General features: G+C 47.9%; 1 long non-coding RNA gene across 1 annotated transcript; it reads left to right on the forward strand.

Moving 5' to 3' along the window:
- The first annotated feature begins 28706 nt into the window (after positions 1-28706).
- Positions 28707-53824, forward strand: LOC118656452. The gene is made up of 3 exons (XR_004967615.1): positions 28707-28822; positions 35433-35556; positions 53314-53824. It is a non-coding gene; the product is annotated as an uncharacterized LOC118656452 (long non-coding RNA).
- The last annotated feature ends 18265 nt before the right edge of the window (positions 53825-72089 follow it).

Consider the following 72089-nt stretch of genomic DNA (forward strand, 5'->3'; position numbering starts at 1 on the left):
TTCTCCTCCTCAGGTTGGAAGGACCTTGCACAGACTGACTGCAAGCTCCCTCGGAGCCATCTGCGTCTCATCCGGTTTCGTCTCCCAGCTCATGAGCTCATGGGTCTTGCATGATTTCAGTATGAAGTCACCGGCCAGTCCCGACTTCCTGGGCAGGCGTAAGATCTGAGCTACTTTGCATAAGCTGGACGGTTTGTGCTGAAAACTGACACCTGGACTTTCTCCCAGGCGTTTTGCACACGGGTATATTTATATGTATTACATGGCCCAAAGCTTTCCCTCTTTTATTTTTTTAAATCCTCACCCGAGGATATTTTTCCACTGATTTTTTAGAGAGAATGAAAGGGAGGGGGAGAAACAGAGAGAGAGAAACATCGATGTGAGAGAGACACATTGATTGGTTGCCTCCCAAACCTGCCCTGACCAGGGCCAGGGATCGAGCCCACAACCTAAGTACTTGCCCTTGATTGGAACCTAACCCGGGACCTTCCAGTCCTCAGGCTGACACTCTAGCCACTGAGCCGAACCAGCCAGGACTCCCTCTTTTTGAAACGCTAAAACCTCCCATCCTGCTTTTCCACTCCTCGGCCTTTGCCCCTGCCCTCTAAGAGAAGACAAAGGCCCAGACGCCGCCCTGGACACGTCAGGTGGGCAAAGCGCAGGAAGTCCTAGAGCTCGGGGTGCACAGAGTAAGCTGGTCTGTACACGCTGGGGCTGAAGCGGCACAGGTTCTGGTGGGAAGAGCAAAGAAAATGTCAGCCTAAGGCAATTGCATAAAAAAATGGAAAATGGGTCATATTTCAAGTATCCATTGATAGAGTCAGCATGCTGAAAGCAGGCCAGAATGTGTAGGCCTGGAACGCTGGAATGTGTATTGACTGAACATTCCTGACTTCCAGAGTCATGGCCAACAACAAAAATCACATTGTGGCCTCAGGGCCTCCATTCCTTCGCATGGGCCCCTGGGTGCCCTCTGAGCACAGACCGCGAAAGAATGTATATGTGGAGAAAGTCATGAAGACGGCAACTTTGGGTTTATAGTTTCAATTAAAAAAGCAATTTGAGCAAATATAAAAATTCACATAACTCTAATTTGATTCTGCATCATATTAATTATGCTCCCAGTGATGAACTGAGTTGTAGGAAATACCATTTGAAATGTTGAAATGACTCCTTTTCTTGAAGAGTGAGAGGCAAATATTAAACTTGTGAGGCAATTTGAGAACAAACAAGGGACAATAACCTGGGGACATGCCGTCAACCCTCAGAGGCAGTGAACAGTAGAAATCACAGGGACAGGAAACAGGTAGAAAAGTATTATTTAGAGATGAAACCCTTGAAATTGTCCTTGACGTATGGGTGGGGGGTTGGGAGGTTTCCAATGGAATGCTAATGAAGGTGATTTTTCTCTAAAAGAAGATATAACTAAAAATAATTTGTCCCAAGGAGAGCTTGAGAAATGGCCAAGTGGGAAGGAACCAGAGACTCGAGAGCCGTCTCCCGGATGGATGTGAGCCGTTCTTAGGCCTGGAAAGCCCCACATGGAGAAGACTGCAAACTCAGTGGAAAGTTGGAAGGGAAGTGGCATGGGTAGTTAGCCAGGGCAGGGTGCCAGGTCCCATGCCTTAGCCACTGTGCCGTGGCTTCTGCCTGTGCTTGAAGGAGACACTGTCAAGAAAAATATGAGTCTAAGATGAGGAAGGAGAAAACACTAGGGTGAGAGGTGAACAATGTGGGAGAAGACTGAGTGGATATAAATCATAAGGTAAATTAACCCCTTGACTATTCTCAAGTACACCAAAAAGGACAAAATTGGATGAATTGTCACTGCCATTTTTCTTCCAAACCTGATCACATTCCTAAATTGCCTGTTTTATCTAATGCCACTGTCATTATCCCAGCCATTGAAAATGGAAATTTCTTTCCTCCTTGTATAGGAATGGAAAACCTTTCCTTCAACTCTCTTAGGTTTGGTCTAATTAGCATATTAGCTCTTTATTATATAGGACTAGAGGCCCGCTGCATGAAATTCGTGCACAGTGGCCGGGGTCCCTCAGCCTGGCCTGCATCCTCTCGCAGGATCCTTTGGGGTACATCCCTCTCACAATCTGGGGCCACTGGCTCCTAACTGCTTGCCTGCCTGCCTGCCTGATTGCCCCTAACCACTCTGCCTGCCTGCCTGATCGTCCGTAACTGCTTCTGCCTCGGCTGCCTGTGCCACAGCTTCATCAGGAAGGACATCCAGAATGACGTCCGGAAGGTCGTTCAGCTGTCTGGTCTAATTAGCATATTATGCTTTATTATTATAGATATCAGGTGGCTAAAAATATTTGCCGACAAAAGTGTAAGACCAAAAGTTTAAAGACCATTGTCCCAGGGGGCAGAACCCCAGTGCTCTTAACAGTGTCCAGTTTGTTAAAGGATAACTTTCAAAAAAATAAAATCTATAAATATATGGGCAAAAGTAGGTTTACAGTTGTGATACAACTAATACAATAATTCATGAATAATAATTCAAGAATAAGCTGTTTTGCATACTCACACCTGTAGGCCTACTTTTGCCAACCTGTATGTATATGTAAAATCATGACTCTCACATTGATGTAAAATGAATGCATGTTAAAGGTTTTATTCGGCTCATTATTAATGAGAGAATAGAACTGAAGATTCCAAGGAAAGTTTATAGATCAGAAATATTGAAAGAAATGTGCACATTCAGGCAAGGCTGGCTTCTGCTAAAGTGTGAGAAGGAAGTCAATTGAAAGTCCCAGGATCGAAAATTTCATCTCTAGAGTCAGGAATTATTTTGTGTTGCTGTAATTGTCCATGCTGTACTATTGAGTTGTTAAATAGCTCAAATGACAGTCTCCAATCCAGGTAAATCAAAGTCAGATCACCCGGGGGTGGGGTGGGGTGGGGGGGTGTGCTCTACTGGGGTGCCCTGCGGCCTGTGGGCCCAATTCAGCGAGCCACCTGTTTCTGTAAATAAAGTTTATTGGAACACGGCCCCGCCCGTTTGTTTAGGCTTGCATATGGCTGCTCTCCAGCCACAATGACATTCTTGAAGAGCAGCAAGAGATTCTGTGTGGCCAGCAAAGATGGAAATAATTATGACCTGGCTCTTTACAGCAAACGCTTGCCAATCCCTGCTCTAGAAAACAATGCATAGCTTTTTAATGAAGCACAACGTTTTTTTCTACGCATTCTTCATCCCAACTGTCCCACCTGCCACTGCCGTCAGCCTAAGCTCTGGCCCCACGACATGATCCTGGGGGGATGCACTAATGAATCTCAACATGCGAATCATGAGCCCCCGGAAAGGTCCCTCAGATGGGCCTCCCGCTGATTCCCAAGGCAAACGGCTCTCTCTATTCTAGAATGGGACCTTTGTAAGTCTACCGAGTGACAGTAAATGGATAACTGTGTCAGGGCTGGTATGGGCTGAATTGTGTCCCCCCCAAGATTCATATGTTGAAGTCCCAATCTCCCAGTGCCTCAGAATATAACTATATTTAGAGATAAGTCCCTACAAAAAGGTAGTTAAGAAAAAAAAAAAGGAGGACTTTAGGGTGGGACCCTAATCCAACTTGATTGGTGTCTTTATAAGAGGGATTGACCCCAGGGACACACACACAGAGAACAGGCCACATGAGGTCTCGGCAAGAAGAAGTCCATCTGAAAGCCAACGAAACATGTCTTAAAAGAAACTAAACCTGCCAATACCTCGATCTTGGGCTTCCAGCCTCCAGAACTATGAGAGCATACATTTCTGTCTTTGAGGCACTCCGTTTGTGGTGCCTGGTTACAGTAGCCTGAGCTAACTGATCCAGAGCCATTCATTTTACCGGACGGAAAACTGCAGCAGGACTTAGAAAGTAACCTGCAGACATCCAGCAGGGTTCACGCGGTTCCTTTTGGGCGGAATAACAGCCACTGAAGCCGTGAGCAGCCATGGACTGATCCAGGTAAAGTCAGCCTACGTTGGGTGACTAATGTTAGGGGACTTCCCCCCGGACATCCAACCATTTCTTCGTTCATTAGGTCTTTGGAGGCTGGTGTGGTGAGAGAGGGAGGAACAGGATGGCCTCTGCTCGGGGATCCACAGTCAAACAGCAGAGACAGAAACAAGCACCATCGATTGCTCCAGATCCCTTGTAAACAAACCTGAACGTGTCAATGAACAAGCCAACAAGAAACCCCAATGTCTGGTGATGGAGCCGGTGAGAGGGGTTTTTAAGGCAACGGGAGCCCAAGGATGAGGGAGGTGCTTCTGTTGAAGGGGAAGAGGAGGTGGCCATGGAGGGGTTCAGTGAGGGGCGTCCTGTGGGAAAGGGGCTTGATCTGCACAGGAGGTGGTGGGGTTTGGCTCGAAGGTGCTGGCACTGTCCTGCCGCCTCCAGCATGCGTGGCAGGTTTACAAGGGAGTTTCTCACATTTTGTTTTGCTTAGTCAGTACATACAACCTTAAAATCATGCATACCAGCCATTTCCACATTTAAAAAAATATGTTTTTATTGATTTCAGAGAAGAAGGGAGAGGGAGAGATAGAAACATCAATGATGAGAAAGAATCATTGATCGGCTGCCTCCTGCAGGCCCCACACGGGATGGAGCCTGCAACCCAGTCATGTACCCTGACCTCCTAGTTCCTAGGTCGACGCTCAACCACTGAGCCACACAGGCCGTGCTCATTCCCACTTCTTTAGGAGCAAAAATTCAAGTGGGGGGAAAAAAAAAGACACAAAATTAAATTCTTAATTACTCCTGAAATGTTTTGTTTTTAAAATGTCCTAACCACATATTAGCTGCCCTTAGTAACCAGTAGCCCATATCAAAATAATCAAAGTCGGTTGTATAATGTGATGAGCCCAGTGGGTCCTACCCAGGGGGTGCCGCATGCTCCCGGCTGGAATTAGCCTGCTCCAGTATCGATGCCTGGCTTGCCTGTGGGCCCACTGGCGGAGTGAAACCTGTGGGTCCGGCTGCCCCTTTCATGGCAAGAGAGAAGCCACCGTGCTTTTCAATCCTACAGCTTCGGCGCTTCTCTCTGTTGGCTTTGTTTTGGAAGGGGAAGGGCTATGTCTCTACTCATTTTTCCACAGTGAAAATAACTTGTTAAACTCATTAGACAAATGACCCGGGTAAAAACCATTCAAACGTTACCATTTATTTTTTTATACCGATGACATAATAAAATATCTTCTGGCCAAACAGAACAACGATGTGATTTAGCCGCTTAAGAAAGCTACCTAACAGAGTTAGCAACTATTACAAGAAAGATGAAATGGAAATTATTTCTTAAACTAAAGTAAATTGGGGGTTTGCAGGGTGGGGATGACACAGGAAGTCTTCCTGGACCCCGGGGAAGGAGCTGGTGGCTAGCTGCGGCATTTGGTCCGACCGGAACAAAACCGAACAATACAAACACAGCTCAGCAATTACATGGAGGTGTCCTGGCTTCTCTGAAGAAAAGAGCCTGGCTTAGTTAGTTGCGGTGTTTTGTTTCGTTTTGTTTGTTTGCTTGTTTGTTTGTTTTACAAGTTTGTCAAGTTTTGGAGCTTTTGTTCCAAAAAGAAAAAAAACACTAAATGTTAGCTCTCACTTCCAGGGGGGAAAGCAGCCTACCCTCAGACTGAACCGACACCCACGTGGTCACAATTAAATGCCTCACAAGAACGCATGGTCATCTGAGCGCCATCCGACCGCCCCGCAGCCGGCCAGCTCCCCCCGTGCCTGCGCAGCCGACTGCCGGGGCTGAGAAGGCCTCTGTGGACGGTGGGGAGAAAATGCTGCCTAAACATCAGGAGGAACGTAAAAAAGATCTTTCTTTGAGTCACATAGCTGGGTCCAGGCGCTCACAGGCTGTAAACAGAATGAACTTGAAATTGTAGTTCGAAGAATTTAATGTGGTTCCCAAACATCCCGGGGGCCTGGAGGATGCTGCTGTTGCCAGATGTGGAGCCCTGGAAAGACAGATGCGCCAGGAAGGAGCGAGGGAGGAAGCTGCTTCTCTTGGGGGGCTGGGAGAGGCTCTGTTGTCGAGGTTGCAAGTGGTAGAGGTCTGCTCGGGGAGGGAGGATTTTGCAGGGCAGGAAGGTGAGAGAAGGTCCGAATGTGCAGGACGTGACCTGTGCTGCTTGCTGGCAGATAGTCAGGCTCTGAGACCAGGGGAAGATAATGCAGAGGGAAACCATCCGATTCATGTTTTTAGGCACAGAATATGGGCAGCAGCGCAGAGAATGAATTGGGGAGAGCCGTCGCCGGGAGCGGGTTATAAAGTTAATGCGACATAGGCCTTGAAGTGTGGCAGGGACCAAGGGGAGAGAATGGAAAATGGCATGACCCCTGCCTTCCATAGTGTTCCCTGACACAGATTAATTCTGTTTATAGGACGTGGAATAAAAATGTTGATCTGTGAACTATAAAAATTACCAAAAAAAAAGTGCATTGAGGTAAGTTGATTGTTTACAGAAGCTGCAAAATGAAAACAGAAATTAAGTGCAGGCAGACTTCAGAGTGGGAACCAGCACTTTTTCCCGGAGAAGCAGGGCCCTCCCGCCCATGGCCGAGCCTGTGCCCTCCGCTAAGACGCAGCGTCCGCCCGCCCGGCGGCTCACAGTCTCCCATCTGGAGTCCAGTCTCAGCGAAAACTGAACATGGTCGCCACACCGTCATCCATTGTTAGTGCACTGGCTCCTACATGGTTAATCAAATCCACTTTCTGAAAGGCAGAGAGTGAAAATGATAAAGGACTGGAACTGCTTTTACAGGGAACAGGGAATCTTAGAACACAAAGGAAACTGGGAGACCCTTTAGTGTTTTCTGGACTGAAACGTTTTTTTTAGCAGAACCCTCTCTTCAAACAAAACTTTTCTTGGAAAAACAGATCAACATAAAACAGATCAACACAGAGCCACCTGGGCGGGCAGTGCGTGCAGAGGTGGGGATAGGGGTCAGCCTGCCTGAACTGTCCGCTGGGGACAGGCATTGCTTGTAGCAAATCTGCAGTCGCGGGGACTCATCCCATAACCGCTCCCAGGCGCTTGGCCCTTCGGATTCTCCCCAGCCCAGGTCTTGCACTTGGGACCATCGGTCCACCCCTGGGGAGGACCTCCACGTAAAGACAAACCACACTCTTCCTACTTTCTCGGAAATATTCAGGAAAGCTGTAGGCCATCAGACCACCCAGGAAAGCCATCTGTGCGTGGGAGGAGGGGGAACGTCCATGCAGGTGCTGACAGCGTAACCCAAAAACTGATCACAGATTCAGACCAAACAGCTTGGGAGAAAGCTGCGTTCTCCTTCCTGCCAGGGGAGGAGGCGGAGTTCATGGTCAGCGGTTGCTAAACCCAGGAAAGTGCATCCTCTGAAACCTGGGTTCAAGTCCCAGCTCTGCCCATTATGTGCTGTGTGACCTTGAGCTAGTTCCTCAGTGTCTCTGTGTGTCAGAGTTTCCTCATCTGTGAAAGGTGGACTAATAGTGCTTCTCTCCCATTGCAGTGGAGACCACAGAAGCCGGTTTAACAGCATCCTCAGCCCAGTGCCTAGCACACTGAGGACATGTTAGCACTAGTTGTTATTGCTGAGGACTGTGGGCTGTGAAGTGGGCCAGCCATGGTTCAGGTCACAGCTCTGCCTCTTACAAACGGCAACCCTGGGCCAGTTCAATGCAGATGGTGCCTCGGCTGCCCCTCTCTAAAATAGGAGCAATGCCTGGCCAGTGTGGCTCAGTGTTCGAGCATCAACCTATGAACCAGGAGGTCAACAGTTCAATTCCCGGTCAGGGCACATGCCTAGGTTGCAGGCTTGGTACCCAGTGGTGGGTGTGCAGGAGGCAGCAGATCAATGATTCTCTCGTCAGTGATGTTTCTTTCTCTCTCTCCCTCTCCCTTCCTCTCTGAAATCCTCATGGCATTGCTGTGAGAACTGACCTGATCATACATTTAAGGTGCTAACCAGGATGGTGCCTGGTACGCGGTAAGTTCTCAGACTCAGCAAATGTTTGCCATTGTTGCCCTGTGTTTAGATGCCTTCAGCCTAGCAACACTCGAGTTATTAATATTTGCTACCTGCTCCCTATGGCCAGGACTCTGTGCTAGAACCTCAGGGAATACAGGGGAAATCAGGGCTAGAATGCACTAGGGCAGCCGTGGGCAAACTACGGCCCACAGGCCGATCCGGCCCGTTTGAAATGAATAAAACTAAAAAAAAAAAAAAAGACCGTACCCTTTTATGTAATGATGTTTACTTTGAATTTATATTAGTTCACACAAACACTCCATCCATGCTTTTGTTCCGGCCCTCCGGTCCAGTTTAAGAACCCATTGTGGCCCTCGAGTCAAAAAGTTTGCACACCCCTGCACTAGGGCCATGGTCGGCAAACTCATTAGTCAACAGAGCCAAATATCAACAGTACAACAATTGAAATTTCTTTTGAGAGCCAAATTTTTTAAACTTAAACTATATAGGTAGGTATATTGTTATTAACTTAATTAGGGTCCTCCTAAGGTTTAGGAAGAGCCACACTCAAGGGGCCAAAGAGCCGCATGTGGCTCGCGAGCCGCGGTTTGCCGACCACGGCACTAGAGGATCCAGTCCAACTGTGTTACTTGCTGGATTTTTACCTCCGGGCTTAGAGCATCTACATCTTCATCAGCCAAAAGAGACACAACCCATCTGCCCGCTCCCAGGAGGAGCGTGACTGGCAGCAACTCCAACACTACGAGGTGACGAGGAGGAGGAGGCGTGTCGTACCTCAAAAGTGGCTGGTTTGCTGGCACCGAGGACCAATGACGTGAAAGATCTGGGGGACACAGAGCAGGTTCTCGGCAGAGCAGTCAGAGGATGCCTCCCGTCAGCTCCCCATGGGATTGGCAATGCGTATTAGGCAAGCTGTTCTCCACCCTAGACAGCTGGGGGTGAGACTGGGGGCCTCAGGGAGCCAAAGAGGGAAGTGTTTCACTCCCCTGATTTCTCACTCTAAGTCCTGCTTCGAGTTAGCATATGGCATCTCATATGTGTGAAGGAACCATAATGTCTATTTGCAATATCTGCGGCTAGAAGTGATCTATTTAGGAAAGAAAAGACATGGATACAGGGTAGGAGAGAGAGAGAGACCTGTGTGTCTTTAAAGCAAGTAGCCTTCAGGGTCCTGGAAAGCAAGCTTGGACATCCGGGTGCCTGGCCAGACACCACCCCAAGCCATCGCTCCGCATGACTCCACTTCGCCGCTGGGCAAACTCCTGGAAGAAGCCAGGCAGCCTCCCTGGTCCTCAGGCTTTGGTGGTTCCAGGAGATGACATCATCTGTTAAACGGTGTCGCCTTTTCTCCTGATGGAAGTCGGACTTGGAAAATCAGATTCACTCAGAACCAGCTACTTACTCAAACGCTGTCTCCCATCTACAAACACAGCCAAGTCTTCCACTTTACAAATTATTTCAGAGAGTGTGCAGGCGTGGAGTGGTATACAAGGGGACAGGATCGCATACCTGGAAACACGACTCCAGAATGCCTGTGCCCTCCTGTGTCACCCTCTCTGCCTGGGCAGCGCCCTTCCGAAAAGCCTCCCATTTCTGCCCAGGGGGCCCAAAGGCTCAGGCCTGTGGGACTTTTTCTGTCTGGAAATGATGGTTTCTCACCTGGTGAGAGAATGTCCTTAAAAGCCAATGCTCTCCATTCTTTCTTGGGAATTAAAAAGACAGAGAACAGGTGGCCTGGGACACTCCCCCTATGGAATTAATTAGACAAAGAGGCCATTATCTGAGGTAGCTCTCATGCCTCAGCTGCCCACATACACAAACCAAAGCCTAAGCCCATCAATGCCTCAAGGTGACACCATTGAAACCTAAGGACAACCAATCCCAAACAGCCAATAGGCTTTCCCCAAGAAGGCACCTGCGTAAGCTGTAGCCAATCAGATCATTCCCTGGCTCTGCTCCCTGTCTTCTCTGTGAAAGTCTTGCCCCAGCTCCTGTCAGGGGAGTGCTCCTCACCGCTTCTGGCTTGGGCTGCCCAATGCAAATCAATGTTTGCTTAAATAAACACACATAATTTTTAATATGCCCCAGTTTACCTTTTAACACTAAAAAAATGGATGGGATGAAAGGTGAAGAACATGGTACAATGAATGTCTCCAAACTGTATATTTCACTCCTAGTGACAAGATTCATGAAACGGAATGAATCCTCTACATGTCAGCAAGCTTCTGTCTCCACCAGCAGTGTCTACATGTCCGTTCATTCATTCATTCATTCATTCATTCAAATTTACAAAATTTCTGCCATGAGTATGCTTTAGTCTTACCTGAATGAAAAATATGAAGAACATAAAACATGTAAGTATGTCTGGAATTCTGATTTCGCCCTAATTCAGACTATTGTTTGCACCAGCATTAGTAGGTTAGTGAGGTCCGGCCTTGTTTGCAACAGCATCAAAACAACGGTGCTGGTGAAAGAGGGAGCTTCGCCCTAACTGGTTTGGCTCAGTGGATAGAGTGTCGGCCTGCGGACTCAAGGGTCCCAGGTTCGATTCCGGTCAAGGGCATGTACCTTGGTTGCAGGCACATCCCCAGTAGGGGGTGCGCAGGAGGCAGCTGATCGATGTTTCTTTCTCATTGATGTTTCTAACTCTCTATCCCTCTCCCTTCCTCTCTGTAAAAAGTCAATAAAAATATAAAAAGAAAAAAAGAAAGAAAGAAAGAGGAAGCTTCACTATCATGCTGCCCTACCCCCAGCAGGCATGTACTAGGAACACCCCTCACGTTCTCTCCCAAATGCAACCAGACAGAATTCTGGCTGGTGAAGCTTGTAAGACATATGACGAATTTTTTAAAATGTATTTTAGAGCATAGACTGAAGAGACAAGATAATGTCAAGTGTAGGTGAGTGGTACACACTGAAAGTTTACAGGAATTCCAGAAAATGTTCCTCACTCGAGTTGGATGGTTGAACAGTTTCCTGGAAAGTGGTGACACTTTTCCCCTAAGCCAGAGTTCTCACCTTTTGGCCTCAGAACTTCTTTATACTCCTGAGAATTACTGAAGACAGCAAAGAGCTTTCACTTTATATAGATATAGATATAGATATAGATATAGATATAGATATAGATATAGATATAGATATAGATATAGATATAGATATAGATATATAGAGATAGATAGAGATAGAGATAGAGATAGATAGAGATAGAGATATAATATATATGTACTTATCCAAGTAGAAACAAGCAGAAAAATGTTTAAATATTTGTTTATCAAATCATTTTAAAATAACATTAGTAAAACCAATTACATGCTAACATTAACATATTTTATGAAAAAAACTATATCTTCTAAAACAAAAGAAAAATTAGAGAGAAGAATGATATTGTTTTAATTCTCCAAATCTCTTTTTAATGAATGGTTTAATAAAATACAGCTGGGTTCTCTTATTTCTTCTGTATTCAATCTGTTGAGACATGCTGTTTGGGTTGAAGTATATGAATAAAATCCAGCTTCATACAGAACGTGTAGTTGGAAAAAATATATAGCCTTTTTCAGACAATCCTGGGTATGTTTTTTCTTTGTTAAAACACCAGATCTAACAAGTAGTAATTTCTTAAGGGTTAGCTGCAATTTGGAATCTAAAATTACATCAGTGAACTTTGTCCTCTGTTACATTGAAATCCACTGGCCGACGTGTTCTTCAGATGTATCTTTCACCCAGGCCTGGTTTTCTAACGTCATGCACTGGTCGTTTGGAAAATTTTGATCTTCAAACTATTGAGACATTTTATAATACAATATCAAAAAATCACATTTGTTAATATTACCATTGATCTCATCAAAAAAGTCTTCAATTGTTGGGAATCTGTCAAGTTCACAGTAGTCGACACACATTTTCCAAAATTCTAACTTTTGTTGGAAAGCCCGCATGTTATCATTGGCAACATGTATCGCCAGTTGTTTTCCTTGGAGTGACGGATTCAGTTCATTTTTGAGAAAATGCTAGCCAACTACCCAAGTCTGAATAACTGGAGTTTGTCCATTAGTTATTCTTCCAAATAAAAATGCTGTTTTATGGAAAAAGTGGCAGTTCGGCTCACAGTTCCGTTGCACAAACGCCTTCCATCTGCACAACCAGGGCATGTCAGTAGGCAGCCGGCGGGCCTCAGGCCTGCTTCCCATGGCACCCCACAGATAAAAACATGTGTGCCCCAGGGCAAGGTTCAGGGCAATGAATAATTTTTCATTATAAACGTTCTTAGGTGAAACCGGTGGGGTTTTGCTACAAGTAGGTGGAGGTAATAAATACAATTACTAGTCATCTTTTACCTTCACCCACCAGTGCTTGTATACCATCGGTGCCAATGTCAACAGAGTGAAAAAACTAAGACTGTCTTAGCATTCCTAAGGAAATAATTTTGACCTCAGGACCCTCTGAAAATCTTGGGTCCTCTCAGGGGTCCACAGAGAAACTCTGAGAACAGTTCTAACCTTGAAGGGAGGGAAGACTGTGACAAGGCATCATGAAATGATGCTCATAGATGTTGGAGGCGAGCAAGAGGAAAGGCTGGACAGGTAAGTGGGTGTTAGACTACGGGAAGCTTTATGTAGCAGGGAGCAGAGCATGGATGTGTTTCCCAGGGACAACCTGGGAAATCTTCCTAACCATAGCTGTCATTCATTTAGCACACCCCGTGTGCCTGGGTTTGCACACATTATTTAACTTACACATTATATTAACCCTAGGAGACAAGTGTTATCATCCACAGTCGGTGGGAAGGAAGTCGAGGTTTGGAGAAACGGAGACCCTTATTCTAACTCACAGGGCTAGCCAGAAGACAGGAGCCCATGTGGATGTGACTGAAAAACTTGGATGCCTTCCTCCATTTCAAATTTCCTTCCAGGCCACATTTTTTCAGCTGCTGAGTAGGATCCTGGAATGCGTAGGGTCATAAAACATCAAGTCTGCCCGTGACACACTCTGGCTGTAAATCCTGTGTATTTACTCTGGGTTCCCTGGGGGCAAAGGGCGAGTCTATTGATATGCCCGGCACATTGTGGTCACTGAATAAATCTTTAACCATAAAGGTAGTGATTTTTATGGAGCCCAGCCCCCCCTCGGATCCCTTTCAGTGTTCCTTGAGTTTAAACTGCACACCCAGAGTAACAGGATTTTTTTCCCCCAAGGGCTCGTATTTCCTGAACCTGACCATGGCCTTCGGTGGCTACAACAGCTGCCTCTGCACAATTATTACCACATATTTGTAAGCAAGCAAGGCTTGTCTTCCTCTCCTTCCGGCCTTTGGCGGGGCTGGATCTTATTCTGGAAGGAGAATGGGCTTAGGAGTAGGTTGACCTGGATTCAAGTCCCAGTTCCACCACTGACCACTGTGTCACTGCGGGCACCTAACAGAACCTCCCTATTGAAAACACGAATCTGTGCTGTCTTCTTCAGAACACTATTGAGAAGGGTAAATGAAACAGTGTATGGAAATCATACTCCTGGTTCATTTCTTCCCTCTACCAGTCCAGTCTGGTCCCACGGAGCCCTTCACCAGCCCTTAGGATCCCAGGGCTTCCCCGGAGTCAGGCAGGCCCAGCCAGGACCCACCAGGTCTCACCCCATCACCCAGCCTGCCCTTCTTCCATCAAACATGGTCCATCTGGTCTCAGCCTGTGGGGTAGTACTCTCAGCTTGCTATGACTTTACAACTTACCTAATAAGCTAATAAAAACAACAAATGCCAAGAGGAATTCTAAAAGGTGTCCCTAATTGGGGAAGGAATTAATAGGTTCGCTGGTCAAATAATTTTAAGAACACTAAAGACTAATTCCCTTTCCTTGGAGAGCACAATTTAGCCTATTAGTTGTTCTGAGGAGTCCCAGGAAAAGGAAGCTGAGTCATTCATTTAACAGCTACACAAGCTACGGGCAGTGCTGGAGACTTCTGCCTGGTGGTCCTTCATTCTGCCCTCAAGAAAAGCTTACCTTCACACTAGTCTGAGACGCACTATCTTACTCTCCCAGCTCTGATGTCCTATGATGGCTTCTGAGACACCAGAAATCTCCATGTAGACTCAGACACATTGGCCCAAGGCCAAGGCCGGGAGGTCTATGAGTGCTTGATCTAGTAACCAGCCATAACATTGATTTCAGGAAGCTTCAAACCTAATACCTAACCCCCTACAGCACTTTTCAGTTTACAAAGCAATTAAAAATACAGGGTGGGGCAAAAGTAAGTTTACAGTTGTGAGTACACGAAAGACAATGACGAATTATTGTATTATTCGTCATTAAGTATTGTATATGAACAGCGGTAAACCTACTTCTGCCCCACCCTGTCGATGACCTCATTCAAAAATGTTATCTCCGTTTATCTCGTAAAAAGACATATGAAGCCGTCAAGATACGGTTATCTCTTTTCACATGTTGTGACGTTGGGGCTCAGAGAGATGAGATGACTCCCCTAGTGCCAGCCAGGAAGTCTCGGAGCTGAGACCAGAAGCAGACTCTGGCTGGACTCCTGGGCCAGGGCTGCATTGAGAGAGGAGAAGAGGGAAAAATGGGGGAGGAGAGAGAGTTGGGGAGAGGGAGGCCGAAAGACAAATGCAAGCGATTCTGCAGGTCATCCACTCTGTCCTTGTGCATCGTGTCCATATGTCTGTCCGCCTCAGTGACTGTCATTTTGCCACCAACACTGCTCTTCTTTCTGGAGGCCTGGAGCCCAAGAAAGCAAAAGCTAGAACTCAAGAATCCTGGGCACAGGTGAGGACTGGAGGCAGCCTCTAGGGCAGTGGTTCTCAACCTTCCTAATGCCGCGACCCTTTAATACAGTTCCTCATGTTGTGGTGACCCCCAATTTCATTGTTACAAATTGAACATAATTAAAGCATAGTGATTAATCACAAAAACAATATGTAATTATATATGTTTTCCGATGGTCTTAGGCCACCCCTGTGAAAGAGTCGTTCGACCCCCAAAGGGGTCGCGACCCACAGGTTGAGAACCGCTGCTCTAGGGTCTGGGAGGAAGGGGCCTCCACCTTCCACACCCTCCCACCACCAGCCTGGCAGTGAGAACGCGCCTCTAATGCATTGTTAGCTCCAGCACATCGCCTCTCCCTTCCCTCCCTTTACTAGTATTGTTTCCTGTTAATCCTCACCCAAGGTTATTTGTTCATTGATTTTAAAGAGAGAGGAAAAGAGAGAGAGATCAATGTGAGAGAGAAACAGCGGTCATGAGCCCCTCCTGGGGATGGAAACTGCAACCTTTGGTGGATAAAACAACGCTCAACCAACTGAGCCGCCTGGCTAGGGCTCCCCTTGCTCCCTTCACAGCAAGCATGTCAAACTCAAAGGCTAGCACAGGCCAAATCAACAAGGTTTAAGTGTATGTGGGCTGCAAAGAAACAAAAGCTTTACATCTACACAATGGAATACTGTGCTGCAGTAAAAAAGAAGGAATTCTTACCATTTGCAACAGCATGGATGGAACAGGAGAACTTTATACTAAGCAAAATAAGCCAGTCAGAGAAAGATAAATATCACATGATCTCACTCAGATATGGAATATAATGAACAACATAAACTGATGAACAAAAACAGAGACAGAGACAGAGACAGAGAAGCATCAATCAGACCGTCAAACCTCAGAGGGAAAGTAGGGGAGGGTGGGGGTAAGGGGGAGAGACCAACCAAAGGACTTGTATGCAGGCATATAGGCCTAACAATGGACACAGACACCAGGGGGGTGAGGGCGTGAGTGGGAGGCGGGGGGGGGGGGGGCAATGGGGGGATAAGGACACATATGTAATAACTTAATCAATAAAGAAATGAAAAAAACAACAAGGTTTAAAAAAGCTTCAATTTTCATAGAAACGTAGGTTTATTTCCATAGAGACATGCTGTATGCAAAGGGCTGAAATAAATGAGTCATCATTAACATAAAATAATAACACATTTTAATAAAAATTAATATTTTTTCTTGAACATTAACTTACCAGACACTGAATAACTGCACAAATTAACCAGCGTAATGCAAATAAACCTATTTTTTTTTGTTCTCCGAAAGTGAAATATTCCCTGTTGCGCACACCAAACAAGTCAGTCCAAGACTAATGACGTGGCAATCGGCTGCTAAAATATTCGCTGCTGGTATTAGTGGAGAGAAAAGGTGCGCCTGCGTGTAAGGCGCATAAAGCGCATAAGGAAAATGAATGCAACACAATTATTGGAATCAGTCATTAGCGAACATTGTAGTTTGTTATTAATAATTATGTATAACAGGATACAGCAAAAATTAAGTCACAGAGTTTGTATTAAAATATTTCTTACATACTGTCGTTATATTGGCTGGGCCACAAAAATATTTGTTGTGGGCAGCGAGTTTGACATGCTTACTTTACAGCAGTGGTTCTCAACGTTGGCTGCACATTAGAATCACCTGGGGATCTTTTTAAAATCCTGATTTCTGGGCCTCATCCTCCGGAAATTCTGTTTCTTTGTTACTAATGTTGTGGCCCCACCCCATAACAAAGAAACAGAATTTCCGGAGGATGAGGCCCAGAAATCAGGATTTTAAAAAGATTCCCAGGTGATTCTAATGTGCAGCCAAGGTTGAGAATCACTGCTTTACAGCGTTCCCTGCCTCCCATCAGCCTTGACCAGTGGACAGCAGTCAGCCAGGTCTGTGTGGATCCAATCCTTCAGACCCGGTGCCTCTTATTTAAGTGTTAGACGTCATCTCTGAGTCACCCTCACTCTTCCTAGCAGCCAAGAGAGAAGGAAAAATGGAGGGGAGGGCGGAAAAAGAGATGCAGCAATTATGTGTGGATTGGACTCATGCTTCGTTTTGGACTCAAGGGCATTTTCAGGACTTTGTAGACTCTCCACGCTCCATGATGTCATCTTCTCCTCTAAATGTTCTACATGGATTAGTTGTCATAAATCTCAAGCTGCCTTTGTCTCCTTAGCAGTCACTGGAGTGCTCTCTCCTGCTGGGATAAACTGTCATGGAGACAGAGGATGCATCGCAGGCACGGAAATTCCCACTTGGGGTGCCTGAGAGCACAGCAATGCTGGGCGCAGGTGCTGTCGAGCCTAGGAGCTGGCCCAGAAACGTCCATTCCTGGGCGGAGAGATTTCCCAACAAACTCATCTTCCTTTTCGTGTTAGCACAGCATGCTTTTCCTTCTGGGTTCTTTTGACAAGAACTTTTTGGGTTTCTTTCCAGAAGAAGTCAGGGTTGGGACAGTTGGAAAGATTTCGGAAAGTTATCCGCATGCTTAGGAAGCTGGAATGACCATTTATTTGGGATAACGAGGCGGTTTTCTTACACAGTAGTTAAGAATATGGTATTTCTCACTAGAGAAGTCAAATACCAAAATTCATTTTAAAAGTATCTAAAGTTGGTGATGGGGGAAATTATTACTTCATCTTCGCCCCCCCCCCCCCCCTGCACGTTAAAATAAAAGCATTCTGTAGGGGGCCACAGCATCCAGCAAGAAATGATACTGGAGCTGAGAATTTAAGGCCCACAGAGGCAGGCTAGCGAGGGGGCCCGGCAGTCCAGGTCACAGTTTGGAAACACCAAGTCGTTTGGGGTGGCGAAGGATTGGTCCAAATGTTGGAATCGGGGAGAAGGTAAGCCATGAGCTAAGTGTAGAGACCCAAGTGGTACACGAAGGAGTTTGCGCTGAACTTCATTCACTGTGAAGGTCATGGAGTGAGCTCAGACCGCCCCAGACCCCTCGTCCTAGTGGCAGGGCCCCAGATGAATGAACTTCTCCAGGAATCAGTTTCCTCATTGGGAAACCAGGATCAGGATACACCTACCTCACAGAGGAGTTCCCCAGATTGAACGAGGTCATTATGCAAACTCTATGCACTTGAGACTTTAAGAGATACCATGTATGCGCATTCTCATCGTCATCGTTGTCGTTATTAAAGGAGTGATATAATGAAAACATGCTCAAAGTCACTAATCATCCGAGAGATGCAAATCAAAACAATAATGAGGTACCATCTCACGCCTGTCAGAATGGCTATCATCAACAAATCAACAAACGACAAGTGCTGGAGAGGATGCGGAGAAAAAGGAACCCTCCTGAACTGCTGGTGGGAATGCAGACTGGTGCAGCCACTGTGGAAGACAGTATGGAGTTTCCTCAAAAAACTAAAAATGGAACTCCCATTTGACCCTGTGATCCCACTTCTAGGAATATATCCCAAGAAAACAGGAACACCAATCAGAAAGGATATATGCATCCCTATGTTCATAGCAGCACAGTTTACAATAGCTAAGATCTGGAAACAGCCTAAGTGCCCATCAGCAGATGAATGGATTAGAAAACTGTGGTACATCTACACGATGGAATACTATGCTGCTGTAAAAAGGAAGGAACTCTTACCATTTGCAACAGCATGGATGGAACTGGAGAGCATTATGCTAAGTGAAATAAGCCAGCCAATGAAGGAAAAATACCACATGATCTCACTCATTCATGGATAATAGAGACCATTATAAACTTTTGAACAATAATAGATACAGAGGCAGAGAAGCATCGAACAGACTGTCAAACTACAGCAGGAAGGCCGGGGAGGGGTGGGGGGCAGGAGGGAGGGGGGTAAGAGATCAACCAAAGGACTTGTATGCATGCATATGAGCATAACCAATGGACACAAGCCACTGGGGGGAAGCAGGGGGTGAGGGCATGTGCCAGCAGGTAGGGGAGGCCGGGGGAAGGTCAACGGGGGAAAAAAAAGGAGACATATGTACAACTATTTGTAATACTTTAAATAATAAAATAAAATTAAAAATAAATAAATAAAGGAGTGATGTGGCAAGCTCTGTGTCTTAGAAAACCTTGCATTCTCCTTGGGCCCCACCAGCTGCATTTGCTCTCTATCCCTGCCCTGCTGGGTCCCGGGAGGCTAACGCGCAAACGGCACCTCCAGGCTCCCTGGCCTGCCAGCTTTGGCTGATGGAGCCAAGAGGAGACGCAGCCAGAGTTGGCAGCACAGAGAAGAGAGGTTGGTCAGGGATTTCAGGGCTCAGTTCTCCCGAGTCAGGGCTGCTGTCCGTCCTGCCTGTGACTCTGTGTCTGGGATGGGCTCCCCCAAGAGCAGAGCCCGAGGCCTGGACTTGGGATTCAGAGAGCAATTGGAAGGTGATTCCAGGGCTGGGAGGGCTGCTGGGGGAGGGAGGAAACAGTGGGACTAAGGTCGCTGTGTCACCTCCTGTCCTCTGCAGGCCGCTGAGGCGGAACAGGATGCCCCTGGGAGCTCTGTCCGCAGGTGGAGGCTTCAAGCTCATCCTCCGCTTTCCAGGGCACTTTCCTGCAAGCCAAGCAGGTGCCGCCGAGAGGCCGCAGCATCCGTGGGGCACTGCCTACCTCTGTGCACAGCTCCTGGGACAGGGCCTGCAGCTGCAGCCGAGACCGCAGGGCAGTGAGGGCCTGTGACAGCGACACAGAAGCCTTCACGTATTTGCCAAACAGTTCCTGCTGGGCCACTCTCCCCTCCACAGCGCAGGCCCTCCCTTCTTCAGTTCTTTGCTTTTCAGGCCTAGAACAGTCCTTTCACCTGCCCCCCATAGCCCTGTCCATGCCCATGGCCCTGACTTCATTAAAGCCCTTCAATTGAACCAGCTGAGCACGATTCTGGCCTCCCTCCCCCCCACTGTGGGGACCCCCATGGACAGAGACGGGTTATTCTGGCTGCAAAACAGAGGTGGCCGGGACATGAGATGGCCATTATAGTTCAAGATGATAAAGGCATGAAGTAGCTGAGGCAGAGGGAGGGGGACTGATGGAGCTGGCACGTGTGAGTGTGTGTGTGTGTGTGTCAGTGTGTGTATGTCAGTGTGTGTGTATGAGTGTGAGTGTGAGTGTGTGTGTGAGTGTGTGAGTGTGTGTGAGTGTGTGTGTGAGTGTGAGTGTGTGTGAGAGTGTGTGTGAGTGTGTGTGTGAGTGTGAGTGTGTGTGTCAGTGTGTGAGTGTGAGCATATGTGTGTGTGTGTGTGTGTGTGTGTGTGTGTGTGAGTGTGTGTGTGTGTGACCCAGGCCATGCTGATCAGGCCTGGACCAGGCCCCTCTGCCTGTGATAGGAGCCCTTTAGCAGGAGCCACACAAACACTTGGATGTGGGAGCAAACCCCTGAGAGCGGATTCTCAGAAATGGTGTGAACAGGAGCAGGACCGCATGGGTGCGGGGACAGCATCCCGTTCATCTCTGCGTCCTTCCCCCTCAGTCTCGGGACTGCCAGCCTCCCCGTCCGCATCCGTGGGCCCACATCAGTGCTCACTGAATAACCTCCTTCCCAGTGCGGCTGCTGTTCCGATTCTTGCCAAGAGACCATCTTACTGTACAAGGTTGCTGTTAGGAACTGAATGTTTGTGTCATATGCTGAAGCCTTAATCTCCAGCGTGATGGTATTTGGAGATGGGGCTATTGGGGGTAATCAGGTTTAGATGAGGTCATGAGGTCATGAGGTTGGGGCCCCAGCATGGGATTAGTGCCTGGAAAGGAAGAGGAAGATGCTTGGCCAGGAACTACCCCTGTGACTCCATCTGGTGGCTTTGAGCAGTCCCGAGCCTCACAGCCCCAGCTCCAGCCTCAGGTTCCCTGAGCTTCATCTCCAAAATGAAAATGCCAACAGTCGCCACCTCAGCTGCATGATGGCACCTGGTGCACACCAGGAACGTGGGTTAGGCAGCCCAGGGAGTGACCCTGGTCCTCATCTCTGCCCGAGTCCCCAAGGCCCCAGGGGGAATCGGAAATGCTCAGATGCTGAGAAAGCACAGCCGCCCTCCACAAACAAGTCCCAGTCCTCCGTGGCGGGGGCCTCCGATTGGTTGCCCTGTGTGCCAGTCGCTCAGCGAAGAGTTGGGGGATTTTGTGATCCCCCCCCCCCATCACTCTATTTAAAACGAAATCTGTTTCCTTGTGACTAATCGTGGTCACTCTGTGTGGGAGGGAGGGGATATGGAAGCAGAAAGTCTGCCACGAGCCCTGACATGAACCTTCGTGGTGGTGGCGGGTGCTGGGCAGAGGCACAGGAGCAAGAGGTACTCCTGGGGCAGCAGCGTCTACAGGTGAGAAGGGCCACAGTCCCCACAATGCAGTTAAGAGACAAGACGGGGCGTGTGTCGGGCAGCCCAGAGGCGGCCGAGAGACAGGCCACATGAAGGCCGAGGTGGGCTCCAGGCCACATCCGGGCAGTGACGCGTGTGTGTGTGTGTGTGTGTGTGTGTGTGTGTGTGTGTGAGAGAGAGAGTGTGTGTGTGTGTGAGTGTGTGTGTGAGTGTGTGTGTGAGTGAGTGTGTGTGTGTGTGTGTGTGTGTGTGTGTGTGTGTGTGTGTGATCTCCCTTCCCCCGCCCCCAACCCCGTCAAGGAAACCGAGAATGCCCTGGTTCGGGTTTGTCCTCTCCCGGGGGATGTTGATCCTGGGCGTGCTGGTCAGTGTGTCTGACGCACAGCTGGTCAGTGTGTCTGACGCACAGCTTTTGGCGGGGGCTCACCTCATCTTCCAAACCCATGACTCAAACCCTGCCCGGCGTTGATAACACGTGGTGTTTCCGTCGGACAGCGCGCCCCTCTCCCAGCCGGGGCACCAGCCTGCGGCTCCTCTGAGGCCACAGGGTGTTCAGCTTGTACGAAGCATCGGCCTTCACCGTGGCAGGGTCTGCCTCAGCCCCAGCTGAGCGGAGGTGTGTGTGTTGGGGGGTGGGGGGGAGCCAGTCCTGCCAGGTGCCCCCTTGAGGCTCCACTTCCTTCTCCAGAGAGCATCTGTGCTCTGGGGCGTTCGTTCAGCCACAGGGACCTTGCCATGTGCCGACAGCGCTCTCCCCGAGGAAGTGGGAGGGCTCTGCCTGGCAGCCGGCTTAGGCATTCAGCTGGAGAGGTGGCTCAACACCAGGATGTGCGCCCGCAGGCCCCTCAGGACCCACACACTCACCCCAACTGCGGGACTGTCGGCTCCTGACAGCTCACAGCCCAGTCCCTCTGCAGGAATGGCCTTCTGCCAGTTTCCTCGGGGGCAGCCTGCACCCAAAGGCCACGGTCCACAGCCGGTGCCCTCGCTCAGCTGGGCAGCTCTGCAGGCCACGCAGCTCTAGAGCTCCCTGCAGGCTCAGCTCCTCCCCTTGCCCAAATCCAGCCCCCCTTCCCCCCAACAGGCGCTGCTGGCCCAACTTCTCTTTAAGGGGGGAAATCCTCAGAAACAGCCCCATCTGACTCCCCTACCTCTTACTGGCCATCACTACTTATATGCCTGACGCTGGACCAATCGCTGGTAAAGGGACCGAAGATTCATACTTGACTGAGACAATCAAGGTGTACCTTCCTCCCACCCCCTGGCCCCAGAGGTGGGGGCTGGGCTTTCTTTCCTGAACACACTCCCTAAAGAAGAAGGGGGGGATGGCCCTGGTGGACCCTTGGCAGCATCTGCCTCAGTACCTTAGGGTCCAAGGTCCCTGCAGAGTGTATGGACCCTGACCACTTTCCAGTGGTCAAAGTTTCAATAAATGGGGACATTATTTTCCAAGAAACTATTAGAAACCTTATTCTTTAAATTGTCCTTTTTAATTATGATTCTAACGTTGCTTGGATCACCTAGAATAAGTGGACGTTCTCTTCCAAAAAGAGCCATTCCAGTCATTGAAAAGCTTTTTCTCCAAGTTAAGCCCAATCTTGTCTCTATCTTCACATGGTAGTGAAAACTTGCACTATTTTAGCTATTCTTTTCCCAATGTCCTCCAGTTTTTTATGCCTGGTGTCCACTAAATTCATGCTTCTAGTATGGTTTTGCCAGTATAGCACAGAATGCAACTATTGCTTCCCTTATTTTAATCTAAGTTAAGCTAGTTTTAGTTACAAAAGAAATTATATATATATATTTATATATAGATATAGATATAGATAGAGATAGAGATAGAGATAGAGATAGAGATAGAGATAGATATAGATAGATATATATATTCCCCCCAAAATGTAGACACACTTCAACAGCTGGTAGCTCAATTTTGAAAATGAAATGGAATAAACACTGCCTTTATAATTATTCAAAGTGTGTGTGCGTATATATTTTTGGGACACCCTATATTTACCAGAAAATGTTTAATAATTCTAGTGAGCTTTTAAAGATCACTAGTGATATTATTCTCCTTCAGATACCTTCTTCCACAGTCTACCTTGAATCTACCCATGTCTTCCATTTCATCCTCAACTTTCCACTAATGCTGTCTCTCTTCAAAGCCAGCTGCCTACAGCCTATATAAGGTCAAATATGTGTTTTCAGGAAGTGTCAGCCCCAGATTCAGGCACATTCTACAAAAGCAGTGGATTTGGATACTCAATTAATTTGTTCTCCCTTTGGCAGTTTTGGAATTATCTTCCTTATTTTCTATTCTATTTTCTATTAATGCAGTCCAAGATAACACTGGTTTTGGGGGTCTTGTAGGCACCACTTTTTTTACGGTACCCTCAGCACATGTTCTTGATTTATTGGGAGGTTATTATTGAGAGCAAGTATTTGCATGTGCTGCTACTCAGCCAAGTCTCCTTCTTCTTGTAGAATTTGTTCAGTTGGCTCCGTGGGCCAAGTACAGGGCCTTTCATTCATGCCTATAACCTTTCATCTTCTTGGGTTTGACCCACTGCTCTAACAAGAAGGTCTTTGGATACTGGTTCTGTCACTTAACAAATCCAGTATCTCTCTCTTAACAGGGTCTAGAAACTGCTGTGAAGAATGTTCTGCAAATGTCAGACAGTAATATGTGACTCATGTCTGCTGCCAGGAATTTCAGGCGATTTCACACTACATTTGTAGCTAAGCCTTTCAAATTCATGACCAAAGAGGGCTGCTTTTTCTGCATTTTCCTTTCTGTTTTGCATATGTGTGCCTTGTGAAACTGGCAAGGCATTTAGAGAAAGATGGCTTTGTAGGAATTCAGAAAAAGGTAGGGTGGCCACAATTGCAGGTGCCCAGGAGGCCGGCCCTGGCCGTGTTGTCTACCTGTCCCCACAAGCTACCCTTTGTGAAGGTTTCGTCTCTAGTGGCTTCACATCAGCCTAGATACCAAGTCTAGGTGCCTGTCTCCAGCTTCTGTGGTCTTTACTTCCCTGTTTTTTCTGCCTCAAAAGACCTATAATAGGCTCACTAATGGTGCCCATGATATCAGGTCTGAATCTCTGGAACTTATGAATATCAATGTACAGAAAAAGTGATCTTGGCAGATGTGATTCAGTTAAAGATGTTGAGATGAGGACATTATTCTAGACTAGAGGCCCGATACACAAAAATTTGTGCAAGAGTAGGCCTTCCTTCCCCCTGGCTGCCAGCACAGCTTCCCTCCGGCACCCGGGACCTGGGCTTTCCTCCTCCCACTGCCCGCAGGCACCCGGGACCCCAGCTGGCTTCGCCTGGGCCGCCTGCAATTACCTGGGACCCGGGCTGGCTTCCCCCAGGTCCCAGCTTTGTCAGGAAGGACGTCCGGAATGATGTCCAGAAGACATCCGGTCTAATTAGCATATTACCCTTTTATTAGTATAGATTACCTGCAGGGGCCTTAATGCAATCACAAGTATCCCTCCAGGAGGGAAACAGAAGGAGATTTCACTACACACAGACAGAAGAGAAGGAGGCAATGTGACCACAAAGGCCGAGACTGTGGTGATGTGGCCACAACCCAAGGAATTCTGGCAGCCTCAGGAGTCATGAGAGGCTGGAACAGATCCCCTCTTAGGACTTCTGGAGGGAACATGACCCTGCTGACACCTCAGTTTTAGCCCAGTGAGACTGCTTTCAAACTTCTGGCTTCCAGAAGAGCAAAAAAATAACTCTCTGTCATTTAAGCCACTAAGTTTGTGGTGGTTTATCATAGCAGCCCTAGGAAACTAGTCCAGACCTTAGAAACCCCCTCCTCGCACCCCCCCCCCCCCCCCGCAGGAAACACCAAAGTCCTGCCCCTCTCCTCCCACAGCAGATCTGTCAGAGCTCCTCCTGCACCCCCACATTTGGGTTGCTTTACATTCACTTTTATTGTCCACATATTTTCTTTCTTTCTTTCTTTCCTTCTTTCCTTCCTTCCTTCCTTCCTCTAGAGAGGGAGGAAGGAAGAGAGAGAGAGAGAGAGAGAGAGAGAGAGAGAGAGAGAGAGAGAGAGAGAGAGAGAAACATTAATATGAGAGAGATACATCCATCGGTTGCCTCCTGCACCGGGGATCAAACCCACCACCTTCCAGTGTATGAGACGAGGTTCCAACCAACTGAGTCACACCAGCCAGGGCCATTGTCCACATCTTCTGCTGACAAATACTTCCTATGCTTTTCAAGCACCAGTCCCCTCTCCACTGCCCCTCTCCTGTAAGTACCAGCCCCCTCTCCACTGCCCCTCTCCTGTAAGTACCAGCCCCCTCTCCACTGCCCCTCTCCTGCAAGTACCAGTCCCCTCTCCACTGCCCCTCTCCTGCAAGTACCAGCCCCCTCTCCACTGCCCCTCTCCTGTAAGTACCAGCCCCCTCTCCACTGCCCCTCTCCTGCAAGTACCAGCCCCCTCTCCACTGCCCCTCTCCTGTAAGTACCAGCCCCCTCTCCACTGCCCCTCTCCTGCTTCATGGAGAAGAATAGAGCTGCAAGATGTGGGCTCCTCTGGGAGCTCCCTCCACATCTTAAGAGAACCGGCCATAGCACAACTCAGGGGTATGGGGGCGTGCACGCACACACTCACGCACACACACACACACACACACACACGCACGCACACCTCTGCTCCACCTGCTGGGAGTTTAGCTTATGTATCTCATTTGCCTGCTGGATCGCTCTGGCCAGAAGTGCTCTTTCTCTTCTCTTTCTTTCTTCTTTCTGAAGCTGTGAAGCTCCCCGCTTGCTCCCCTGTCGAGACCTTCCTTCCTGTGCGGCTCTCTTCCGTGTGCCCACTCCCAGCACACCCCGCAGGACACCGCCTTCTTTCCCCCAAAGGGCGATGCATGCAGGGCTGTGTACGTACGTTTGCTGAAGATTTAGCAACCAGAGTGGGCCGTCACAGCACCATCTCACACTGAGTGTACAATTAAACCATCACTCCCAGCCACGCCTCTTCCTAGAAGCCCCTTGGTCAGGCCCGCAACCGAGGGCTGCCGGGTGGCCCCTCTGGGTGGAGTCCAGGCCTCTCCCATCTCACTCGGCTCCTCGCTCCCTGCCCCTTGGCATCTCTAAGCAAACTTCCTTCTTCCCAGCCAGGCCAAGGACTGCACAGCCTCCGGCCCCTTCCCGAGCCTGGGCTGCAGCACGTGCCTTTGCAGAAGCTCCCATGCTCTGCTGCACAGGCCATGGAACCCAGCCCCCCCCCCCCCCCCCCCCCCCCCCCCGCCCCCTCCCTCCCCCCCCGCCCCCTCCCTCCCCCCCGCCCCCCCCCCCCCCCCCCCGCCCCCCCCCCCCCCCCGCCCCCCCCCCCCCCCCCCCGCCCCCCTCCCTCCCCCCCCCCCGCCCCCTCCCTCCCCCCCCCCGCCCCCCAGCGTCGGAGCAGGCGTCTGGGATCACAGCTCACGTTTTTCTTTCACAGCCCAACTCAAAGGCTCAGGCGGGATGGGATGACCTCTCTCTAACCCCTCCCACCCCATCCAAGAGCACAGGCAGAAGGAAGTGCACTTTGCACCCCGCAGCGTCCTGGCTGGTGAAAGACGATGGTCCTCAGGGCCCGCCTTTGGGGACTGGTGTTACTTCACCCACAGATAATGCCCCCGGGACCAGCCGCTCTCTCTGAATCCGAGCGGGCTGCTTCTCTAGGAGGGTTACTCAGAGAAGAAGGAAATGAGCTCCTGCAATGCTAGCCGGCCCCCTCCCCAAACCGGGATGCCTGGGCTTCGGAGTCATCTGCGCAGGGAGCAGGGGCGGGGAGGGGAGGGGAGGGGAGGGGTGCTGGCTCCTGGCGCTGGAACAGCACTGCAGCCTGGGTGGCTTCCAAGCACAGCAATGACTTGTCCGGGTTCCAGAGGCAGGAGGTCTGAGGTGGGGGGTCAGCCAGGCTGACTCCTGGGGCCTCTGAGGGAGAGTCCATGCCTCGCCTCTCTCCTGCCACCAGTATGGTCACCAAGAACAAGTTGCCTTGGCAACTTAGGAGCAACAGCTGTTGACTTCAGGAGCTTGCACTGGCAGAGCTCTGCCTGCTCCACACCCTTCCCAGTGCCCCTGATAGGCAGGTGGAGTCAGGTGGCTGGCAGAGCCGAGGAGAGGAGTTACATGTTGAAAGAGTTGGGAGAAGCCCAAACGGGGCAGCAAAACAATGTGAGAAGAAAACTGCCCCCCGGGAGCCTTTGCCCTCTGAGCCTGGTGAACTACCGTCTCCCTCCACGCCCACAGGAAAGCACAGCCTGATGCCACACTCTCAGGTGACCGCCCCCCCCCACGCGGCTGGAGACCAGCCCAGGAGGCCCCCAAGGAGCAGCGCCCTCCTCCCAACACCCTGCGGATGCGCCACGACAACCCTCCTCCTCTCCCGGGCAGCTTTCCAATCAACCATCTTTTCAGCGAATTCAGCTGTGCAATCTGTGATCCACGGGCATGTCTCAATGAGCTTTAAATAATGAGCGTTACAACCAGTGCAAGAAATCAGTCGAGAACTCTCTGCCCAAGCCTCTCATCAACAGCAATTAACAACCACCAGCCAAGTGGCCCGGGTGATGTACCGGGTCTGGGGCCCCAGCCTTCTTCCCGCTCTGGGTTGGCCCAGGTCCTTCATCTGGGGGCCGACAGACCCACAGAGAGAACTCAGCATGTTCATAAAGCCGAATAAAAACACCTACAGCTTTCTCTCACTAACCTCCCATGGGCAGTTAGCATTTCCTTCGATTATAAAGCTTGGCAACAAACCACACCACTTAGAGAAGTCCCTACAGCTTTTTTAACCAGTAAAAATCAAAGGTATTTCATATCGAATGAGAGTCATTGCACTTGTCTTGAAATAGCATCTACTAACGCCCCTGCCTCTAAAATAAGACCATTGACAGGCCCACCACTGGATCTCACTTAATGCATGAACCCAAAAGCACATATATTATTACATCGCAAATTTGTCTTTCAAGAACTTTGCTAACCTTATTTCCACACAACAGGTCTGCTCTGTAAACCAATGAGTTTTATTTGCGTTAAAAACATTATTCTGAGAAGGACCCTCAGGCTTCCCCAGGCCGCCGAGGGTCCCACGGCACAGAAGGTCCCACCGCAGGATCGCCTGGTGAGGCCTCTGTCCTGGTCCCCCGCCCACCAATGGCCACCCTGTCTTCTCTCGTCCTCACGTGCAATCCTTTCTGTCCTTTTCTCAGGTGCCCCCTCTCCTGCCCCACCCTCAGGCACTCGTAACTCTTCCTAAAATATAAACTAAAAGCACAGGCATTGCTTCATCAGCATGGAGGACGTGGCCCCTCGCCGGGCTGCAGGAATGCTAATTCTGAGCTTGAAAGTACCAGAAATACCTTGTAAATGCAATGGAGCCGTGCTGGCGGGAGAGCAGGCAGCGGTTCATCGGAGGGCAGCGGCCAGCTACGCCTCCTGTGCCCGGTGGCCCGGCCCTGCGGCCTGGGAGCCTGTGGGCACAGCAGCCAGCCGCAGGGCCCTGGGCGGGGGCCGGCCTCCATGGCCACACTCAGGCACCGCCCCGTGTAAGCACCTGTGGGAAGCGTTTCAATTAACTTTCCGCACGTGCTCCCCGGACCGGCGATTTCGTAAAGGACCCTTTCAGAGGCGCAGAGTTATTGCCTTGCTGGGCAGGGAGTGGCTGACTCATCCAAAAAGGTGTCACTGGCTCCGAGGGCCACCATTCTTTGCGACTCCTTGGCATGAAAAGTAAGTTCTTGGACATTTCTTTCCAGCTTGCTTTTTTTTTCTTCTTTCCTCCTCTCTTTCCCTTTCCCCACACCCTCCCTGGCCCTCTCTGAGCTTGTGATTCGGGGACTTTCGTGAGAGAGTTGTCTTCACTGGTGTTTTGTTTGGTTGGGGAGAGGTCTAGGCCTGGACTTGGTGGATTGGTGAACAGGGACAAGTTGATGGAAAGCCCAGGGACACAGGATGAGACAGAAGTCATTGTGTGCCCTGGGAGCTCTGAGGGGCTGTGTCTGGTAGTACTCAGGGCTGGACACGCGCCCCCTAAACCACTCACGAGGGTGAGGCCCGGCAGCGTGGGGCCCTCAGGTGCCCAGAGCGGTGCTGCCTTTGACAGAAGAGCAAGCAGATCTGACTTTTCATCTCACGTGTTAACAGGACTTTGTAGGGACAGACGGACAGTGCTGTGTGAAGAACACTGACCAGAGGATGGCCATCAAGCCCTGCTCCCCTCTTTGTCCTGGCACACAGGGGGCCTCAGCGAGCCTCGGCCTCTTTAATAAACAAGGAGGACACCCACAGTTCCTGTGAGATGGCGAAAAAGCAATGGAGGTGAAAGAGAAAAGACCTGCCAGAGGAGAGCTTTCCTGCTCACAGGGATTGCGTTTTCGTCGTATTTTGAAAGATACATTTTTCACGTTTGGCAAACTCATTCTGAAGACCAGTGGCTTCCAACATTTTGAACCGATTCACCCATAGCAGTAAAGGTTGTAAGGCACACAAAGATCATGATGGATGTCTTAGGAACATGACCCCCTCCTCAGGGTTTCCATTCTTATAATGTGGAAAGAAAGCGTCTAATAACATTGACCTTGACTTTTAGATTCTAGGTAAAAGAGTCTAAAATTTAAGGTGAGAGTCAGATTATTTTAAAACTTAATGAGGATAATGAACTTGGTCCAAATGGTAATAGGGAGCCATGGTATGTTCTTGAGCAAGGGAGTGCCATGAAGAACCAGTTAGGAGAGTAAAATTGGCAGGAGTGAGCGAGCTGAATTGAAGAGACAGGAAACTGCCGTCAAAGGGGTTAAGCAGTGACTCCTTTACTCCAGCTACATGTAGCTCTCTCTTCCTTACCTGAGAGCTGGACCAGCCAAGATAAACTTTTGAAGCAAATAAATATTTTTATTTCTTGCCCATTCATCTCCTACCCTCTGAGCCTCCGTATCAAGCAGTCTTATGATATGCTAAGACCTTCAATAAGACAGCCATCCACATGGGTCCTACACCTAAGACTCCCAGCCCTAGCTGGTTTGGCTCAGTGGATAGAGCATTGGCCTGCGGACTGAAGGGTCCCAGGTTTGATTCCAGTCAAGGGCACATGCCCAAGTTGTGTGCTTGATCCCCAGTAGGGGGTGTGCAGGAGGTAGTCAATCAATGATTCTCTCTCATCATTGATGTCTCTCTCTCACCCACCCCCCTTACTCTCTAAAACCAATAAAAATATATTTAAAACATCCTATATAATAATCCTATACAATAAAGAGGTAATATGCAAATTGACCGTCATGTCCTCGCACACGATGGCCACCCCCATGTAGTCACAAGATGGCCACTACAAGATGGCCTGCAGGAGAGGGCAGTTGGGGGGGGAACCAGGCCAGCAGGGGAGGGCAGTTGGGGGGGGACCAGGCCGGCAGGGGAGGGCAGTTAGAGGTGACCGGGCCAGCAGGGGAGGACAGTTGGGGGCAATTGCGCCGGCAGGGGAGCAGTTAGGTGTTGATCAGGCTGGCAGGGGAGTGGTTAGGGGGTGATCAGGCTGGCAGGCAGAAGTAGTTAGGGGCAATCAGGCAGGCAGGCAGGCGAGCAGTTGGGAGCCAGCAGTCCCAGATTGTGAGAGGGATGTCCCAGATTGGAGAGGGTGCAGGCTGGGCTGAAGAACCCCCCCACTCCAGTGCACGAATTTTGTGCACTGAGCCTCTAGTAAAATAAAATAAAAAATAAAAGATTCCCACCTTTACATTTGCTCCCTACATGCCCAATCCCACCCCTCATCCCAGAGCTCCCCTTCTCTAGGTGCAACTCATCCCAGCTGGGCAAGATTAGATCAACCCCCTTGCCTCTCATCTAGATCTGATGGAGACCTGACACCCCCTCCCAGAGGACTGGTACAGCGCTTTCCAAAGAGAGTCCAAGTTCACACAAATGGATCTGTAGTCAATGACACAGCGTGCTGTGTGACCTCGGACAGCACCAGGGAGCATGTCCTTGGCAGGCAGCCTCACCAGGAGCTTCCTCTACAAGGTGCTGCCCGGAGCGCATCCTGCATGTCACAGCCTTTCCCTTCCTTTCCCAGAATCTCTGCTTCCCTGATCGCACATACATTCCGGGTAGGACAGCCTGGACTCGGAGAAAGGGGTGTCCCGTTTGCCATGACGGAAGCTGGGCGTTCCCGGGAGAGGCAGTCCTGGGCCAAGAAAGGTGAGCCAGACTTAGGCACCCTACCAACATGTGGGTCGTGAATCCAAGTCGGTCGTAAAAGCCACTCGTTGTCGGTCGGGAGCAGTGGATCTGAAGGCAGGAGGGAACCTGTGCAGGGCTATACACACGAAGGAGCCGCACAGCAAGCATGAAACTGAGCTAAGTTTCCAGTCCAGTTAGGGGCTCTCTATGCACTTCCTGCCGACACAGGAAGCTGCTTCCCCACCCACGACAAGGTAAGAAAGGCACATGGCGGCATCTCGTTGGGAAGAAGTGAAGGGGAGTATAAGGCTAATCAGGCCAGGGGTCAAGAGCACTGGGCCCCTTCCTCTAGTCAGATGATCCAGGAGGCTTCTAGAAGTCCTAGCACATGAGGGAAAGCCATGGTCCACTCCTTACCTCCCCTTTCACCATGGAGCTGCATTTCTTGACTGGGCTCCGTGGCCCATAAAACCCACCAGATACCTGATAGATTCTCGTTCTGATGCCAGGCTCTGTCTCTGCCCAGTCAAACATTCAGGCCAACGTCCCTCAGGAGGCCCACACCCCCTCTCCTGATGGCTGGCAGAGCCTGGGCGGATGGGGCCGGGCTCCTGCTGTGAGAGGGAATGTGCAAACAGGGGCTGTGGTTCATGTCTGACCGCTGATTAGGAAATGCCCTGTGTGACGGTGTTGCAACTTCTTCCCAGGTCTGAGAGAGGCCAAGGCTAGATGGGAGCAGTCATTTCAAATTATTTCTTCAAATAAATTGGGAGCACATGTTATTTCTTCAAGGGCTGACACCAAACATCCACCAGCATCAGGTTCCAAAGAAACTTTACATCACCCCTCCCATTCTTCTGTCCACTCTGCTCTCCCACCCCCACCTCCAACACACACAGACACACAGACACACAGACACACACACACACACACACACAGACACACACACACACACAGACACACACACACAGAGACACACACACAGACACACACACACAGACACACACACACAGACACACACACACACAGACACACACACACAGACACACACACACACACACAAATTCTTTGGAGGAAAGGTTACACAACATGAGGCATACTTTAGACCTGAAGTATGTTGTTTGTTATCAAGGCAGAAGAACAGTTTCCCTTAATTTATATGCATAGAGACAAATATTTAAAGGGCTCGTAAGAACAAATAAATCCAGCTCTTATCTGGTGCTCAATAAATGGGGAAGCGGGGAGGAGTAGGGAGAAGAGTCGTCTATAAATCAAGTGCCTTTAACAATGTGGAATGTGGCTTCCCCAAAAGGAAACGAAAACTGACCCACTTATCAGAGTCAAAGTTTAATTAATGAATGAATTAATTAATTTTGCAGGGAAGCACCTACATTTACAACAAGGGCTAGTTGTCAAGGAAAGACAAGATCTTCATGGAGAGATTATAGAGCTCACAATTCACTCGTGGGAACAGTTATTGGAAACAATTCCTTGGACGTCGTCACAAAAAGGGAAGTGTGTATTTTCATAAAGATAGACCGAGGGGAGTGATGAGCATAAAATCTTTACAGGGTCGAAGGAGATCGGGACTTTCGCTCAATGAGTAAACAGCGTTTGACTGGTTGGCTAATAACAACGTATTTTGAATTCCTCGAGATTTAACAAGACAACAAATTGGACTTGTTTAGATTTCTCCTTTGGACCATCAAGAACACGTTGACACACCTCCCCCACTGGGAGGAGGGAGAGGCCCTTCTTCCGTCCGTTCCCCAACCCCTGAGCCCTGACCCTGAAGTCACACACAGCTCAGGACAGGCAGAGGGGACCTCTAAGTTGAGAGGCATTTAGTCAAAGCTTTCTCTAAACCATCAGGAGGGGAGATCCCCATCCTCAGCCAAAAAAACACACGATACATTTTGTTTCTCTGATCAGAGGGGCGGTGTTCATTTCCTTTAGGAAAAACCTCCAATCCAGCTGTTAAAATGAGCTGGACTTACAGTTGGCTCCACCCCCCAGCAATTCCCCAGCCCCTTTATTGAACCTGATGGAAAGGGAGTCTTCCTCGTCTCGGCTGCTCTATTTCGTCACCAACTCTGGCCAGTTCTTCTCTCCAAGGGTGGCTGCAACTTTCATCTCCTTCCCCTCAGGCCCTGCCTTTACTCCTGACGTCTTAGCCTTCCAAACACTCTGTGTCGTCTATTTGCCCCTGCCCCTCCACAGCTATCACAAGTTCCTTTTGCTTCCTCGTTGGGTCTAAATGCCTCTTCATAGCTCACAAGGACTTTCTCGTCCCACCTCAGTTTCTGCTACTTTCTACTCCTTCCTCTTTAGCTAGGTCAGTGTTCTCTCCCACTGGCCGGCCTTGCTCCTGTCTTCCTTCTCTCTCTCTATTGATTTCCCCTCCATGGACATTTCTTACGTCTCCCGGCAGAGCATGCCTCCCCTCCCAGCCCCACTTCACTATTACTTCCCACACTCCTCCCTTTCCCAGTGCTCCTCCAACACGCAGAACGCGTGGCCTCAGGTTGGCACATGATTTGAAACACGTTTGGATCATTTTCAGACTGCTCCATGTCTATAATCTTGTCTTACACCAACATGGTAAGTTTTTCAACGACAGGACATCTCTTTCCTCTGCTCACGTGTGATTGTAGAAAAGTTTCAATAACAATGCATGGTTCAGTTTGAATCCATGGGAGTTATTCTATAATGAAAAAGCCTTTGGAGGCAGACAGACTAATTTGGATGCTGCCACCTCCTCACTGTTTAGGTGAAACTTCTGAGTCTTAGTGTCCTCGTTTATAAAATGGGACACTAATACTTGGCCGAGTTGCTGTAGGTATTAAATGTCATAAAGTATGTAGAGCTTCTTATGCACTGTTTAGCCCAGCGGTTCTCAACCTGTGGGTCGCGACCCCTTTGGCGGTTGAACGACCCTTTCACAGGGGTCGCCTAAGACCATCCTGCATATCAGATACTTACATTATGATTCATAACAGTAGCAACATTACAGTTATGAAGTAGCAATGAAAATAATTTTATGGTTGGGTCACAACATGAGGAACTGTATTTAAGGGGCCAGAAGGTTGAGAACCACTGGTTTAGCCAATAGATGGTGGCCATCTCTATTATTCCCAAACCCTAGAAGAGGTAGGTGGCCAGATTCAATTCTGGAAGGGAGTGGGACTCTGCAGGAGAGCCTTGACCATCAGTCCCTAACTGATAGGGAGAGAGGAAGCCAGTGCAGGCTGACTATCTGCTCAGCCCCGATGTGGCTGACGACGTGGCTGACGTGTGGTAATGGTCTGGAGGATGCTGACTTTAAGAGGTGGGGGGGGTGAGGCTGTCCAGATGAGGCTCATTCCCTGAGCCCAACTCCAGAGCTCCTCGCCTCAGAGCTAATGCAGGGCCAGGTGTGGAGGTCAGTCCACATTGCCCCGGAAGAACACACGCCTGGATGAGAAGCAGGCGTTTGGCCTTGGCAGAGAGACTCCCCAGAAAGCAGGAGTCAGGCTGGACCTATAAGGCAGGCTCCATCCGTCCTGCAGCAACCTGGATGCTGAGCGTCACAGACAAATATGCGGGTATAACATTTGTGCTGGGTTATACAGTGCACAGTACGTGCCTGCGTGGCTCTAAGAATTCATATGTAGTCGCTGATTCGATACAATAATGCGCTCATATTGAGCTGGACGGTCTCTTCCTACCCCTCAGGGTCTATTCTCTGCCCTTCTGCACTCTGCTCTGTGCCTGGGAGGCTGGCTTTGGGGGCTGGCCTTTGCCTGGCTCCCTGATTCTCTAAATTCCAGGTGGTTCAGCCACTGGGGCTCCAGCAGGAGGCACTAGCATCCGGGAATGGGAATAATCACATCAGGGCTGAGTGATGGCAATGGCAGCGGCCTCTGCGGAGAGCCACAGCTCTGTCACACAGTGCCCCCCCCTCCCCAGGCAAATCCTAATTCCTGTACTCTCCCTTCCGGTCACTCCCCATGGCCTAGGGACCATGGTGGCTCCCTGATGTTGCCATCTCAGGAGTGCCTCCCTGCCCCTTGTTGGTGTCCCCAATCCTGCCCACTCTGATCAGGATTCTCTTCATTCAACTCTTCTCAATTTGAAAATAGATCTGTTTCCTGCTGGGACCCTAACTGACATAAGTATTGTCCTTTTACAGATGGTGATACTGCAGACCAGAGAAGTTAAGTAATACCAGCTAACCTGGTCCCAGAGTTGGGATTTACATTCTCCTGCCAACATCGTGTATGGAGTTAACCAAGAAGTAACCCAGAAAGAGACCGGTGAGTGCAGCTTTGTACTTTCACACCTGCCAGCCACCTCCGCGGGTCAGTCTGGCCACTGCTCACTACTCCGGGCCAGCAGGCTCAGATTCTGGATGTCGTACCTCACAGGCGGTTGCCTCCTTCTCTAAGAAAAGTGCAAACCCCTTCCCAGGCCACTGTCTGTCCAGAGTGGCTCTGGGTCACCCCAGTTCAGACTCCAAATTGGACGGCAAGGCTTCAGAAGGAGGTGGACAGAGGACACAGGGTGGGCAGAGCGGAAGAATGCCAGAGCCTCCCAGGCCTATTGCAAAGAGGTAGACATGTGGTCCTTTCCTGCTCCCTCATAATCTCCTTTCCTCCCTCCGTGGATGAGGACCATTCACAAATATCCTCATGAAGCTTGGCATGCGGAGGAACAAGTCTTTTGCTCTGAGGTGGAGTGTAGGGGGCCTGGGCGCAACGTCTCACTTGGTTGGTAGAAACAAGTAAAGAATATGCACCATTTTGTTTCACATGCCTGCCATTTTTGTTGTTTTGAGCAACAGTGGTCTCCTCTTTGAGTGTCATGCAATTACATTTTCCTCAAATGTGGGAAAATAAATAAAACGTTAAATGGATGGATTCACATCTTACTGGGGGAAAAGAGATGTTCAGATGAGTGTTTACTAATTCTCCCACAGGGGCCGATACCAAATGAAGTGCAGCTGTGAAAAATTAACACTTGGCTGTAAGCGCTTGTGAAGTTGGAGTAATTTGATTTTGAGACTGCCTTTGAAGGTCTTTGGACCCTTTCCTCCTCTTTGGCACCCTTTGTATTTATGGAATAATGCTCTAATTCCTAGTGGTCAAAGGCAGGAGCTCTGGAGCCAAACTATTTGGATTCATATTCGGCTTGACCACTTTCTGAGTTTGAGTTCACCCAGAAGCTGGACCGGAGATAAGGATTTGGGTGCACGTGGCTTAATTACGAGAGTTAATGTCAAGAAGCATCAGTAAGTGATGCCGTAGAGCAGGGGTCCTCAAACTTTTTAAACAGGGGGCCAGTTCACTGTCCCTCAGACCGTTGGAGGGCCGGACTATAGTTTAAAAAAAAACTATGAACAAATTCCTATGCACACAGGGGCGGCAAAAACACCCGGCAGGCCAGATAAATGTTTTCGGCGGACCGCATGTGGCCCGCAGGCTGTAGTTTGAGGACCCCTGCCGTAGAGCAGTGGTTCTCAACCTTGGCTGCACATTAGAATCACCTGGGAATCTTTTTAAAATCCTGATTTCTGGGCCTCATCCTCCGGAAATTCTGTTTCTTTGTTATGGGGTGGGACCACAACATTAGTAACAAAGAAACAGAATTTCCGGAGGATGAGGCCCAGAAATCAGGATTTTAAAAAGATTCCCAGGTGATTCTAATGTGCAGCCATGGTTGAGAACCACTGCCGTAGAGGCAGAAAGACATCAATCACAGTGTGTGTGAAGGAGCAGGCCACCTAAATATCTGGGGTTCCATTCTGCTGGCATTCTCTGGGAGTCTGTAGAGAATATACTTCAGGGACATGGCACTCAATGGGCCAGGGAGCTGGTGATTATCTACCAACTGCCATTCTTCATTAGTTGAGGGCTACCCCTATTTCCTGGGATTTCTGGCCTCTCCCTTTGGAAGCCAAGCTTGCTCCTATGGCCAAAGAAGCCCTCAGGCAAGAGTGGGGACCTGCTTGCCTGACAGGGACCAGTGAGCGCCAAAAGGATGTGAGTGCAGGACCAACAGCATCTGTTACAGCCCACCCATCCACCACCCAATTCACTCAGGCATCTGTATTGTCACTGAGTTTTCAAGGTGGCTGGTCATAATTTCCAAAGGGGAGGGGAAGAAAGGTTAATACCAGCCATATTAGCAAGACAAGCTACAGTCCCTCCTGCCACAGTCAGTCCTAAGGCTCTAATTCTGCTCTTCATCTTCTGGCTCCTCTACCCACCACCCTGGATTCCCCTGACTCTCAGCCAGTTCTTCTGCTGGTCTAGGTTGTGTGCCCAGTGAGACAAGCTGGACCTTCATCCCCAAGGCATCTGAACCCCAGGTTTGTATGTCCTCATCAGGCTGTGGTGGTTGCAATTGTGCATTCACAGCATAGAAGCATTAAGAAGAATCCAGGAGGTCCCCTGAGTTCCAAACATGCTTCTTTCTGTTTCCATTACATAGAAACTAGAGGCCCAGTGCATGAAATTGTGCACCAGTTGGGTCCCTTGGCCTGACCTGTGGGGATTGGGCCCAAAACCGGCTCTCCGACATCCCTGGAGGGGTCCCGGATTGTGAGAGGGCACAGGCCAGGCTGAGGGACTCAACTGGTGTATGGATCCATGCACCGGGCCTCTAGTATACATATAAGATCTTTGGTTAATCTCTTCCCGCCCTCCACCCACCTCCTTTCCCTCTGAGATTCATCAGTCTGTTCCATGTTTCCATGCCTATGCATTGAGTGTCTGCCTCATGGTGGTCAGTGCATGTCATAGTTACTGGTCGAACAGTCGAACAGTCGCTTAGGTATATATATATCTAATAAAAGAGAAACATGGTAATTAGCATACGACTGCTACCCTTCCCATTGGCTAATCAGGGTGATATGCAAATTAACTGCCAGCCAAGATGGCGGCCGGCAGCCAGGCAGCTGGAAGCGAACATGAGGCTTGCTTGCTTCAGTGACGGAGGACTCCAATGTTCCCCACCTGCTGCTGCAGGCCTCTGAGCTGCAACTCTAAGCAACTATGTTACAAATATAGAAGCTAAACAAAACCCCAGAAATCTGCTTTAGTCGCTGGGCTTCAGCCAGCAGGATCACAACATTGTTTCAAATACAGAAGGTAAACAAAGGCCAGAAACCTGCTTTCAGCAGCGGAGGCCTAAGAGCTGGAGCCTCAGAGCTAAAGCTGGCCCAGAATAAAAAAGAAAAAAGAAAAAAAGGAGCGGTTGGGAGCTTCCGTCACCAGCCAGCCTGAAAACAGCCCTCAGCCCCTCACCCAGATTGGCCAGGCACCCCAGTGGGGACCCCCACTTTGAAGGGTGTGTGACCAGCTGCAAACAGCCATCATCCCCTCATCCAGGCTGGCCAGGCACCCCAGTGGGGACCCCCACCCTGATCCAAGACACCCTTCAGGGCAAACCAGCTGGCCCCCACCCGTGCACCAGGCCTCTATCCTATATAGTAAAAGGGTAATATGCCTCCCAGCACCGGGATCAGCATGACAGGGGGCAGCGCCCAAACCCCCTGAATGCCCTGCGGCTCTGTGTGTGACAGGGGGCGGGGCCACAACCCCCTGATCGGCCCTGCTCTGTGAGTGACAGGGGGCAGCGCCCCAACTCCCCTATTGGCCCTACTCTGTGAATGACAGGGAGGAGCTCCCCAACCCTCTAATGGGCCCTGCTCTGTGCGTGACGGGGGGAGCTCCCCAACCCCCTGATCGACCCTGCTCTGTGCGTGACAGGGTATGGAGCCCCAACCCCCCCTGATGGTCCCTGCTCTGTGAGTGACAGGGGGCAGCGCCCCAACCCCCTGATTGGCCCTGCTCTGTATGTGACAGGGGGTGGCGCCGCAACCTGCCCATTGACCCTGCCTTGAGTGTGACAGGTGGCAGTGCCCCAACCCCCCAATCAGCCCTACCCTGAGTGTGACTGAGGGTGGCATCGCAACCTCCCGATCCGCCCTGCTCTGTGCATGACAGGGGTGGCGCCCCAACTCCCCAATCAGCCCTGCTCTGAGCCTGACCAGGGGTTGCACCTAGGGATTGGGCCTGCCCTCTGCCACCCAGGAGCAAGCCTAAGCCAGCAGGTTGTTATCTCCCGAGGGGTCCCAGACTGCTAGAGGGCACAGGCCAGGCTGAGGGACCCCCCTTTCCCCCCGAGTGCACAAATTTTTGTGTACCGGGCCTCTAGTATATATATATGTATATATATATATAGCCCACTTTCAAAGGCTGTTAAATCGTGTTGTTTACCCATATCTTCAGAAAAAACTCACTTCTACTGTCGTGGTAAACAACCTGCTTCCCTATTTATAAGGTCTGGCCCTCTAGCAACTTCGGCGTGAAATTATAGCTGATTTGCCTACAAACGTCAGGTGGTCATAATAATCTGGCTACTCAGTGTATAGATAAACCTGCCTCCTAGGGATGATCAGGGTCAATGATCTTGCCAGCATAGAACCTCGTTTCTTTTGCTTGCGGATTTACTAGCCTAAGGAGTTTAAAATGTGTGAGTAGGAGAAATAACTTTAGATGTAGTAAAATCCTGACTATGGTCCTTTGCATAGACACTCCTCCCACGCCAACCCCACTCACTTCAGGAACCAGGTTAGTGTTGTAGAAACCAAACCTGCAGAAACAAGAAGCACAAACTTCCCAAGTAGGTCTTTAGGAATGATGGTGAGAAGGCCACTTCCTAGTTTTATTTCCTGGATCTGTGTATTCTACCTACCAGGGACACAAACACCAGATAATGACTCGACGCTTGGTCTGCATCTTGAACACCAGTGTCCCAACCCCATGGTGTGTCACCCCCAGCTGACATCTTAGCTAAGCCTTTATGAGGCATCCCAAAATCCTACCAAGCCAGCAGCTTCCAAATGATGTGGTGGGTGATAGGATCAATAGATCTTCTGGTGGCGTAGCCATTGTCTCAACTTCACGGTGAAGTGGCTCCTTTGGTCTCAGGTGATGTTACATAGATTCCCATGTTAGTAAACCAGATACTCTGTGAGTCCTTGGATAAAGATGCTGGCAGAAGCACTATGGACGGGGAAGGTAAACCATCCCTAGTAACCATGAGCCTGTCTCCTTCTGAGTGGAAGGAGTCCAATATAACCAACTCTCTGCCAAGTGGTGGGTTGACTGTTGGAGGGATGGTACAAAATTGAGAGCTCCGCATCAGTCTCTATTGTTAATACATCAGGCATTTAGATGCAGCAGTGGTTACATCAGTCTTGAGAAGAAGGATCCAAGGCTCCATCCTTGTCATTCTTATAATCAACGAATAAGCCTGATTGGCAGCAGTCTTTCCTCCACCTGCAGAAGAGGTACCTCTGTGTATGCCAGCATTAAGGACCCTTTACCTTCTCATTGTGCACTGATATGAACCTGCAATTTTCTTTCTTTAGAGTTACTACTGCATTTAATAACAGCCAGCCAGCTTCTCAATCTTTGAGGTTACCATTTCCCCAAATCTCTTAAATGCTAGCGCTATTGCACAAGTCGGGATATCCCTTTCCATCTGCACTCCATCCCAGTTCCCACAGGTGAGAGTCTTAGTGCCTGTAATGTTCCAACATCACCTCACTTAGCTCCAAAAAAGGATCCTTGCTACCTCTGACCAGCGAACTAGCCAGATCCAAATCCCATTTGTGGATCTGTTTCTAGGGCCACTCTCAATTCTTCCAATTGTCTTTGATTTGAGTCTCCAGAAACAGGTCCTGAGACAAGGATTTGGGTGGAAATACTTTGTTTGGGAAATGACAGCAGGAAGCCTAAGCTAGAGAATGATAGATGGAATGGAAGACAGCAAGTATAATGTGTGTTAAGGAGCATTTTAACTTGGTGGGAAACTGGGACTCAGTCCCAACAAGGACCTCTGGGAGCATGAAGAGCCCTAGTTAAGAGGAAAGGATGCTCAGGTACTTATTCACCAGTTTCATTGGTTGAGGCCTGTCCCCAGGGACATTAATTTTCTAGAATTTCCAATGGTCTCTGTGCTTGGGCCAAGCCTGCTCCGAAAGCCCTCTGGTAGAGAGTCCCAGGAGCTTCCAGCAGAAGCTACTGTCAAATATGGGAACTGAGTCTAAGGGTAGGAAGCAGTGACCTGTCAGACTTTGGTCAAGTTACTTATCATCTAAGTCAGCGGTTCTCAACCTGTGGGTCGCGACCCCTTTGGCGGTCGAATGACACTTTCACAGGGGTCGCCTAAGACCATCCTGCATATCAGATATTTACATTACGATTCATAACAGTAGCAACATTACAGTTATGAAGTAGCAAGGAAGATAATTTTATGGTTGGGTCACAACATGAGGAACTGTATTTAAAGGGCCAGAAGGTTGAGAACCACTGATCTAAGTGTTTCAGTTCCCCTATGCAAGGCTAAGAATAGTGTTTCCTACCTAGTGTCACACTGGAGACTAAATGGGAGGTTCTAAAGTGTATGGACTAGCATCTGCCATAGTGAGCAGTCAATAAATGATAGCTGTTATTTTTGTTGTTGATATTGGTGTACACTCTCCTTTAGGATCTACATTCACACCACAAAAACTAATGTGGGACTTCACATTCGGGAGCCCAGGGTAAGACAACTCTTGGTAGTTTTCAAGTTCAACTAGGTTGAATGTTTCAAGTTAAGAACCAAAGCCATGAGATTGTCTGCCTTTGTAACTAAGGTGGCTGGCCTCCCAGAAAAGAAGAGGGGAAAATTACATAAGCAAATTACCTTCTCTCATGACATCTGAATTTCCACTGTGGGACAGGTCCCACAGCCTTAATGTAATTTCCTAGCCTTGCCACTCATAGTTCTTCTCTATGTCCCCATCACACAGCCATGTAGTCTGAGGCAAAGCTGTATGAGGTGTGGAGGTTGGAAGACCTGAGTTCTCATCCCTGCTCTGCCATCAACGCATCATCAGACATTGGGTCCCTTTCTCAGCCTCTCTGGACCTCAATTCTCCCATCCATAAAATATGGATAAAATACCTTCATCCATTACCTTACTGATTAGATAAGATGATATATATATGAAGGGGTTTTGAAGTTGAAAATGCTATTTAAAAGGAGTTTATATTAAAAATAATTATCAACTCTGCAAGAGATTGTACCTCAGCGCTTGAATGCATATTTTGGAGAAATGCATCTGTAAGAATCACTCTGGTCCTGACACCTGGCCTGGCTAAACCCTGGTCGTCCTTCTCACCTTTAGCTCCCGGCCTGGGCTCCGTCCAGATCGTCACCCCTTCACTTTAGACACTGACCTTGTTCCTCTGTTTACACCTGCCTTTGGAGTAACACCTGAGAACATATTAGGTCACGTTCTCATACTGCTGCTCCCTTGAGGCTCCAACTTTGCCCTCTGGCTTGAGCTTGAACATCCTGGCTCTCTTCCTGCCTGAATTCCTTTCCCTTTGCCCAGCCTCCCACACTAGGACAATAACTCCACTGTCGTGGATTTTGTATTAATATAGGTCAAAGATATGAAGGAGGGAGCCTGATTTTCAGCCAGCTCACTTGAACTACCAAAGCCTAATTTTCAAGTTACAAAGTAATAACAATTCAATTGGGGGAGGAAAGGGGGGCAGGTACAGTTTGCAAGTCACATCGACCACAGCCACAACTGCCAGGGCCTCATGCATCTTCCAGGGCATCTGGACACACCACACAAAGTCAACCCACAGCTCAAGGCAGCTGAAGCCGAAATCACAGCAAACACTCATTAACTTGAAATTGATTCTGAATCAGTAAACAACAGAATCCAGTGCAAAAAGCCTGAGGCTGGGTGCCCAGCACATAATGGGGGCTGAAGAATGTTTGTTGAATGACAGAATGAGAGTTTCAGTATGTGATGTTTGGCTCAAGCTTCACTGATCAGTGTTCACAATATGGCTCTGGACCAAGGACTGCACCCCTGGTCCCCAGTTTCTTCAGTCACAGAATGCGAGGTCTCTGTGGTCCCTTCCACATCTAAAATTCTCCTCCATCGAACTGGGCTACTGTTCCCTGCGGCACCACCAGTGACACAGGTGTCCTTCGCTTCTCTGCTCAAATGTCTCCCTCTCAGAGAGCGCTCTCGGGAATTCTAGAGGTAACAGTGTCTCTCTCCTTCTTCACTCTCTAGCCCAGTGGTTCTCAGCCTTCCTGATGCCGCGACCCTTTAATACAGTTCCTCATGTTGTGGTGACCCCCAACCATAAAATTATTTTCGTTGCTACTTCATAACTGTAATTTTGCCACTGTTATGAATCATCATGTAAATATCTGATATGCAGGATGTATTTTCATTGTTACAAATTGAACATAATTAAAGCATAGTGATTAATCACAAAAACAATATGTAATTATAGATGTGTTTTCCGATGGTCTTAGGCGACCCCTGTGAAAGGGTCGTTTGACCCCCAAATGGGTTGCGACCCACAGGTTGAGAACCGCTGCTCTAGCCTCTTACTCTGTGTGATTCGTCTCAATAGCACTACCCTGCATTGCTTCATTATTTGTTTATTGTCTGCCTCCTGTCACTAGCGTTTAAGTGCCTCGAGAATAGCGATTTCATCTGCTGTCCATAGTGGTTTCCCAGCACCTAGAATGACGCTGGCGGCTCTTCACACAGCCATGGAACGGATGCCCAAGCTAAACAAGCTGCAAAGGGTATAAATTTGGGAAGAATATGCACCTATTTAAGAAATCAAACTTTTCAAGTGCTCTTGACACTGTTTCAGAATTACCCGACTTCTTAGAAATTAATGCAACTAGCATTCATTCTTACCACCAAGTCCCCCAAACCATCCCCCAGCCAATGCTTTGCAATATCGCTCATCACTCTGCGTCTGGAAGGTAGTCCAATTGACAAATAATTAAAAACCCAGTTCCTTTGGTCCAGGCTCTTTCTCTGACTTCACCATTTCAAGCCGAGAGTTTAGTAGTAGTTTGTGGCCACTCACCTAGCTCCTCTCCCCGTTGCAGCCATGGATTCTAAGGCCCGGTGGTGAGAGCTGCCTGCTGCACTGAGGCTCCCCAAGCCTGAATCCTGGCTTTGTACTTACTTACTACCCATGTGATTTAGAGTGAGCCACTGAACCTCTCTGTCTCCATGTCAGCGTCTGTGAAATGGGCACAGGCGTTATTCTGGTTTGCTCTCCAGTTGCCTCTGCGGTGTTCTGCTCTGTGTCCCGGGATGTGAGCTCTGCAGACACCACCCCTGGGCTTTCCTGGGTTAAGCCACAGAGAAACCCTGGGCAGATCAAGGGTGACAGGAACGTTGGTTGGAGCCTTTGTTCTCCACATCCTTCCTCCTAACCAGGATCTTTGCGATGGCTGGCCGCCTTTACCATGGCCCGAGATGTCACCCTGTGCTGGTGCCTGTCTTCCCCCTGCTCCTTCCGCTGGTTCCTGCTGGTGCCAGATGCACTTCTATTCCGTGAGGATCCTCTCACTCCCACCCACAGCCCTGGAAGTGGCCCTTCATGAAATCCCTTCAGTTGATCCCTTGGGCTCTGCTTTCCGCTGTCTGCCACATCCTGACCAGGGAGGTGTGAATGCACCACTAGGCGTCACAGGAGTGAACACGTATAAAGCACCAGAACAAAGCCGGACATATGGTATGTTCTCCATTCATGTTAATGATCACCGTCTACATAACTACATGAGGAAAGATTGTACCAGACAGCCTATGGGAAATGGCATTGCTCAGAATTGACAAACCTTCTATCTAGATAAGGGGGAGGGGAGGCTGGGGAAGGGGCATTGTAGACAGTCTTCTGTGGATGATCTTGAGCAAATTAAGAAATCTCCCAGAGAGGCTCCTATGGTTGCTGTGAGAATGATAGAAGACGATGTGTATGACAAGGACAGGCACAACGCCTGTTAAACTGTCGGGAGTTGGACATGTTAATTAAATGGGGGGGGGGGGAGGTCAGGGCCGGCTTCCCAGGTGTGCAATATGTACTTTGAAGGGGCCCCACATGGTTAAATGCTCCACCGTTGCACCTTGAAATTCTTAATCATTTTTAAAGTCAGAGTCGTGCCTTTTCATTTTGCACTGGGCTCCACAAGTTCACAGCCAGCCTGGGAGGAAGGGTCACCTTATGTTCAAGTCCTTGATGCTTCTCTGTAACTAATCATGTCTTTTTGTATCAGCCATGAGTTTGACAGCATCTAGCCAAAGGAAAACGAGACTCTGAACACACAGCATCTGGTGGTAAGACTGCATTCATCAATTAACAGCTATCTGCCCCAAAGCTGGTATGTGTTAGGCATCGTGCCAATTCCTCTTTGAACCCTCAATTTCCTGCTTTGCGATTCCAGGGCTAGTGACCAGCATGTGACAGGACTGGAACTGACCTCGCCCTGAACCTTGCAGTCAGATCTGTGGCATCCAAGTCTTGGGGGAAAAAATCAGTTTCCTATTTCATCACAGAACTGTGACTTGAATTTTGGACAGTGAATCATATAAACTCAATTAGATAAACTGGCGGCTAAAATCCTTTAACTAAAGGATTTTAAAGTCCGGGAACATCATACCAAGTCCAGTATGGTCTGAGGGATGGCACTTGTCTTCTCCAAGATCCCAAGTCTATGACATTGAAAGGACAAGGAGGCACCCAGAACTATTACCTCCTCAAGATAAGGGTCGGCACCCAGTGGGTGTGCTTGAGCTTGATGGAGGGTGGAGTCAAAACAGAACATAGATTTATTTCCTTAAGGAAAACATGACTCTGTCAGGCATCAGAAAAGACGGGACTGCTTCCAACACATCCTGACGGTAGCCTCAGACTATGTGCAACCCTGAGAAATGCTTCTTGCTCTTCCACAAGTAGAGGATCATCTTGAACAAAAGGTCCCTCCCAAACAGACACCCGTCGGCACATGCTAATTTCTTAGCCGAAAGAAGCGAGGCTGAGAAGTGGGGCTCACGTGTTTGGCTGGAATTTAAAAGGATGAAACGGGGCAGAATCTCGCAGCATAGCCCCGTGGGATGGGATAGGTTTCATTTTCTTAAAAACAAACCATTAGATCAGAAAGCTTCTCTCCTGGTTACATATTCACACACACAGGCACGCACACCCAACACTCCTACCTTTACAGCACTAGCTCGTACCATTTGTAAAGTACAATGAGGAGAACTAGGGCAAATATGGGGGGTGGGGCAGGAATAGGGAGTTGATGGATAAGGTAGCTTTTTCTCTGTAGTTCCAAACCCACAGGGGTTAGTATCACGTATACAATGTCTAAGTTCTCCAGGTTGCTTTCCCATTAGGCTCTGGGTTACTCAAGATCAATGTTAGCAGAGAGTTGGCCTCCAAATGAGATTAGACTGGAAGAAAGAACAAATGAAATGCAGTGTCTTCTCAACATCCCATGAACAGGCTGAAATCAGCATGGAACATCTTTCCCCTCCAGATTGCCTTTGATGTTCTGTTGCAACTGAACACAAATATGGGAAGAGAGGAGCTAGACACGAGGTATGATGTGTTCTGGGCTTTTTAGAGCACTGTCTCGCTGTCAACCAGGGGACAAGCCTAAGCAGGCTCATGCCATTAGTTATCTTAAGCAGCTTTTGGGAGTGGGTATGAGAAAAGAAAGAGAGAAAACAAAACAAAACAAAACACCCAAGCCAGCTACAAATCATGGCTCATCAGCCTTGGAAAACCCCCGAGGCAGCCGGGGTGGGGAAGCTCTCACAGAGGAAGGATGAATGGTGAGTCAACGCGACAGCCTCATCCACATTTATTTGCAGAACTATCAGATGTTGGTTGTTGGTTTCTGCGATATACAATGAGTGATGGGTGTAACTACTTCATATGTTAATGAATCATCTGATAACAGAAAGTGCAATAAATATTTGTTGAGTGAATGTTGTGGAATGAGCAGGGCCATGCAAATTGAATTCACATGTTCATTATTGAAAATACTAATTTTTCACTCCAGGTGAATTCTTGTCATTAAGACTGGAATATCCCACCCTGGGTTAGAGGCTAAGGATTATGATCTACCTTGTCTGGGGGAAGCTTTTGTGTTTGTCCTCCTGGTCATCCTACTGTTTTTTATTTACTTCTCTTCCTATCCCTTTTCCTCTCTGAGAAAGAAGGTGGTGTCAGAGTCAAGGTTAAAGTTTATTTTACCTGAGACAGGAGGAGAAGGAAGAGGGTCCACCACCATCTCTTCCTCTCTTTTCCAACCTCTCTGTTTTATCAACTCCTCTTCCTTCAATCTCCATCTTCTCCAGCACTGCAGTATCCATCTTCTCCTTTATGTCACTTCTTTTTCCATCTCTATCTCCTCTCAGCTCATTGTTTATCATACTCAACGAGAGTGTTATTGATTAAGCTACATAATAAAAGGCATATGAACATGCACATGTTGTGTTTTCCAACAGATTGGTTATTAGTTTACTAATGGTAATACTTAAATATATTTTTGCCACCACCCTCCTATTCGGACATCCTAAAATACTTTCCTTGGTCTCTCATAGTATTTCCAAATTCTTGGTATTAGAGTTTCTGTCATCAAGGTGTCTCTCTGAAACCAACCTATTTTTTTTTTTTTTTTGCATTACCACAAACTATTGTTACATTAAAATGGTTGTTTTAATTAAAACAGCAACAATGAGCACTAGAGAAATCTAAAGGAAGGAGACATTGTTATGGGCTGGGGAACTTGTAGAAGACTTTACATAAAAGAACACATTTGAGTTGATCTTTAAAAATGTGCAGAGTTCAAGTCATCCAAGAAGAGGAAGAAAGGCATTGTAGTTAGAGGAAATGATGTGAAATAAGGAATGAGCCAGAAATGTATAAGGTGTGAGAGGAGGGGGGAAGTGGACTGGTGTGAATGAAGCTCCGTGTAGGATAGCAGAGGGATAGGAAGATGAAAACAATATATAATGGCTAAATTTGGGATGGTGTTGAATACCAAGCCAAGGATTTGAACTTCACCTTTGTCTTGACCTAGGGGTTTTGAAAGCCACTCAAAGCAGTATAAACCAAAGGGGGTGAGATGACTTCAGAACAAAAGGATCTGGGGGAACTCTACGGCAGAATGAGCAGGTCTGGAATCAAGAATGAAAAGCTATCAGGAGCTAGTTTCCTAGTCTTGACCCCCAACTCCACCCCAGTCATGTACGTTATCACCTCAGCTTCTCTCTGCATGTCTACCTCAGCCTTTCTTCTCTGCTCAGAAGAGTATTCTGTGCCCTATGAATATGGTATAAAACAATCCACTCCACAGCTCACACATCTACGTCTCAGTTCAAATGACCAGCAGAAGCTACCAGCATTTTCGACTTCCAATTCCAAATTTCTGTGAAAGAGAATCCTAGTGCTATTCCAACTACATAATAGAAGTGATGTCATAATGAATAAACTTGGATTCTGGGCCCCACCTCCAGGACAAAGAGCAGGAATACAGGACTGCAGCCTGGGCAGACGCACTAAAGGAGATCTCCAATAGCTTTAGAGCCAAATGGATGTTCTGGAGGTGGGGGAAGAAATGAAAGTAATCTTAGGAAGCTTCACCAGGGAGCAGAATGGCTTAGAAGGGAAGATTCTGGAGGCAGGAAGACCAAAGAGAAGCTATTTGAATCTAAGCATTGAAAGCTTGAAATAATGTGACTGTGGCCAACCTGACCACTATTCCCTAGAAAATATACTTGGCTCAACAAATATAACTTTGGAGGTAGTCATGGGAAGAACATTTCTTATTTCATGGCTCAGAGCCAAACCTGAGCTATTGGATAACATATGTGTTCCTTAAATGTTGGCAATGGATCTCATTTTATCCAGTGGTTGCCAAATTCTTGCTTTGAAGTTAGAACTTGGGTTAACCTAAATCAATAAGGGGAACCCATGAAATGAAGTAGGTTCCATGCCATCCTCCTCTAACTAGTACATAGGACGTTATACTTGTTCATTCCCTGAAGCTGGTAAAACTTTGTTTTTCATCTGTTGCTAGTTAACTTGATTGGTTAGCTGAGGTCATAGTTGTTGGTCTGAGCCCACACATGGGACAGTCAGCATCACTCTGTCCTGTGGCCACAAACCATATCCTCATGAGGCTCCATCCTCAGGTCCAGCTATGGGAGAGTTGGGAGAGCAGAGACCAAAGCCCTATCCCAGCATATGGGGAGAAAATGCAACCACTCCTCCAACATGTTCAGCTTCCTCCTGGTCATGAGATGACCTGCTACTCCTTGTGTCTGTGACAGTGTTACTCAGAATAATCTTCTGTGGTCTTCTGACCTTGATTGGCACATGTTCTCTCTGCATCTCCTGTCCTCAGACTTGTCGACACTTGCAATAGGATCATACTGCTACAATCTATTTGTGTGTGTGTGTTTTTAACAACTCAGAACAGAAAACACTAGTCAAGTGACTTAAACAAATAAAAAAATTGTATGGCTTTATATATCAAGAAGGCCCAACCTAGGGCTGCCGTAACAAAATACCACAGACTTGGTGGAGGGGCTGGGGAGGAGTTAAACCACAGAAATTTATTTTCTCGCACTTCTGGAGGCTAAAGTCTGAGATCAAGGTGTGGGAGGTTTGGTTTCTCCTGAGGCCTCTCTCCTTGGCTTGCAGATGGGCTCCTTCTATTTGCTTATGCATCTCTGGTCTCTCTCTCTGTCTCTCTCTCTCTCTCTCTCTCTCTCTCTCTCTCTCTCTCTCTCTCTCTCTCTCTGTCTCTCTCCCTCTCTCTGTATGTCCCAATCTCCACACCTCATCAAGACACTGGTCAGAGTGGACAATAGATGTTTTAGGGACCACCCAATGACTGCAATGGTCCTTAATTATCTCGTTAAAGGCCCTATTTTAAGGCACTGGGAGTTAAAACTTCAACATGAATTTTGGAGAGACACAACATTCAGTCTGTAACCGGCAGCTCTGTGGTTGGTTCATTCAGTGTTTCAGGTACAGCCTCTGATGAGTCATCTTCAACATCTGGGCTGTATCCTCAGGCTAGTTCCCGTCATTGACGGCATCACATCCAGATGTGATATGCTTAGTAGAATAATAAACTGTCTCTTCCTGTGTGTCTCTCCTTACAATCTTTTTCAAAAGAACCCAGCATAGACTGCTCTTTTCTCACTGGCCAGATCCTCATGTGCAGATGCTTAAACTAATCACCAGCAAGACAGACTGCCATGCTTAGCTTGGGCTATTAACAATTCATCCCCTGGGGGGAGAGGCCAGCGTCCTGGTGAGCACAGTGTTGCTTTAAAGAAAAAGGAGATACTTGCAGAAGACCAGCGTCCTGTGCGGAAGAAGGAAGGGGAGAAAAGGAACAGACAATGTCTGCTGCTGCAGCTTGCTCACTGGCTTTCTATGGACCACATTCCTGAATTTCACCGTGAATGTAGACTCTGAGGGTTGCTAGTCTAGGAGCCACCGGTAAAAACAATCTTTGCATCCGCAATAAAGAGTCCTATCACAAAACTCCAGTTCCCCTGTGCTGACTCACCTGGAACGGGCAGTCTCCTCCAGCTTGTGTCTTCTCTTCCCTATGGCCATGGCCCCACCCCTGTTCAGCTGCATCTTTTGACACAACCAGCATCTTCTACTCAACTAGCATTCAGATCTCAGTTGCTCTGCAGAGATGTAACAGCCCTCTCCCCAGGCAACCACTTGGCAAAGATGTACCATTGTGAACGAAAGGGTAAGAGAATAGTGATCTCTGTGCAGAAGAATCGCCAATAAAAACCACGTCACACAAATGCAGGCTACTAGTTAGGAAATCCTTATAGGTGTTGGTTTACACTAGGCCCATATCATCACCATCATTCAGAAATTATTTCTTTACCGCCGATAACTTGAGTGTAGAAGGGCTTTCCACCTTCTTGTTGCTTTCATTCTTGTGTTGCCTGCGTCAAGAAAGGAGAATCAGATTCTTTGTCTGTGTTTTCCCCCAAAACCATTCTAAAAGAACTTAAAAACCCACAGTCTATTTTTAATCTTCCACCAGTCTCTTACTCTTTCACATTTCAATTTATTTGAGTTAGGAATGATTTTGCTTCCAAGAAATAAAGGTTATTTTATTTTGCCTTTTTGATGAGCAAATAGCAATGTGCAAATAAATAATACAGGAAGGAAGCTTGCTTTCTTCTATCATTTCTGTTTCATATTATCAGAGTCTTTCTAAATATGTGCTCGCTGTGTCCCTGATCACTTGTTTAAAATCACGTTCCAGACCCCAGCTCTCCTTCGGTAAATGAAAGCCACACTGGGTTTGATCCTTCTTTATGTGCCCATATTTTTTTTTCACCCACACTGAGCAATCACAACGTTGACTTTCTGCTCTGGGCACTGGTCTCTGATAAGCACAGTTGAGAGGAATGAAAGGGGCCTTTCTCTGAAATGAATGGAGCTGGAAGGTGTCAGAGAGCAGGTCACCAGAAGCACGCTGGTCACTGCCCTGGTGGCTGGTGAGCTGCATGGCTAGTGAGATGACAGGGACCAGAATGGTGAGGGATCTGGAACCCAAGTCATGGTTTATGAAATTAGGGAAATTAGCCTTGGGAACAGATGGAAAGTTAATAACAACCTTTAAGTGTTTTTCATGCTGAAAAAACAGACAATAATAATAGCTAAATTTTACTGCGAGCTTATTCAGATGAAGGCGCCAAAGAAGTAAATTATGCGGGGAAATCATGAAAAACAACAACACATAGCCATCTGAGACTAGCATGGGCTGCCTGGTAAGCGGCTGCCCTGGGGTGTTCAAATGCAGGCCATCTGCTCCTCTGTCACTAATGCCCTAGGAGTGGGGTGTGGGGCTAGATGATTTCTAACTTTACTCTGTGCTGAATCTGTGAGCCCTTCAAAGCCAGGAGAGCGCTCTGATTCATGGCACTATCTCAGAAACATTTACCTCAGACTCTCCCACAACGGCATCTGTGGTTGTTCCACCCCCTAGATTCACAATACCCTGAATGTGTCTCTTCTCTCATTCATTCTTTCATTCAGCTCACTCTACATCGGTGGTTCTCAACCTTCCTCATGCCGCGACCCTTTAATATAGTTCTTCATGTGGTGGTGACCCCCAATTTCATTGTTACAAATTGAACATAATTAAAGCATAGTGATTAATCACAAAAACAATATGTGAATATATATATATATATATATGTGTTTTCCGATGGTCTTAGGCAACCCCTGTGAGAGGGTCGTTCGACCCCCAAAGGGGGCGCGACACACAGGTTGAGAACCGCTGCTCTACATGACTGCAATGAGCTCCTACTGTGTGCTAGGTTCTGTGCTAAGCACAGCAGATCCAAGCATGAATGAAGGACACAGGTTTATCCTCAGGGATCTCATAGTTCATTAGAGGAAGCTGATAAATAAATCAAACAAACAAGTAAGTTGTGCCGCTTTGGATACATAAATCAATAGAAGCATGCACTTGATAAAGAGAGTTAAGGACTCCATCTCTGGAGTCAGTGAAAACTTCCTGGGGGCAGGGGGGAGATAAATTGAGTTTTCTAAAACAAATCCAAATATTCCAGGTAGATAAGAGATTAGGGTATTCCAGAGAGAGAGAGAGAGAGAACAGACTGGCCAGGGAGTTAAGAGTAAAGCAGACGCAGAGGATGAGTGGAGCCTTGCTGGCAGTATTTTTGTCATGCTAAGAGATTGTTGCCATGCTTCTGCTAAGAGATTGGAGATCCCCTTCTAGGGATGGAGAGCCACAGTCAAACCTGCATTTCTAACCCTAACCAGTTTGGCTCAGTGGATAGAGCGATGGCCTGCAGACTGAAAGGTCCCAGGTTCGATTCCAGTCAAGGGCATGTACCTTGGTTGCGGGCACATCCCCAGTAGGGGGTGTGCAGGAGGCAGCTGATCGATGTTTCTCTCTCATCGATGTTTCTAACTCTCCCTCTCCCTTCCTCTCTGTAAAAAATCAATAAAATATATTTTAAAAAAACCAAAAACCTGCATTTCTAGAACTGATGCCCCTTGGAGCCACTGCACTGTCTACTCGGCCCAGCCCACCTAACCCAGCTCCCTTTCTTGTCTGCTTCTTGTCTTCCCATGGGCCATTGACAGCTAGAAGGGAGACGATGACTCAGCAGGCAGTCCCGTCCCTCGGACATATAGACCTCTCTCCACTGCCCCAGGAGCCACACCCGGACAAATTCCATCCCCCGGCCAACCTTGCTCCTCCACCGCCTGGACACCAACAAGATTAGACTTCAAGAAAAACCTCCTTAACCTACCTCCAGGTTTTCCTGAGTTTTATGGACTGTGATTTCCTTGCAAAGTAAATGCTTCTTTATCTCAGGGCATGTGCTATTCTTCTTCGTGATATATATGTTCTGTAGTTTTGCAGCTACTTAGAATAGAAATCTGCCAAATTAACGATCAGGGCTGTTGCATGACTGATGATCACAAAGCTAAATTGAGAGAGTCATGAAAAAGGACTCTTAACCTGGTCCAGAATGGCTCAGGATGACTTCACGGCTTATTTCACTTCTCACTTCTAGATTGAAGTATAATTTCAATAAAGATGATTCTGGGCAATTACTGAGTCAGCCTCATGTCGAGTTACTGATTTTATGACTTTTGCAATGGAGTGGAGACGTGAGTCACATTTTATTACACGGCGCTTGTGTCTGACAGAGTTTCAATCCATCACCCCATGCAGAAGTCAAGCACAAAGAAGACATATCCCAGGAAGCCACAGTAGAGGGAACGTGATAGAGAGAGTCCCCTTTATCTGCAAGCAGTGTTACATCCCCCCATGGTTAATTTTAACCTATAGGTTTTTCTGAACCTATTTATAAAAGTGTTAGAAGGCAAAGATGATCTCAAAATGTGAAACATATTGCCAGCCTACTCTAATGGGATATACTAAGGCGTTTTTCTCCCTTTTTAAACTGGCAGCTTGCGTTGCTCAAATCTTGTGTTAGATCTCTCAGTTGTGAGCAAATGCATAAAAATAGCTTTTCGTTCTGTAGTTGGGTCTAAGCCAATTAATAAAAATAAGGAAATGACTCAGTGGAGAGTCTGAGATATTCTACATTTTAGAATTCATATTATCCACACCCACCCCCTACACACACACACTCATTTAAGAATGGACTTGAGCAAGACCTCAAAAAAAAGTCTAAGATGTTCCCGTCATGTGGATATGATGGTCCAGGGAGTCTCCCAAAGAGAGAAACATGTCCCGTGATAAGGATTCAGAGGCAGAGTGAACTGTTCCCCATGCAAACCATATCTCATCACTATTGTTCCAGAATTTTCCATGTCCTTTCAAGTTCTTCTTTTTAAAAAAAATATATTTTATTGATTTTTCACAGAGAGGAAGGGAGAGGGATACAGGGTTAGAAACATCGATCAGCTGCCTCCTGCACATCCCTCACTGGGGATGTGCCCGCAACCAAGGTACATGCCCTTGACTGGACTTGAGCCTGGGACCCTTCAGTCCGCAGGCCGATGCTCTATCCACTGAGCCAAACCGGTCAGAGCTCAAGTTCTTCTTATTCCACAAATGAGAGAACCTGTTAGGGTGGTAATTTGAGTCTCACACCTCTCTTTAAACATTTTTACATTCTGATTAGTGAGTTTAGGGTTACCAATTTCCCCTTTGACAAGAAGGGTGATGCCAGCTCAAAGCACCCATACATAGCAGAAGCAGTGAGAGAGAAAGGGGTGAAGCTATAGCAAGGCTGCTCCACAATGCTTAAGACAGCAACACTGAGCCCGGCCTGCATCGCCCAGTGGTTGAGCATTGACCTATGAACCGGGAGGTCACAGTTTGATTCCTAATTGGGTTGTGGACTTGACCCCCACTGTGGGGCATGCAGAAAGCAGCCAATCAATGATTCTGTCATCATTGATGTTTCTCTCTCTCTCTCCCTCTCCCTTTCTCTCTGAAATCAATAAAAAAAAATTTTTTTTTGTAAAGAAAGCAACACTGAGAATTCAGAACAACAGATCTGGAAGCTTCATGGCCTGGTGTATCCCACAGAGCACAAAGCTGTTGTCCTCTGATGGAGTTTATGAAAGAGGGAGCTGGGGATCCCATCCAAGAGAGGCAGTGATCTCGGGGAGGCTGGAGCGATAGAGGGGCTGGCTCCTTTAAGAGCATGAAAAGAGAAAGACTTTTTTCATCTTAACCATGAAGCCAACCTCAATTAAAAGTGACAGGCGTGGAGAAAGATTAGACCATTGGGAGAAAAACGAAAATAAGCGAGGTTTGGTGGTGGGAAGAAAAACAAGGGAGAAAAGCTAGGCAGAAATCACAAATGCGAAAGGAAAGGTGTTGGAGTTGTTACAAAAGGAACTGGAAAGAGACGCGTGAGTCAGTTCTGAAAGCGCAGAAATGAATGAGGCGAGGAGCTGGGAACAGAACGCCAGGGCAAGTGGGAAAGAAAGAGAAAGAAGAGACGGAGCAAGAAAATAATGTATGCTATTATTACTGATAAATGGCTAATTCATATTTAATGCATTTTTAAAAGAATGAGCCACTGTGCCATGGGAATGCTAAGACTGCCCACGGCAGAGGCTGTATGATCCATTGCATTTTTGTGTAGGGAAAGAAACCAAACCACAGGGCCCAGCTGCTGGCCACTGAAAATGACTCCAGCGTGGCAATGGTTCTTCGTGACATTCGCATGTATTCCTGGGGCAGTAACCCGCAGGGGAACTTACCTTCAAAGCATGTCGTCCATCACACACCCACTGACGACAAAGTCTCTGTGTGATCGGTAACAGTTAATTCTGATTTTATTCTACATCTATCACCCTGCTAGTACAAATACAATTTTTGTGATTGAAAATAATAATAAACGTGACAGCTCCCTCGATTGACTGAGCCTCTAAATTTTAGCTGCGCTTCTGGGAGGTTTACTTGTGTTTCCCTCTCGTAGATTTTTTCCCCAAAGCCCAGATGCCGGCCTGGGGAAAGATTGCGTATGGATCCCTAAGAGGAAATCGGATGCAAACAGGGACTTGGGGTGATGAAGCTGGGCATTCACAGACATGGAAGATGTAGCTGAAATGTTCCTTCACAAAGGAAGCTGAAGATTAAGGAACTCACTGATGGTCAGACATAGGGCATGACCTCTCTTCTCCAGGCGACCAGGAGCTGGGAGGGGAGAGAGGCAGGGGATCCCTGCAGCCCCCAAATTACTGATGATTGAATGAGGAGCAAACAGAGTCTTGTTTTGTTTTGTTTTGTTTTTTCAAATTACATGAGTGTCGTGTACATAAATCCTAGATTCAGCACCATGTGATTACATATAATTAGAAGGTGTGATTACAGGCAAGTAGAATATTTGGGCGGCCCCTTGGCAGTTATGTCTTTAGGATAATTTTCACCCACCACTAGTTGCCTGGACTACAAATCATAAAAAAACGACCACTCCTTACATCCCCATGCGATTGACCCTTTGTCATTCTGGAAATGACGCGAGAGTCTAGAAGGAGTTTCTTCTGGGTGTGAATCACAACCTCCCACCCACCCCCAAAACTGAGTCTCCACAGGACTGCAGGAACACTTCCTAAACTCGTCCACACTGCTGATAGGGTCGGACGTGGGTACAACAGTCCTTCGAGGCGATTGGTCCAGTAGCTCTCAAAAAATTCAACTCTAGAAAATTATGCTAAAGCAAAGTCATGAGTGATTGCAAAAATGTAGCCACATGCCTGTTCATCAGGGCACTGTGTGTTTGAAACAGCAAGAAACAAGACTCAATCTAAATCTCAATCCACATAGGTTAGTTCAACAAACTGGAAATTCAATTAAAATCATGGTAGATGAATGTGATGAAGTAGCAGAATATATACTGACATGGGACCATGTTCTCAAAATATTAAATGAAAGAAAAGCAATTATGATTCCATGTACAGTATAATCCTATTATGGTTTTTTAAAGTACCTGTATGCATATATGTGCATTAAAACATTAGTAATGGCCCTAGCTGATATGGCTCAGTGGATAGAGCATCAGCCTATGGACTAAAGGGTCTTGGGTTTGATTCCAGTCAAGGGCACATGCCGGGTTGTGGGCTTGATCCCTAGTAGGGAGCCTGTAGGAGGCAGCCAATCAATGATTCTCTCTCATCATTGAGGTTTCTAGCTCTCTCTCCCTCTCCTTTCCTCTCTGAAATCAATAAAAATATATTTTTAAAAACACATTAATAATGGTCATCACTGGGGAGTGGGACTGTGAGTGATTTTTTTTGCTCATCATTAATGAAATGTTGTGTTTGTCAGTGAATATGACTTTATAATAAGTAAAAAAAGATTAAATTTTTCCAAATAAAAATGCTTTCTAAAATAAAAGGGTTAAAAAAATCCAAAAGCGTGTAGCCTGTTAAATATCGAACCTGTTTTTCATCTGCCCCAAATTCTAAGTAGGTTAAGCTGGAATGTGGGGAAAGGGCCCTGAATAAAAGACCACTGTTATTCTTGGGGACACTCCATAGCTTCTTGGCGTTTGGGGTGGGCACCAGGCTTCCGCCTCATTGGCTTCCAATGGAACTTCTGCCCAGTGACGAACAGCCCCTCTGTCCTCGCTGAGCATGGGGGCTCTGAGGCCCCAGGAAGTCCTGACCCCACACTCCTGGGGATCTGTCGGCAGTGGGTTGGCCTATCCCCCGCCTTCCCTGGGAGACCTAAAATCTTGGCGGGGCCCTGAGCTGGCTGGATGACTGTCTCAGAGACTAACATCCTGACGGGCTGCATAATTTGCGGGACTCTATGCAAATTAAAAATGCAGAGTCCCTTGTTCACAACGAATTAAGAATCTCACAGCGGCAACAGCAGAGCATTAACAAGAGCAGGTGCCGCTGCTGCAGGGACCCGGTGCAACTGCGCGGGCCGCACGTCCAGGCCGCCAGCTGGCACCCGCCTCCTCATTTCTTACTCGAGTTTGTTCAGCTGGAAAGTGCGGGCAGATTAGTCTGTTCCTGGCCCTGAAAATGTGACCCCAGAAAGAAAGGCCATTTACACAGGGCCAAGATGACTGTCGAGGACCAAATTCTGTATCATCGTGTTGTAATCATGGCCACGTGGTTTCAGAGTGCGTCTGTGTCCAAATGGAAGGAGGGGAGGAATGAGGAAAACCTTGCCATGACCAAACCAGCTTCCTTTTCTCCCGTGAATGGCCAGGCATGGACATCACATGACCTTGACATTACAGCAGCTAACTCCCAAATTAGTTAGCAGCTCATTACCAAAGAGGAGGATTATCTGGACCAATTCATTAACAAGTCAACTTAGACATTGGTTCCCAGGAACTTAGAGCTCAAAGGGATATTATGTGATTAGCACGTTCTCTTTCTCCAATTTGAATGTTTCTGGAAGCTCTACCAATAGGATCCCACAAAGGGGGCCAGGACCTGTGAGGACGGTGCCAGCTCCTGCCAGTGGCAGGCGGTGGTGGGAAGCCAGCCGTGTGGGGTCTGCAGGCAGAGTTCTTCCTGTTACCCACACACTGGGTGGTCTGGGGAAAGCCCCTTCATCGCTCTGTGTCTTGGTCTCCCAATTGTAGGCAAAGATAATGCTCACAGCATTATGTGGAGAGTAAAACAAAACAAAGTAATGCAGAGAACTTTGTAAACTGTAAACTGTAGAGAGAACTTTTCTTTAAAGCGTACACTAGATCATAGTTATGAGTGCGTTATTGCCCCAAATAATAGCCATTGGATATACAACAGAGGGCAAGTGACCAGGTACTGAATAGATGTTCTGTTTTCATTTAGAAGGAAGTAGCTTGCCTTCCTGTATCTAGGTCCACAGTGTATAATCTGGACAAAATGTTTCTTTAAAAAGGAAACCCATGTCCCTTGGATCCTTCAGCCAAAATCATCTGACTGTCTTTTGTTCTAGAAATTGGACAAGCCTCGTGACACCCTCCACTTTAGGTATTATTATAGTAAACCGTGGACTACAGAAAAGATGGCCGGCCCCGAGCAGCAGCCTGTATTTCAGGTAGTGTTTTCTACTCCACACTGCATCGCAGGAGAAGGCGCTGGGCAGGCCCTCCGATACGACCTCACTGATGCTCAGCCTGGTTTCCCAGGCCCCTTTCCCAGGAGCAGACCTTGACACCGCATGCTTGGGCCTACACACATGATCCCGGGGTCACTGAGAGTCCTCGGAAGTCATGTTAAGGGGGAAGGGGACCGATGTTAAACTCTTAAACGTTTAAAAACCTGTGGGGTAAACACCACATCAGCCTGGGCTGGGGCTACACAGGTGAAGTGGGACATGGAGATCCACCGCTCCTGACTGGATCCGTGTGGACTCGGCACTAAAATGCCAGCTGTCTAAAGAGCCTCAGAGACGGGCTGGCCGTTGGATGCTCCATGTCTGGGCACCCCACACTGGAAAGAAGTGAAAGGGGTCTCTGGGAGCAAAACCTCAGAAACCGCGGTTCTAGATGAAAGGAACCCGGCTCTTCCGCAACGTGCGAACTGTCCTCGTCCACTCGGAACGCAGTTTCAGCAGCCTCGTGGTGATCACGCTGAAGGGTTGCTCGGTCTCAGCACGGAAGCCACCTGGGGGCAGTGAGGAGTGAGGGCTTCGGCCCAAAGGCCTCGGGCTGGTCAGCTGGACCCGGTTTGGGATCCCAAGGCCCCCGAGCTGGCTTCTTCCTGGAAGATGGGGGCGTTTCTTCTCTGACACACTCCACAGGTCGTGCGGAGTCAATGCGATCAGCAAGGGAGACGCATGCTGTGAACTGTGAGCACAGGTATAGAGAGTGGACACGAAGGAAATGGGTCTCACATTTGATGACTGAGAAGCGTCAGGCGAGTGAAAGCCATTTAAGTTCCTCCCGAGGTGACCTGTAGCTCTGGAACTCGGAGCTTCCAGCAATAAGGGCCAGAGGACAGATTTTGGAGTGCTGGGTTTATGTCAGATCCTGTCGCAAGGACCAACAGAGGGGCCAGAGGGAGAGTGGTGAGCCTGGTGTTCAGTGATCTAACAAATAAAAAACAAAAAAGAGAGAGCCAAAGAACGAGTTGTGCCTGCAACTCAGCTGCACAGGGCACATGGGTGCCGCAGCCGGACCGACGAAAGGCCGCCCTCCCAGCAAAGCATGGCCATTGCTTCCCGTTTATCATTTGGCCCTGGGAAGTCCTCGTGATGTGTCAGGCCCTGTTTGGGACACACTCCTCTCGAGAGCTGGAAGGAATTTGCGGGAGGCATGGACGCACAGCCCGGCCCTAAAGCAGAGGATGTAAGCCTTCTTCAGTTCTGGGTGGCAAAGGGCCAAATAACTGATGGAACCCAGTCAGCCAACAAATATTTCTTGACTACCTACTATGTGCCAGCACCATGCTAACGACACTGTGCTGATCAAAATAAAATCCCCATCTCATGACCTGACATTCTGTTAGGGGAGATAAACCAGGAAAAACAAACAAATAAACAGGTGAGAGGCTTGGAGATAGAAAATGATGGGGGGGGGTGCCACATCCAATGGGGGTGGGGGGCCGGGAAGGACTGCCTGAGGGGAGCGGAGACCTGGAGGACGAAAACAGTCAGGACCGAGGGAATGCTCGTCCAGGCGGAGGGAACAGCAAGTGCGGGGCCCCGAGGGGGCTGCTCCTGGCCCCTGCAGGGAAGAGAGAAGCAGCTCTGGCTGGAGGCCGGCGACCACGGCAGAGACTGGGGAGAAGAGGTGGCGGGACGGGTGAGCACACAAGCTGGCGGGCCTTGCAGGCTGAAGCCAGGGGTCTGGGTTGGATTCTGAGCCCAAGGGGAGCCACGGGGATGTTGGCAGCAGGAAATGGGTTCTGGTGCCGGGAGATGGCTTTGGCTGTGGTGTCAGGCAGGAGGCTGACCGCAGGGAGGAGAGGAAACAGAGAGGCTGGTGGGAAAGAGCGTGGAGAGCGGGGAGAATTCCTCAGGAGGCAGCCGCAGGCTCCACGCGGAAGCCCTCGGCCTAATCCAGTGATGGCGAACCTTTTGAGCTCGGCGTGTCAGCATTTTGAAAAACCCTAACTTAACTCTGGTGCCGTGTCACATATGGAAATGTTTTTGATATTTGCAACCATAGTAAAACAAATATTTATATTTTTTATATTTATTTTGTATATTTAAATGCCATTTAACAAAGAAAAATCAACCAAAAAAATGAGTTCACATGTCACCTCTGACACGCATGTCATAGGTTCACCATCACTGGCCTATTCGCACCTACCGTGCTCTCCACAGACTCACCAGCTGGAGTGACCAACCTTTCCCGACCATCTCCGGACACTCTGTCATGTTGAAAATGCGGATGGGGAAGAGGTTGGCTGGCGATTGCTGAGAGAAGCCGTTCACAGGAATCACAGATAAGTGGTGATGTTTTGAGCACCTCTCCAGGATGGAAAATTCTAGAAACCCAAGGGGTCAGGGAGTGGGGCGTGGTGGGGGCCTCCCAGGCTGGAATTCACAGTGTGAGGCTCTGAAGTCAACGTGTAGGTCAGAGGCAACCTGAGGGGCCACTGCACAGGGTTCTGAGTTGGGGAGTCCGCGTTAGGGAGCGGGACAATGGCAAGATCTATAGTGAGAGGTGACCTGACCCCACCGAGAAGTGACCAAAACATGAACGATACCTCCTGGTTTCCTTTATAATTAACTCAAATTATTTTCAGTGGTTTGCAGACTCCCCAGAGATTTGCAAGTGAGATTTGCCTGATGAAATTCTAAAATTCTCATTCCTTTCTGTATCTTGAATACAGTTTTCTAAAACCTATTCCAACACAGCCTGGCGAGTTTACCTGGCAGCACTGTCTAAAGGAAAGCATGTCAGTTTTAGAACCAGGGAAGCATTTGTTCACAGCGTGGCTCAGTCATGCCTCACTCTACTGTCTCGGTCAAGTTACTCAATGCCCTCAGCCTCAGTTTGCACATCTGTGTAATGGGGTTGTAAGGATTATGAATAACAATAGTTGCAAAGTGGCCCCTGCCAGACACTTGATAAATATCAGTATTATAATTACAGGGCTAAGGACACTGATTTCTTTCTCATATGAACTAGATAGCGGAAAAGACAAACAAACAAACTTCTTTTCTTCATCTATGGATTGTTTCAAGTCCTGACATACACAAGCTGCAACACAAAAGAGGTCGTTGAGTGAGAGGGTGAGTGGGCGCCACCCCTCCTGGCTCAGCCTCAGGGGCAGCACCCCCATCGCCCCCCGTTTGTTATTTGCTACCTTCCTTTCTGAGGTTTTGGATGGAAACTATTAGAGTTCGGGAAATGACTGAAATACTTTCCCCCATCGTGGAATTCCATCCGTACGAAAGCTCCAAGATCCTTCAGCGGCCTCCACGCTCAGCAGGGCGGCAGCCGGAACCCATCTGCTTTTAAGGCATAAATGAGGCTGGTGCTTTACATTGAACGTCTCTCTGCACCCAGGCGTGACAAAGCCCAGCTCGTCGCTGATCGCGTAGGGCACTTGGAAGGAGCCGCCTCCTTCTGCAGGAGGGATTCCCACAGCACAGCCCCGCTCGGCCCTCCTTCCTTGGCCTGGTTGTAATTAAGGGCTTCAGTCTTGAGATTTCTTATCCCCGAGCCTCCCTGTAGAAGAGTTACCAAGGGCTCATTTCTGCCTTTGTAAAGCAGGGGACACACACACACACACACACACACACACACACACACACACCCCACTGTCTGAATCTTAAATCACAGGCCCTAGAAGTGGGACTGGGCCTTCCTTTCCAATCCTTTGATATTCCTTCCAGCATCCCAGTGTGTGAGACTCCAAAAACCAGGAGAACTAGATTGTCAGTTTCCGAATTGCTTCTGTTTGTTTATTCATTGATACTTATAGCTGATATTTCCTTCTTCAACTGTCCTAGTGTGGGGGTCCAGAGCAAGTCACCCCAAGATGTGCCTCTGTGGTACGCAGATTGTTTTGAGCTAAAGGCAACTTTAGCCACGGGCTCAAGAGAAACTTCTGCCCCTTCTTGAAACTACCTTGAAGACTTTGAATTAGAGGCCTGGCCCTTAAAAGATGATTAGAGAGAACTTCTTTGGGCCAATCTATGGGGCAAGACAGACTTCTGTTTGCTAAAGGTTTCCTCCTCGTAACATCCTGCGATGACCTTTGGTCCCTAAGGCCCCTTCCCTCACCCCCAGCTCAGAATGTCTTTTTCTGTCGCTGACTCTCTCGTGCATGCAGGGTTCCCGCTCGTAGGTGTGTACTAAATTTGGTTATTTTTTATTGCTCATCTATTTGATTATTAGACCATCCAGAAGAACCTCGCTCAAAAATTTCCCATCAGCCCAAAGTGCGTATCAGGACTCTCTTGTGTGCGTCAGCTCATTTTAACTTCCTTACAAAAGGTCTTGAGGGAGCTGGAATGAGCGAACCCAGTGCCATCATCACCCAACAGAACGCAGCTATTTTTCACTGGAGGAGTGACCACAGTCCTATATTTTCTCACAAAATAACAAGCGTTTTACTAGATCAGTGATGGCGAACCTTTTGAGCTCAGTGTGTCAGCATTTTGAAAAACCCTAACTTAACTCTGGTGCCATGTCACATATAGAATTTTTTAAAAAACCTGTTTTATTGATTTCTTTACGGAGAGGAAGAGAGAGGGATAGAGAGTTAGAAACATTGATCAGCTGCCTCCTGCACACCCCCCACTGGGGATGAGCCCGCAACCAAGGTACATGCCCTTGACTGGAATCGAACCTGGGACCTTTCAGTCCACAGGCCGACTGAGCCAAACCAGTCAGGCTAGAAATTTTTTGATATTTGCAACCATAGTAAAACAAAGATTTATATTTTTGATATTTATTTTATATATTTAAATGTCATTTAACAAAGAAAAATCAACCCAAAAAATGAGTTCGCGTGTCACCTCTGACACGCGTGTCATAGGTTTGCCATCACTGTCTTAGATTCAAGACAACAAGGCACCCACTAGGGAGTGAAGCTGCGTTATGCTTTGTTACTAAGATACCAAAGAGAACTGCCTTTCACAACACAGCTCAGGGCAGGATAAGTTACTAAACCCGGCGAACAGACACAGCAAATGTCAGAGGAGCAGAGGCTGGTGATGTTGTATGTAGAAGTGTCCACTCACTGATCCTTCCATAGCTGGGGCACAACACGTAGCCTCCCAAAGCCTCCTTTCCTTCATCTTCAAAGGAGCGATAAATAATACCTACCCGCTGACTACCTCTAAGGTTTGTTGGGAAGGCACATGATACAATCTTCTTGAAAACCCTTTTAGAACTACAAAACATGGTTCAAGCAGAAGGCATTTACTCATCTGTAAAATGAGAGGGTTGGCCTCGATGGGATCTCATGTTCTCCTTGTTCTAAAGGCCCACAGCTCTACTATTATCCTTATTATCTGATGATCAGGCTCAAATGATGGGTTTTATAGGCCTGAAACGCCCTCCTCTCATTTTGCCAAGAAAATGTCATGTGAAGCTCTCAGCCTGGGAAATACCACTTCCTAGGTGGTTGTTTCCACAGAAACACCAATAACCCTAAAGTTATGCAGGAATGTGAACTGCTTGAATAGGAAGAGGAAACTGATTTATAAGCCAGGAATAGGCCCACCCCCTGCCCCCCTAGGAAAAGAATAGCTGCTTTCTGTACATCACACGTAAATAGGTAACTGAATCCCACATCTGGTAACCTCTCTGCTCCTTAAAGTCTGGCGTATTATGCTATAACTGAAATGCCCAATGATTTAAAAGTGGTTTTGGAAAACTGGGGCTAAAGCTTAGAGGCCGAGAAGGATGAGGGAGGCCTAGAGACTTTTTCATTCCAAATTGCCCTTCAGCCACAGTGTTTAGTGTTCAGCAAGTCTCTGTGTTTCAGAAAGGGAGGAGGAAACATAATCATCTTGCTAGAATGATTTATCAAAAGTTGTTTGATGACCAGTCATAGATTAGAACCACTGCTGACCCAGAAGGCTTCCTGTGTGGGGGGCACTGGGCAGGGTGCTTTACTTGCATCTTCTCGTTAATTCTCACACATTCCCCAAGGAGGACGGCACTGTTACTGGTCCCATTATACAGATGAGAAACTGAGACCCCGCGAGGCGAGTTGACTTGCTCAGGGTCCCCTAGCCAGAAAGTGGTGGCACTGGCATTCAAAGCCACAGAGCCTGGCGCCACACTTCATCCTTGTTATCACCTGGGCTAGCTGGCCTCTGACTACTTACCATGATTTCCCAGAAACCATTTTTCCAAAACAAAAGATAACCTGATGATATGTATGGAGGGGTGGTTGGGAAGGATCTCATGAGAAATAGGGGCTCTGTGGTGCTCCACTTACACCAGTTAAGAATGAATAGCATGGCCCTAACCGGTTTGGCTCAGTGGATAGAGCGTCAGCCTGCGGACTGAAGGGTCCCAGGTTCGATTCCGGTCAAGGGCATGTACCTTGTTTGGTGACACATCCCCAGTAGAGGGTGTGCAGGAGGCAGATGATTGGTGTTTCCCTCTCATCAATGTTTCTAACTCTCTATCCCTCTCCCTTCCTCTCTGTAAAAATCAATAAAATATATTTTAAAAAAAGGAATGAGTAGCGTGGCCAGTGTTCTCAGCAGATACAAGCGGTCCCTGTTTTCCAGAATGGCCAGCTTAAAACATCAGAGGCATGCGAGGCTCAGACTTTCAAAATGCCTTTTGTCCCACAAATAAACAGGAGGCCTCCTTAGCCCAGCCAGCCAGGGTTTGGAGGGAAGACAGCAATCCCATCCCAAACCAGGTCTCTCCTTAGTGGTGGGCCGAGGCAGCCCTTTCAGCTCTTTCTTCCTGTCGCTCAGAGCGGCCCAGCGTGTGGGCAGCGAATGAGACCCTGTGGAAAAGACTCCCTCCCCACTTTCCAAGCAAAACCCTTCAATCAAATGTCTTTTTCACATGCATTTAGACAAATGTTAAAATGACATTTAGAGAAAAACAAACAAAACATCCTATTCGATTCTCCCTTTCTTTGGTTAACCATAAGTGTTTGCGAGGCACGGAAGCCTGTGGTGGGGAGGAAAATAATAAGGCGGTTCAGTAACGAACTTCTATTTCTGGAGCATAATTACCAAGGACAGCGATCCGTGGCATGCATTTATTGAGCACTTACTAAGTGCCTAGCTGCGCAGACCCCTGGGAACTAAACCCTGTAAAAGCAAAGAAGCAAACAAAAATCCTACATAAACTGGGCTGGGGAATCTGCCGAAGGGTAGGAAACAACATTAAAGGGATGTGGCCAAGTTTTGGGGGGTCCTTTCCTCCCCAGGGGAGACAGCCTCTCTCAACTTCTCTTCACTTTCTCTTTCACTCAACAGACTGCGGTGGCTCCTGCTGCTCTGGCCAAGGAGCAGGGGACGCAGAGGGAAAGGAACTCCCTCCACGGGCTCTGGCTCCAGCCAGGACTTACAGACGTCCTAGGCCCGTGATGGCGAACCTTGTGAGCTCGGCGTGTCAGCATTTTGGAAAACCCTAACTGAACTCTGGTGCCGTGTCACATATAGAAATCTTTTGATCTTTGCAACCATAGTAAAACAAAGGCTTCTATTTTTGATATTCATTTTATATATTTAAATGCCATTTAACAAAGAAAAGTCAACCAAAAAAAATGAGTTCGTGTGTCACCTCTGACACGCGTGTCATAGGTTCGCCATCACTGTCCTAGACTCTCCTTCCCCGCCTCTCAGTCAAAACAGAGTGTGATAACCGGTCGTTCACACTGATGGGCGGATTGGCCAATCACAGCTCAAACAACGCTTATTCACACTAAAACATGACCTCCACCACGTGTTCGCATTTTAGGTCTGCTTCTCCCCATTGTGGGTAAGGAGTTTCAGATACCGCGAGCCCGGTTTTAGGCGGAAGGAGTTGGAGCCTAGAATCAATTTAGTCCGGCTTATCTAGCTGGCCCTGAAAGTCCCAGCTCAAATGTCACCTCTTCAGCCAGTCCTTCCATGACCTTGGTCTAATGTTGGCCTCCTATTACATTATGCTGTTTTATTTTGTCCATAGCACTTATTACCATAAATTATCTTACTTGTCTCCTTATTCTGTGTTCCCCTGCATTTTTCTCCAACCACTGTGAGAGCAGGAATCTTGTCAGATTTATTTTCTGCTCTGTGTCCGGGGCCTAACACACTGCCTAGAACCGTGGTCAGCAAACCGCGGCTCGCAAGCCACATGCGGCTCTTTGGCCCCTTGAGTGTGGCCACGAAGTTTCAATCGCACTGTCCGTGCAGGTCTGCACGTGGTATTTTGTGGAAGAGCCACACTCAAGGGGCCGCCGTTTACCGACCACTGGCCTAGAACATAGAAGGTTTATCAGAGTGTCGTTGTTGAGTGAATGAATGAGTCAGTGAATATATTTGACTGCCTGACTTAGTTCCTCACGAGTGTTTCATAGGACATGTACAGTCAACTAATATTTGACAAGGGAGTCGAGGATATTCAATGGGGAAAGGGTAGTCTGACTCTTAATTTAAATAAATCCAGGGCAAACTGGATACCCTCCTGCAGAAGAATAAAATTGGGCCCCTATCTTACCCCACTCACAAAAAGTAACAAAATGGATTAAAGACTTAAATGTAAAGCCCAGAACTAAAAAAAACTCCTAGAAGAAAACATAGGGAAACTTTCCCTTCACTTTGGTCTTGGCAATAATTTTTTGGATTTGACACCAAAAGTATAAGCAAAAGTCAAAAGCAAAAAATCAACAGGTTAGACTACATCAAACTAACAAGCTTCTGTACAGCAAAGCAATCAACAAAATTAAAAGACAGATTGGAGAAAATACTTACAAATCACATATCTGTTAAGGAGTTAATATTTAAAATATATAAAGAACCCATATAACTCAATAGCAAAGAAAAAAATCAGATTAAAAAATGGACAGAGCGCCCGGCCAGCATGTCTCAGTGGTTGGGCGTTGACCTATGAACCAGGAGGTCATGGTTCATTTCCCAGTCAGGGCACATACCTGGGTTGCCTGCTTAATCCCCAGGGTGGGGTGTGCAGGAGGCAGCCAATCAATGATTCTCTCTCATCATTGATGGTTCTCTCTCCCTCTCCCCCTCTCCCTTCCTCTCTAATATCAATAAAATATATATTTTTAAAAATTGACATACAATATACAAATATCAAATCATTATGTTGTACACCCAAAACTAACACTGTTATGTGTCAATTATACTGCAATAAAAAAAAAGACATAAAATAGCAGAAGTATATAAAAAGGTACTCAAAACCACTAATTATCAGGGAAGTGAAAATAAAAACCATACGGAGATATCAATTCACACCTGTTAGAATGACTTTCATCAAAATAACAAGTGTCAGCAAAGATGGAGAGAATAGAGAACTCGTGTGCACTGTTGGTGGCAATATAAATTGGTGCAGCCACTGTAGAAAAGGATATGGAGGCTTCTCAAAAATAGAACTACCAAATGATCAAGCAATCCCACTCTGGGTATATATATATCAAAAGGAAACGAAAATAGAATCTTGAAAATATATCTGCACTTCCATGTTGATTGCAGCATTACTCACAATAGTCAAGATATGGAAACAAACTAAGTGTCCATAAGAAAGAAGCAAATTGTACCATTTGTGACAACATAGCTGAGGGCATTGTGCTAAGTGAAATGAGGCAGACAAAGACAAACTCTGTATGATGTCACTTACTTGTGGAATCTAAAAGCCAAACTCATAGAACAACAGAGCAGAGCGGTGACTACCACGGGGCTGTAGGATGGGGGAAATGGGGAGATATTGGCCAAAGATTACAAGTTATTAGGTGAATAAGTTCTGGGGATCTAATGTAGACTATGGTGATTATGGTTAACTAGAGGCCCGGTGCATGACATTTTTGCACTGGGGGGAGGGTCCCTCAGCCCGGCCTGCACCCTTTCGAAGTCTAGGAGCCCTCAGGGGATGTCTGACTGACAGCTTAGGCCCGCTCCTCACAATGTCCTCAGCACAAAAAGGAAATGGTTATTATGCAATGTGATGGAGGTCTTAGCTAATGACGGTAATCATTTTGCAATATGTAAGTGTATCAAATCAACATGTTATACACCTTAAACTTACACAATGTGATATGTCAACTATCTCTCACTAAAGCTGGGGTGCGGGCAGGGTGGGAAAGATCGGTTGGCAGGGGTTCGGAGATTCGGAGGGTCACATACTGGTCTCCATGCCCTAGACTAGGGGTAGAATGAAGTATTACCGAAACAAAGCCGCACCCATTACTTCCCCCATTGTCCATGGCCACGCTTGAGCTCTAGTGGAAGAGTTGAGTAGTTGCAAGAGAGACCATAGGGTCTGCAGTCTAAAATTATTTACTATCTGGCTCTTTTAGGAAAAGTCTGCTGACCCCCACCCACCTAGACTTGCAGGGGGTGGGAAGAGGGGTTGAGGGGTGGGGGAGATGAACTGAGACTGTTAGATGTCCTGGGCAGCCTGTGATTGCTGGGACTTCCTAGTGAATGAGGCTTAAAGTCCCATTCAATTCCTGAGTTTATTAGGCTTAATGTGTGATTCCTTTTGCTCCCTTCCTATATGAATTACTAGTTCCTTACACTAAGGAAGGTGCCTCTTTCCATATACCAGGTGGCTTGGTGTGTTGAGCTAGAAGCATTTTAAAAGTACTTTTTCTACCTGGAGTTTCCCGAACCATGCAAGTAGGGTAAACACTAAACCTCCATGAGGATTGTAAATTCTCAGGGGAGATTGTTATTGTTATGCCCATATTTCAAGATTCCCGATAGACCAACAGGGAGCCAGCCAAGTCCGATGCAAAAGCAGAGAGTCTTTATTCGAACTAGTTCGGCTCCCCGACCACACTCACCGACCCAACGGTAAGCCAAGTGGCAGAGAGAGGGCTAGCCCGGTGGGAAGGAGTTTTATAGGGGGATGGAGTGAGGGGAGGAGAGGTGACCGTGGGCCCTGCCGATTGGCCAGGCGCAAGTCGGGTCCCGCCACACAGGATGTGGTCATATCCATGGTGCGCACCTCCCTTGACCGTCACTGGCTAGTTTACAGAAGTCCTGGGTGTGGCTTGCAGAGTAGCAGAGGCTTGGGCTTCCGGGAAGAAGCCTTTGCCGAGCACATGGCCAAGGTAAGATGGAGGGCGCAGCCCTCGCACTTTCAGTTATGTTGTTTTTCATCCCTTTGACCAAGGCCTGAGGCAAACACATTTCCTCATTGGCTTCCGTCTGCCAGAGGATGGATTTGTTTTTTCTAACCAACTTTTTACTTGAGACTATAGATGGTTTTGTGTTTGTTTCCGGTTTTGTTTGTCTTGTTTTGTTTATGGTTTTGAGGGTGTAGATGTTTGAGAACCTTAGCTTTTTTTCAGAAACTCAGTGCTCATTCCCACAGGCCTTGGCTCTACTTTCCCTACAGAGAGCCCAGCTCCCAGGATCAGCAAAATCCCAAAGCAAACCTAGGCTTCGGGGTATAGACGAAAAAGGGGCCACAGGCTAAGCCTGACAAGCTCAGATGAGGCCTGTGTGGTGGCCTTACAACCTCAGAGACCTACAGCAACCACACAGGATGGTCTGAATGCAAGCTTTCTAGCTAAAAGTGAGTCAGGACAAGTAGTCATGTCCTAGGCCAGTATTTTCCCGGACAAAGGTCAATCTTTTCCTTAACTGAACCTGTCTATTGTCTTCTTGCATCTAGGATAAATACCTTTGGCATGCTAGGATAATTTCCTCCCCCCCCCCTCCTGGACCCCTCAGGGCACAACCACAGCCCCAGAGCAGAGACCACAGATCCCCTCATTGTTATTGTTATCATGTTATTGTTGACTATGCTATGCCCACATGTAGGGTCTAATGCTTCTTGCATTGACAAGAGTTTGCTAATCACTCTGGTTTAATCCCCCACCCCCAACCCCCGCAGCCCCGTGAATGTAAGTTTCTTATAAGTTTAGCTGTGTTTTTAACCGAATGTCTGATGTATATTATCCAGTGTTTCAGGTATTTGTAATGGAAATTTTCTCAGAATTTCCACTCAGCCGTGTTACTAGAGGCAGCAGTCCATTCCCAGCTCTGGAGGCTGGGGCTTCTGCCACCACGAAGTCCTTCAGCTAAGACTGCTCTTGCCTTTGTGCCTCTGTGTGGGAGGTTCTGTCAACCCATGGGAATATTGTAGCAACCAGATCCTGGGCCTGGGGCCCAGAAAACTGGGGCTCTCCTTTTTGACTCTGCCCCTTAGACAAATCTTTAAAACTCTGTGTAACTTAGTTTTTTAATCTGTGAAATAGGAGAGTGATTATTGCTTTGCTTATTTATTTTTTTTATAATTGAGAGGGTTAAAATGTGACAAGTGGGTGTGAAAGTCCTTGGCTAACACAAGGTCACTCTGTAACTGAGTGACAGCCTGGAGCCCGCCTTACGAAGGTGGATGCACTGCGCTCCGTGGATGCACTGCGCTCCGATGAGCTGCTTCTGGGAGGCATCTGCCCAGGGAGGGTGTCCAGATGCATTTGCGAGGGTTACAAAAAGCTTTTAGGGAGCTGGCACATAGTGTATATACTATTAGTATCTTCCTTCCACTTATAAACAACACAATTCCACAGTAAAAAGCAAGGGATGGAAAAAACCCTCTTAAGTACAAGTTGTATATTCTTGCATCTCGGAACTTCAGCCTATCTAAATATTTGTGTTCATTCAGTTCCATTTCTTTGGATCTATCTCACTCTTTTGAGTTTTTTCACATTGTTAAAAAACAAAATTCAACCGAGTAAAGTGGAAGATCTAATTGGCTCTATCAAGCCATTCATGAATCAAGCAGCACCCCAGCTATAGCACCTAGAAGGGCTCTTTGAGGGCTGAACCAAATGGGAGTTTTTATAGGGGGAAGGGTGGGGCAAGGGGAT

Source organism: Myotis myotis, unplaced genomic scaffold (assembly GCF_014108235.1).
Source record: "Myotis myotis isolate mMyoMyo1 unplaced genomic scaffold, mMyoMyo1.p scaffold_m19_p_5, whole genome shotgun sequence".
NCBI lineage: Eukaryota > Metazoa > Chordata > Mammalia > Chiroptera > Vespertilionidae > Myotis > Myotis myotis.